We start from the raw sequence: 62,572 nt of genomic DNA, 5'->3' as shown, positions 1-62,572 counted from the left end.
AGGCGCCCAGGGCCTGGAATGCCAAGTTTGACGCAGCCATGCTGTCACTTGGTTTCCAGAGGAGCAGCTCAGAGCACGGCGTGTACACGCGTACCAGGGGCACGTCGCGGCTTATTGTCGGCGTCTACGTCGACGACTTGGTGATCACCGGCCACGGCAACGACGATATCGCCGTTTTCAAGTCTGAGATGAAGAAGGTCTTCTGCATGAGCGACCTCGGGCTGCTTTCGTACTACCTGGGAATCGAGGTTTACCAGGGAGTCGGCGGCATCACTCTGTGTCAAGCCGCGTACGCCGACAAGCTTCTGGAGCGCAGCGGCATGCAGAACTACAACCCCGCACTAGCGCCCATGGAGCCGCGACTGAAGCTGAGCAAAGAGAGCACCTCACCTGTGGTCAACGCCACGGAGTACCGGCGGACCATCGGTGGACTGTGGTACCTGGTGCACACCCGGCCGGACCTCGCTTTTGCAGTGGGGTTCCTCAGCCTGTTCATGGAGAAGCCACACGAAGATCACCTGGCCGCGGTGAAGCATGTACTGCGGTACATCGCTGGAACACGCGGCTACGGTCTACACTACGCTAGGAAGGAGAACGAGAAGCTGAAGCTGATCGGCTACAGCGACGCCGACATGGCCGGGGACATCGACACCCGGAGGAGCACAAGCGACGTCGTCTTCTTCCTCGATGACAGTCCCATCACTTGGCAATCGGCCAAGCAAAAGGTGGTGGCTCTGTCCTCCTGTGAGGCAGAGTACATCACGGCATGTACCGCCGCATGCCAAGGTGTCTGGCTAGCTCGGCTCTTGAGTGAACTCATCGGCTCAGAGTCTGGAGTGCCGGAACTCAAGGTGGACAACATGTCCGCCATCGCCCTCAGCAAAACCCCGTCTTCTACGACCGATCGAAGCACATCGACACGCGTTATCACTTCATCCGGGAGTGCATCGATGGGGGGAAGGATCGTCATCGAGCACACCTCGACAGAGAAGCAGCTCGCGGACATCCTCACCAAGGCGCTCGGGCGCGGTGAACTCCAACAGTCTGGACAATGAACACGCCCACGCGAAGCGCGCACTCGTCGGCAGCAATGACGGCAACAGGTCGATGGAGCATCTTCTTGCAGGTCTCGACGAGGAACACGCCCACGCAAAACGCGCGCTCGCCGGCAGCGATGACGGCGACAGCTCGATGGAGCATCTGCTTGCAGATCTCGACGAGGAACACGCCGACGTGAAGCACGCGCTCACTGGTAGCGACGACAACGACGACAGCTCGATGGAACGAGCCCTTCGTCCTGAGGAGTCTGCAACGATGACAGCAACATGTAGTAGCGTGGCACCTACAACGACGTCCTAGGCATGCGCGTGCTTGGCGTGCCCATGTCCGACGTGACTCACGCCAGCGACTCGACCAACCTACTCTCCTTGCGCATGATCGGCAACAGCACCACCATCCGAGGCACCACCTCCTTTGCCATCTCCGTGCCCGTGCATGCCGTGGGGGTGGACGGTGTGACCGTGCACAGAGTGCCAGCGCCTGGCGTGACCTCACCCGGCGAGACCGAGCTTGCTGTGGCCACGGATGGTGTCTCCAAGCACACGGTCGCACGCACCATCATTCGAGGCACCACCTCCTTTGCCACCTTCGTGCACACGGTCGCGCGCACCATCCCCGGCAGCACCACCTTCGTCGACTCCATGTGCATCATCATCCCACTCGAGATCATAGTTCAAATCAATCACCGGTCCTTCAAACTCCTCAACCTCTTCCTAATTGATCGGGATAGTAGGAGTATTAAGGTTTAACCTAGCCATTGAAGCTAATCAGTACTCATGTTAAGCTTTGGTGCTCATCAGTACTTATACGAAGGGAGGAGAGGAGAGAGAGAGAGTAGCAAGTTTCTGAAATTTCAATGATTCTGCCAAATTTTCCTTCCCTTCATATCTCAATCAAACTGCCAAATCAATCTGCCATGCATTGGCCATGCAGCAGCGGCAGAGATGAGGTGCAAATCGCCAAAGCAATACGCGCACAGGGAAGAAGCTTAACGTGGGAGGGGGCTGGAGCAAAGCCAGAGAGCGCGCAAATGCTGCAGCTAAAGGCGGGAGGGGGATGGAGCAAAGTGCGGGCGTGCGCACGACAGCAACTAAACACAGGAGCGGGTCTAGAGCAAAATGCGGGTGCGGCCACATGCAAGAGCGCGAGACTGGAGCGCGAAGCGAGAGCACGTGGGACTAGAGCGCGAGACTGGAGCGCGGGACAGCAAGAGCGTGGGACTGGAGTGCGAGACGAGACAACCTGGTGCAAAATGAGGCGACGCACCGGCTTAACTGATGTCCGATTAATTAGGGGTAAATTAGGGAACAAAACTCCCACTCACCACCTCCTTGGTAGCTGAAAAAAAATAGACACCCTATAATATGGAATGAAGGTAGTAGCCTCACTGTCACCTTTTTCCATCGCATCGCCCCTCCTTCATTGACCACTTAGCCCGCCTTTTTTTAAGGTCAAACCGTTCAGAATGAGCTTTCATTTCATTAAACACAATAAATATTATAAATAGAAGCCTATGAGAGAAAATTACAACCGATGATTTGTAAAGAACAAACACCCTCGTAGCTTGTGTTAGCATAATCAGAAGACACTTTTACTCAACATGTCATAGGCTTCTTTTGTTAGGATGTGAGCAACAATGTTTAATTCTCTAGGAATATGGTAAAAATAGAAGCCTGTAAACCTTGAATACTTAGTTTTACTTCAAGAATGAGTGGCCTAATATACCAGTCCATTTGCTTCTGCTTGAGGATTGTTGATATATTGCACTAAGGAGGAGTTGTTGATGAAGATTTTGCAACGGTGAACATGCAAAAACACAAGAATATGTGTGGCTAGTGGGAGAGCTCGCGTTTCAGCTTGGATAGATGAATTAGCAGCACATTTTGCTTGAATTTTCAGTAACCATGATGGAGAGGCCTCAAAGTTTGACAAAGCTATAACAATACCTGTTGCCCTTGAGTAAAAGCAGCATCACATCTACAGTAAATACTTGGATAAATTTTTTGTTGGTTAAATTAAGCCGTATAATTTAGATGACCATGAGTTGAGTTGACCTAGCCTGTCCCGACTAGAGTAAAATCTCAAATAGTGTTCCTATAATCTTTAATTTTATCTTTACTATTTTAAAAAAAGACGCACAGCGTCGTGCGTTCTGCTCATTCCCGTTTCGCTTCCGCGTTTTCCGCCCGATTCTCGTCTCCGCTCCCCCATTCCCGTTCCGCTCCTTAACCGTCCCGCTCCTCTCCCACGCGCCGACCTCCCTCGCCGCTCCACGCTCCGCTCCACGCTCCGCTCCCGTGCGTGCCTCTGGGATGCTTCCTCCCCGCGCCGCCGCTCCTGGGCCTCTCCCCACGAATGCCTCATTCCCTGAGGAGAAGCACAAGCAGGAGGCACGGGCCATCTCTGCAGCCACTAACCCGCAGCCCGGCAGCCCGATCTCCCTTTCGATCCGAGCCCATCGCCTCCGCCTCATCGCCGTCGACGTCGCTCCACCATGGCGGCGCTCCTAGCCCTGCAGGCAGCTCAGGCGCTCCGCGCGAGGCAGACGGTACGTAACCCTATCCCCCACCTCCCCTATCCCCGTCCCAGATCCCTATCTGTTGACGAATTCTCAGATCGAGCCTCGTCGTTCCATGGTGCTGGTGTTGTGATGTTTGTATGATTCCGTGGTGCTGGTGTTTTTGCAGGCGCAGTTCGGGCCGGCCGCGGCGGTGATGCAGGGGCACCTCCGGACCTGCATCCTGTATGTTGCAAGTAGTTACTGCACTCGATCTGTTGATAGATCGTGGTACCTTCAGTAATGCGTGAGAACAGTGAGTTAAAGGTAGATGTGAAACTGTTTGGGAATTGGGAGAAGTCCTGGATTATCGATTAACTTTGACCTTGAACCAACATGAAATGCTCAAAGATGAAGTTGTGCCTCCCCGCCTCGGTTAATTTTGTTTTCCCTTTAGGATAGTCTGATGTACTTCAAGTCAAAAGCAGTTATCGACTGAGATTTGTCCACTAGCGCATGAGATATTTTGGCTAAACTAGAATTTGATAACCTAATTCTGGTCTGTGGAACCTTTTGAGTTCATAAGAATTAGTACTATGATGTAAGAATTTTGAACAATCTTGTTTTGAGAAGAACTTTGAACTGTTAATCATTTGGCAGCAAAATCATTGCACCTTTCTGTCCTATTTGTTCATTAAAACATATTCACAGCTCAATTGATTAGGGGCTCCTTATTATAAAGTATGGTGTATGGAACTAGCTCATATAATGTGGCCAAAGAAAAGGGAGCATCATATCTTTAATTGTGAAATACCAATAGTTCAAGATATTGTGGTCAGACTTGTTAAGCTCCTTAGGTCCAATGGTTCCATACTAGGTTTACCAAACACTTCGGTAAAACTAATATATATTCATGAAGTAGCTTGGTATACCAGACTAATCAAGTGTAGGGATAGTTAAGGTGGCAGTTATTGATGCATAAGTGTGTGTTTTTCTGAGAAATATCATTTGCTCACTTGGCATCAAAATATCCAGATATGCCCAGCTCAAGCAATTACAATTGAGGTCGAAGAACGTGAAGACGGCAGTCGCCGAACCACAAGGTAATCAAATGGATGGTTTCCTGTTATTGTTTTGCTCTACGCCTTCGGGTGCATCGCGACATCCACGTCTCTTTCCGCTCCACTACCTGTTATTCACGTTTTTGGCTGTTTTAGTGGGCTATAGCACACGATTTTTCGGCTGTGTTCTGTAAAATGGGCGTAACTTTTGCATAGAAACTCCAATTTTGACGTACTTTTTTCACGGAAAGATAATTTCGAGACCGACGAGAAAAAACCAACTAGACTTCCATCCTGTTGACCAGTTTGACCCTAAAATCCAGAGCCAGAGTATATTTTTTTGGGTTTTTTTGGAGTCCCTGGGGCCCTGGAAGGTTTGGGCAATCAGGTGCGCCATGCTCCATCTTAACTTGTCCTCGTAGTTGCGTGTCCTTTGTATCTACCGTCTTGACTTCCGGGTGCATCGCGACATCCACACTCTCTGCCGCTCTATTGCCTGTTTTTCACATTTTTCGTTGTTTTAGTGGGCTATAGCACACGACTTTTTGGTTGTGTTCAGTAAAATGAGCGTAACTTTTGTATAGAAATCCAATTTTTTTTTACAGAATGATAATTTCGAGGCCGACGAGAAAAAATCAACTAGACTTAGTCCTGTTGCCCTGTTTAACCCAAAAATACAGAGCCAGAGCATACTTTTTGGGGTTTTTTGAGTCCCTATGGCCTTGGAATACTCGTGCAATCAAGTGCTGCATGCTTCGTTTTAACTTGTCCTCGTAGTTGCGTATCCTATGTATCTACCTTCTAGGTTTCTAGGTGCATAGGGGAGATTCACGCCTCCAGCCACTCCTACAACTATTTTTCACATTTTTGGCAGTTTTAGTGAGTTATAGCACACGACTTTTTAGCCGTGTTCAGTAAAATGAGCGTAACTTTTGCATAGAAACTCCGATTTTGGCGTACTTTTTTTTACGGAAAGATAATTTTGAGTCCGACGATAAAAATTCAACATGACTTCATCTTGTTGTCCAGTTTGATCCTAAAATCCATAGCCACAGCATACTGTTTTGGGGTTTTTTAGTCCCCGAAGCCCTGGATGGCTCGAGCAATCAAATGCGGCGTGCTCCGTCTTAACTTGTCTTTGTAGTTGTGTGTCCTATGTATCTACCTTCTAGGCTTTCCCGTGCATCGCGACATCAATGCCTCCTGTTGCTTCATTGCTTGTTTTTCACATTTTTGGCTGTTTTAGTGGGCTATAGCACACGATTTTTCAGCTATATTCAGTAAAATGGGCGTAACTTTTGCATAGAAACTCCGATTTTGGCGTACTTTTTTTTTTCACGGAAAGATAATTTCGAGGTCGACGAGAAAAAATCAACTCGTTGTCCTGTTGCACAATTTGACCGCAAAATGTAGAGCTAGAGCACACTTTTTTGGCGTTTTTTGGAGTCACCGGGCCCTGAAAAGCTCGGGCAATCAGGTGCTCCATGCTACGTCTTAACTTGTCCTCGTAGTTGCATGTCCTGTGTATCTACCCTCTAGGTTTTTGGGGCGCATCGGGGAGATCCACGCCTCCAGCCACTCCCATAGCTATTTTTCACATTTTTGGCAGTTTTAGTGGGTTATAGCACACGATTTTTCAGCCGTGTTCAGTAAAATGGACGTAACATTTGCATAAAAACTCCGATTTTGGCGTACTTTTTTTATTGGAAAGATAATTTGGAGTTCGACGAGAAAAAGTCAACACGACTTAGTCCTGTTGCCCAGTTTGACCCCAAAATCCAGAGCCAGAGCACACCTTTTTGAGGTTTTTTGGAGTCCCCGGGGCCCTGGATGGCTCGGGCAATCAGGTGCAGCATGCTCCGTCTTAACTTGTTCTCTTAGTTGCGTGTCCTGTGTATCTATCTTCTAGTCTTTTGGGTGCATCACGACATCAATGCCTCCTGCTGCTCCATTGCCTGTTTTTCTCATTTTTGGCTATTTTAGTGGACTTTTCGATGGTGTTCAATAAAATAGCCGTAACTTTTGCATAGAAACTCTGATTTTGGTGTATTTTTTTTCACTGAAAAATAATTTCGAGATCGACAGGAAAAAATCAACTCGATTTTGTCCAGTTGCCCAGTTTGACCCCAAAATCCAGAGCCAGAGCATACTTTTTTGGGGTTTTTTGGTGTTCGTGGGCCCTGGAAGGCTCGTGTAATCAGGTGTTGCGTGCTACGTCTTAACTTGTCCTACCTTCTAGGTTTTTGGGGTGCATCGGGGAGATCAATGCCTTCTGCCGCTCCATTGCCTGTTTTTCACATGTTTGGCTATTTTAGTGGGCTATAGAACACGACTTTTCGGCCGTGTTCAGTAAAATAGGTGTAACTTTTACCTAGAAACTCTGATATTTGCGAACTGTTTTTCACAGAAAGATAATTTTGAGTCTGACGAGAAAAAGTCAACACGACGTCGTCCTGTTGTCCAGTTTGACCCCAAAATCCAGAGCCAGAGCATACTTTTTTGGGGTTTTTTGAGTCCCCGGGGCCTTGGATTGCTCGGGTAATCAGGTGCGGCGTGCTCCGTCTTAAGTTGTTCTCGTAGTTGTGTATCCTGTGTATCTACTTTCTAGGCGTTCGGGTGCATCGCGACATCAATGCTTCATGCCGCTCCATTGCCTATTTTTCATATTTTTGTCTTTTTAGTGGGCTATAGCACACGACTTTTTGGTTGTGTTCAGTAAAATTGGCGTAACTTCTGCATAGAAACTCCGGTTTTGGTGTACTTTTTTTTCACGGAAAGATAATTTCGAGGCCGACGAGAAAAAATCAACTCGACATTGTCCTACTGCCCAGTTTGACCCCAAAATCCAGAGCCAGAGCTTACTTTTTTGGCGGTTTTTGTGTCCCCGGGGCCCTGGAAGGCTCGGGCAATCAGGCGCTGCGTGCTACATCTTAACTTGTCCTCGTAGTTGCGTGACCTGTGTATCTACCTTTTAGGTTTTTGGGGCGCATCGGGGAAATCCACACCTATGACTCCTATAGCTGTTTTTCACATTTTTGGCAGTTTTAGTAGGCTATAACACACGACTTTTCGGCCGTGTTCAGTAAAATGGGTGTAACTTTTGCATAGAAACTCCGATTTTGACGTACTTTTTTTCACAGAAAGATAATTTTGAGTCCGACGAGAAAAAGTCAATATGACTTCGTCTTGTTCCTTGGTTTGACCCCAAAATCCAGCACCAGAGCACACTTGTTTGGAGTTTTTTGGAGTCTCTGGGGCCCTGGATGGCTCGGGCAATCAGGTGCGCCGTGCTCCGTCTTAACTTATCCTTGTAGTTGCGTGTCCTGTGTATCTACCTTCTAGGTTTTCGGGTGCATCGCGACATCAATGCCTCCTGCCGCTCCATTGCATGTTTTTCACATTTTTGGCTGTTTTAATGGGCTATAGCACCCGACTTTTCGGCTGTGTTCAGTAAAATGGGCGTAACTTTTGCATAGAAAGTCCAATTTTGGCGTATTTTTTCTTTGCGGAAAGATAATTTCGAGGCCGACGAGAAAAAATCAACTAGACTTCGTCATGTTGCCCAGTTTGACCCCAAAATCCAGAGCCAGAGCATACTTTTTTTTGGGGTTTTTAAGGTCCCCGGGGCCCTGGAAGGCTCGGGCAATCAAGTGCTACGTGCTCCGTCTTAGCTTGTCCTCGTAGTTGCGTGTCATGTGTATTTGCCTTCTAGGTTTTGGGTGCATAGGGGAGACTGACTACATGTTACAGCCAGTTTATTTATGTATTCTCCAGTATTTGATCACATGACCTCTTAGTTGCTGAGCCTTAGATAATTGTAATAATGAAGTGAACCCCTTCTAAGAAACGGACAGGCCTACTTGCAATTGCATGAGCGTACATGCATGCCTTCGCTGAATCTGTACCTGATAGTATGCTGTTGCTCTTTTGTGTTTGTAGCGCTTCGTCCTCTACTCAGTCCTGGTCCTACTGAACATATTGATGATTCTTTTAGCCAATGGAATCATCCAAACGTTCAGAATGCTCTGTCCCAGGTACCTCAATGGTTTTCATTGATATAATTTGTTATACCATTCATCAAGATAATTGTGGCTGCACTGCTGCAGATTGTTACAATGTCAGTATCATCATCAGTTTTTCATCCTCTTCTCAGAGCAAGCACTGGCTATCTTTTCTCTTCAGAACATTATTCTCTTCAGAACATTATTCGCATGTCCGTATATCTCTCTGCTGTAAAATCTCTTTTCTCTTCAGAACATTATTCATGCTTTTGTCACATGTTTGCTATACACCCTTCTGTTAAAAAAAATATTTTCCTCAGAAAGTTATTCATGCTTCCCTTTTTTTCACTTATTAGGCAAAAGCAGCCTGTGTTTTGCTCGACTTGTGTAGGGGGCCATTGGTAACATGGATGCCCATGATAACAGCAAAGGTATCTCTTGCGACTTTGTCTGGACTTATTTTCTGTAATTCTTTCTTTTTTGTGACTAATCTTTAACTCTTCATATACTCTCAATACAGGTAGATCTTGCAGTTGAACTTCTGGAGGATCTCCTGGGTATCATCCAGGTGTGTACACACTGAAAACTTACTTAGCAATGCTGGGAAAATTGAAGTTAACCATCGATGCATGTAACCTGGCGCATTTGTATCCTACCATACTTCTATAGGTCTTGGGCTTTCGCAACTATACCTAAAGAAGCAATGCTTTAATTTATGTTGACATCATTCTGGTGTTAATGCTCTTGAAGGGATGTACTTGTATTTGAGATGAAACAATTAGTTATTCACAATTGAGCGAAGTTGATGCTATTGTGATAGTACTCGACCATGACTACAATGCCTTTCCTTTTTTGACATCCTAAATTGACATTAATGATTTGTTATATTAAACTACTTAAGGACTTTTTAATATCTATGTGGCGAACCAATGACTTTGTTCTTCATTATGTTGGTTAGGAAGCTGGCCGATCTCTTGCTCGTTCTCGTGCAGAGCTGAAGTATGTTGTATTGGCAATTTCTGGGCATATGGATGATGTGCTCACAGAATATAAAGTAAATTCATGTTTCCCCTCCTGAAATTTGTTCTTTGTGCTTTTGTGGTGACTGCTTTACTGCTTTCCTAACTTGCCTACTTTCAGGATGTCATGCATAAGATACTTTTCATTCTGGAGATGCTAGATCCTTTTATCGATCCTTCTACAAGTGTCATGAAGGACACAATAATATTTGATGGTATCTCTGCTATATATTTGGAGAAGCAGGCAAGTTCTTGCGATGTTGCCTTGAATATTATCCGTACAGCAGTAAAGAGGGCTGTCGTTCTCCCTTCTTTGGAACTTGAATGGTGACGAGGAGCTGTTGCCCCAAGGTTGGTAAAGCAATATGTATGTACAGGTTTAACATAAGTTTGACACTATGATAACCCGATTGCCATGATTGATGCAAGCCCACATACTCTATCATTATCAAATAGCTACTTCTCACAAGCTAATGTCACCATGGGTTTGTTAAGGGTATAATAGTCAAGAGTATTATTGTAATATCCTAGTCCTAGGGTTTCCCTCTTGTACTCTATATATTACCCCCATGGGCTACCATTGAATACAAGTTGCTACCATTGAATACAAGTTGCTATTCCTAACAGGGTTGATGCATAAATTTGCCCCCACTTCCACACAAAGCTTATGTGGTCCCTGTAACTTTTGGAAGAGCCATATTGCCCTCTGAACTTTCAGAAATGGTTTAATTTAGGTCATAGGCTGAGCTGGCAGGACACATAAGCACGGAATCGGCAATGAAAATGGTCAATTTAGTGCTTACATATCTCACCAACTCAGCTTGTGGTCTCAACTCAATCATTTCCAAAAGTTCAGAGACCAGTTTGCCCTTTCCAAATGTTGATGGACCAATATGAGCCACGAGTGGAAGTTAAGGGACCAATTTGTGCACCAACCTGTGCTGTTCAAATATTTAGATTGGTCATTCTAAAATGGTAATAGTAGATTCATCTCAAAAAATAATATACTCTTCTTTATTTATTATGGTAAAAAACATTACTGGTAAGTTTCATCTTGGTGACCTTGAAAGAAACATAAAAGTTCATGACTGGAAGGAGTCAAACGTTATTGTTACTCAGGACCGGGAACCTTTTTTTGCATCTGCCAGCAGCTGTCTTATAGAGTATATGAGTGAATTACATTTTAGGGCTTACGTCATGCAATTTGTTGTAAACTTTAGGGCTTACGACATGCAATTGATGTTTTCTCTCCTGAACCAAAAGAAATCAAGCTCCCTTTTCTAATGTCATTGATTGGCTGCCCTAGCTTCTAAAGGTCATTGTGATCTGCACCATTGGATTGGGTTGGTTTATGATGTAGATTAGCTTGGATTGGTATCCATGTGATCGTAAGAAATTGAGAAGAGAGCAAATATCTACAACTGTATGCTTTATACCATCAGCAATCAAGTTTATACACAAGATAGTTATGGTCCTCATGGGCCAACCCATTTAGATGGCCCACATGGACCAAGACATACTATATACATATACTGCACTTAATAGTGATGAATTTGGTTTATGTTTCAAGACCTTGATGCAAATTTCTGAACCGTGTGAATTTAATGTGCACATGCATGTGATGTCATGCCATAATAGATGAATCATCTCTCTAGCAGAGAACTATTGTGCATGCTGGTATAACATGCTAAACCTAACTTTGGTTCGCAGTGTAATTCTTTCCATCTTGGATCCACATATGCCACTTCCTCCTGACATAGACCTCTGCAAAAGTTCAGTGCATGAGATTGATCAGGCATCTTTGGCTGTTTTGGATTATCCTGCACCACAGTCATGCCACCCTGAAAATATTGATGGGCGAGATGCATTTGAAACAACCGTTAGGTCTGAAAGTTTTGAACAGTGCAATTCTTTGTTTGCTCCTGAAGAGTTAAAGCAATCTGAGTTGACAAGGCTTACTTTGAATGGAAATGGCCATGATGAAAATGAAATAACTCAAACAAGTTTGAACCAGGACATCCCTGAAAACAGAAGAAGTAACGAGAAATTATGATTGGACCCTATCCAGTTAGATAATATTGCTGCTGCTGATTACTTTGATGCACAGGCTGATTATCGACAGCTGGAGAACCACCGGGACTATGAGTTACGAGCTCAGGAATTTCAGCGCTTAGCACTGAACCTATGCATGCAACAAGAACCTACACTTGAAGGCCATAATGCTGGAATTGATTCTTTGTTGTTAGCTGCAGAATGTTACATTAATCCATTTTTTCTCTTGGATTGCCAGCCTAATTTAGAGCCTCTGGACAAAATTGAATGAACGTATCCATTCAGAGTTGATGCAAGGAAATGTTTCCTTTGATCCGAAAGATTTGCACTTAAAGGATTTAGATCTAGTAACAATATATAATTTGGATGGCAAGAGGGATAAATCTGTCATAGATTTACTCCTGCTAGCTGCAAGATTTGACTGTGAATACCAGGAAAACATACCCGAAGAGGAATCTTATCCAAATACCGCCAAAGATGGCAAGCAATCTGTAGAAATTTCACCAGAAGCTCTACAGTTTGCTGATGCTGTAACTTTGGTCAGAAAGAACCAGGCTATGCTCTGCCACTTTATTATGAAGCAATTCCAAAGGAAAGGGCACTGGTGTAGTGAAATTCTTCTCCAGAGCTTGTTGTTCTTGTTGCACTCAGCAACTGATCTATTTTGTCCACCAGAGAATGTAATTGATATAATTTTGAAGTCTGCCGAAAACCTTAATGAACAGCTTGCATGTCTTTACAGTTGTGTTAATGCAGGGGATAAGAAATTGGATAGGGTAAAACTACATGGTCTAAGAAGACGTTGGACCCTTCTCCAGAAGCTGGTTCTGGCTTCATCTGGAAATGATAATGCTAGAGAACTTGTCAGCGTTAAAAAAGATGGTTTCCGTTTTAGAAGCTTAGTCCCTCCATCAATATGGATACATAAGATATCGGATTTCTCCAGGTTCTCTACCCCACTCCCTCGATTTCTTGGATGGATGGCAGTGTCTCGTTATGCCAAGGAATATTTAAACGAGAGGTTATTTCTTGCTTCTGATTTCTCACAGCTTACGTCTTTGCTGCCAATTTACATGGATGAGCTTTCTTTGATGGATGTAGTTGCAATTCAGAAGGCCGGGTCTGCAAAAGGTGAACTATCTGATTGCAATAAACACTTGCTCCTTAAGAAGGAAACTGCTCTGTCAGTTCAACCAAACATGACCAAACAGTTTAAGATTTTACTTCCTGAATTACATTTCTTCTTTCCAAGTATGGGCAAATTGTTTAATGCATTTGGAGAGAGCATCTTGGAGTCTGTTGGGTTACAGTTAAAATGTCTCCCCAACAGTGCAGTATAAGATGTTCTTTGTTGGTTTTCTAAGATATGCTTGTGGCCTTATCTTGAACGCATTAAAGAGCATCTTGTAGTTGCAAACAGAGTTAGTTATTTGAGAGGAAATGTTGCTGCTAATGCGAAAGCTGTTGTTATCTACCTACTTGAGTCTATTGTTGTTGAGCACCTGGAGGCTGTTATTCCTGAAACACCAAGGATAGTGCACATTCTCGTGTCACTTTGTCGAGCTTCTTATACTGATGTGGCCTTCCTCAAGTCCATGCTGTGTCTAGTGAAGCAGCTCATCTCCTAATTCTTAAGGAAGAGAACTGATGATGAAAAAGTATTGGGTCATATAGCGGAGAGCAGTGATTCTGAGTTGCTTTGTTTTGAAGAATTGTTTGAAATTATCAGGTGTGGTAAATGTTCAGAGGGTACAACTGGAGATAAGATTCAGGTACCTTGCTTATCTTCATTCTGGGATCAATGTTTCCTGATTTCTCATTTGAGAGGAGGATAGAAATATTAGGTTCCTTGTTAGTTTGGGTGGATTTTATCAGTTCCGATCCACCATCATTTTTATGCAGCTATCTTCAAAGCTTCCAGACACTTATTGATGGTTGTGAAACTGTAGGAGTCCAGAATATTGAGTTACTCGGTATCAGCATCCTTTCTGCGAGAAGCCAGTAATCTGCTAATTCCTTGGGTGTTGATGGCATCATTCAGCATGAGAAGAACACGCAAGATAGGGAAGAGCAGGTACTATGATTTAGTCTTGCTTTGGAAATTCAGCTAATCAACATGAATAAAGTTTTGGCCAAAAGTGGCAGATAATTTACAAATTGTGATTCATATGATTTAGTCTTGCTTTGGAAATCCAGCTAATCAATATGAAGAAAGTTTGGCCAAAAGCGCATGCGTAGGATCGAGGACTATCAGGATCAGGTATCATCTCCAACGAAATGAAAGCTAACTTATTTCTTTTCTCAAATATGAGGCAATTGCAAATTCAAGTTATCAAGAATTTCTTCCCTCAACAAAAGTCACCACATTAGTCACACGCAAAATTACAAAAGATGTCGTACAGAATAAAATCATGATCCCTATTCTAAAATATATCAGTTGGTAAAATGGAAATATCGTAAGTATGCTGTTTTTTCTTGGTAGGCATCTTGCTTTTAAACTTTACCGATGTCAAGAAGAGCGGAATATACTTTTGATGCTTGATTACCTTAGCATAACAAAGGTGTTTGTGGCTAAAAACACAAGACCTGCAACCCAAATCTGTATGAAGACATTTCAACCACATGAGCCAGTGTAGTTGAGACCCTATCCACACTATATGCAGGTCAGACCCTTCCACTTAAGTTTCATGCTGGTCCAAGGGAGGGTGAGGGGCAATAGGCAAAAGAACCACACAAAGTACTGAGCTGTCATCACCTGTTCGTTAACAAACTGACAATCAATACCTCTTGCCAAGAACTATAACAAAAGGAATCGCATGTACGATTGGGTATATTCTGAAGTGCACAATGAGCCTATATCAGAATGCTGCCTGCAATACTCAACCTGCAATAGATGATCAAACTGAAAGGCAGCCAAGCCAAAGTACCAAAAAAATATTTCTTGTTGATAATCTTTGTTCCTACACCTAAGATTAACAACAGTATATTGCATAATATTATCCATGTAATTGCAGAATACTCACTACTATAAGTTCAACTAGCAAACCATTTGGCTCAAACAAAATCTGATTTTACAAACTAAATTGTGAAGCTGAATGTGTGTCTAAACACATGAACTCAGACAAAAAAAAACTATAAAAACACTATAATGAAAAATACACTAATTTATAGAGTAAAAGCACTTGACATCTAATTATTAATGACTTCAGCGATAAATATGTACAATGACTAATACTAGGTGATTCATTGGACAAGCAAGAACAAACCAGATGTTTATAAATGTGACATGAATTCTTATTACCCTTCAATACAATACTAATTTAGTAAGTATAATAATTTTTTCTTGAAAAATAGTGCATATTATATTGCACTGCATAGTATTACCAGGGAACCAGATCAAAGAATACTAACTCAGCTAGACATATAGTGAGATTGATCTAATAGACTACTACCGCTAAATATTGGATTTACAAAATATAACATAAGAGAAACAAGGGGTATGCTTAAGCTGCGTTTTACTGTCTTTAGAATTACCATATCTCTATGTGTGGCACGGCGAAATTAACAAGTAAACACAGTTGCTAAATGTGCATTAGTCCAGGAAAGTACAAGCTGAGCTAATTTGAATGATTATAGCGTATTTTATCTATAGTAGTATTACAAAGGTTGCCGATTGTGTTATCCCACCTGTATCTCTGCTATAGTAGCACCACATCACATTGCAAATAATATGAAATTTGACAATTAGGTTCCTAAAATCTCTCTATGTATTGTAAAAAACAAAAATCACAGAAGTATAAAATTTTGATTTGTATTAAGAAAGAAGTGCATTCTAAAATTATTAGACCGTGACATAAATATAGCTAAAAATGTAAAAATTTTCATTCTCATATGGAAAATGATAAAGCTCTAAATTTTAAAATTGAGGCTGTTACACTTTACATTTATTCCATGAAGGGTAGCTAGTTTTTATTTTGGTCCTTTCTGGTTCCACTTGCTGGATATTTCAAAACTGATCTCATTCCTGTCGGTTTTCGCTTTGAATTTGGTGGTGAAAGCAAACTGCTAGGTGATACAATTGTAGCATAGCAATGATATCTACAAGTTTTGCGTTTAGTAATTTTTTTTCACTGTTTCACATGGGTAAGCAGAAAAGATGAGGAAAGTACCCCTGATGCACTTATACACTTGTTCAGTGACAGCTTGTTGTATCTGATGTCTAGTAACTTCAATATTGCAAACGCTCACCCCTGATGCGAACCTCAATGAAGAAATAGTCTCCCCAATGGATGAAGCCTCAGGAGCAATATTGACAATCATAAGAGTTTTGGAACCTCCTCTAAGATATGGCTACAACGTAAAGTTAAATGATTTATTCAAAGAATTATTATATACAACTTTAAACGGGTATTGTGTTTAACAGATTTCACAACTCTAATAACATAGTAAGCTTTGTGTCCCTAATAAGGATATGGCGAGCTCTCCTAGCAACCGAATCAATCGCCCTTGATAAGGATGCCAAACTTTTATTAATAGCCTGAAACAAAAAGATAATGTGACGAATAATACACACCTACAATATTGAACTTTATGATAAGTAGACACTTACGGTAGCTTCGTTTAGCGTTTGGCCTGTAGAGCCACTTTTCTCATTCCGTTCACTCCTCGTTAAGTCAATCAAATTAAGAGACCATACTACTTGTTGATCTGTCTTCTGCAAAAAGATTAAAAGAAAAAATGTTTCAACTTTATATTTAATAATTAATATATATGTAGGCTTAACCTACCTCATTAGATATAGATATCTTCAGGCTGAAAACAAAGTGGCTCCTAGAGGACAGTTCATTCATTTTGGTCCTAAACACAGGCCTGTACACGATATTACATTGAATGAACATGTCTTCTCACAAAAGTATATGTTGAATCAGAATGAGATGTGAGTGTTTAGATCATTCACCTGCTGCGTAGTGTTTTGTTTAGAAGTTTAGCCGTATCTTCTTCACCTAACACTTTTATTTCTGTAAGGTCAGATACACTGCTACTCCTAGGTCCACCTGGTGCTAATAAATCATGTATCTTATTACAATATATCTCTGAAATTGATGCCTATACAAAAAGATGTAACAACACAAATAAACCATCAATACTATTTTTATACTTATTAGAACAATACAAAATTAAAATGTTTTAAAAATACTTATGTGTACAGAACAATTTAGTTCTTGATGAGATTGGATCTTCGTATAAATTTCTTCAATAGAGTGATGTATTATTCAACAAGAGGCTGTTCGGGAGAAAGAAAAACTTAAGAATGAAGTTGATGGTCTTAGGGTTGAGTTGCAGAATGTTAGAGATGACTATGAGGTTTGTAGCTTCAGATTCATGGTGATTTCTTGTGTTCACGACAATTGGGCTTACATTTATCCTTTGTTATCAGGAGAGATGCGCTTTGCAAGAACATGTTCAGATATTGCAACTTCATAGTCATCTCTAATATCCTATAACTTAACCCTAAGATCATCAACTTTATTCTTAAGTTCTTCTTTCTCTCGAACAGCCTCTTGTTGAATAATACCTCACTCCATTGAAGAAATTTATGCGAAGATTCAATCTCAACAAGAACTAAATTGTTCTGTACACGTAAGTATTTTTAAAGCATTTTAATTTTGTATTGTTCTAATAAGTATTAAGGTAGTATTGAATGTTTATTTGTGTTGTTACATCTTTTTATATAGGCATCAATTTCAGAGATATATTGTAATAAGATACGTGATTTATTAGCACTAGGTGGACCTAGGAGTAGCAGTGTATCTGATCTTATTGAAATAAAAGTGTTAGGTGAAAAAGATGCGACTAAACTTCTAAACAAAGCATTGCGCAGCAGGAGAATGATCTAAACACTCATATCTCATTCTGATTCAACATATACTTTTGTGGAAAGACATGTCCATTCAATGTGATATCGTGTGCAGGTCTGTTGCTAGGAACAACATGAATGAACTGTCCTCTAGGAGGCACTTTGTCTTCAGCTTGAAGATATTTAGATCTAATAAGGCAGGTTAAGCCTGCATATATATTAATTATTAAATATAAAATCAAAACATTTCTTTCTTTTAATCTTTTTATAAAAGACATGTCAGCAAACAGTAGGGGTTCTTAATTTGATTGACTTGGCGAGGAGTGAATGGAATGAGAAAAGTGGCTCCACAGGCCAAACACTAAACGAAGCTACCGTAAATGTCTGCTTATCAAAAAGTTCAATATTGTGGATGTGTATTATTCGTCACATTATCTTTTCTATTTTAGGCTATTAATAAAAGCCTGACATCCTTATCAAGAGCGATTGATTCGGTTGCTAGGAGAGCTTGCCATATCACTGTTAGGGACACAAAGCTTACTATGTTATTGGAGGTGTGAAATCTGTTAAATGCAATGTCTGTTTAAAGTTGTATATAACAGTTGTTTGAATAAATAATTTAACTTTGTGTTGTAGCCATATCTTGGAGGAGGTTTCAAAACTCTTATGGTTGTCAACATTGCTCCTGAGGTTTCATCATTGGGGAGACTATTTTCTCATTGAGGTTCGCATCAGGGGTGAGCGTTTGCAATATTGAAGTTCCTAGATATCAGATACAACAAGCTGCCACTGAACAAGTATATAAGTGTATCAGGAGTACTTTCCTCATTTTTTCTGCTTACCCATGTGAAATAGTGAATTTTTTTTACTAATTGCAAAACTTGTAGATATCATTCATGTGCTGCAATTGTATCACCTAACAGTTTGCTTCCACCACCAAATTCAAGACGAAAACCGACAGAAATGAGATTAGTTTTAAAATATCTAGCAAGTGGAATCAGAAAGGGCCAAAATAAAAACTTGCTACCCTTCACTTAATAAAGGTAAAGTGTAACAGCCTCAATTTTAAAATTCAGAGTTTTATCATTTTTCATATGAGAATGGGAATTTTTAAATTTTTAGCTATATTTATGTCACGGTCTAATAATTTTAGAATGCATTTCTTTCTTAACGTAAATCAAAATTTTATGCTTATGTGATTTTTGTTTTTTACAATACATAGAGAGGTTTTAGAAACCTAGTTGTCAAGTTTCATCTTATTTGCAATGCGGTGTGGTGCTACTATAGCAGAGATACAGGTAGGATAACACAATCGGCAACCTTTGTAATACTGTTATGGATAGAGTGCGCTATAATCATTCAAATTGTCTCAGCTTGTACTTCCATGGACTAATGCATATTTGACAACTGTGTTTGCTTATTAATTCCGCCGTGCCACACATAGGGATATGATAGTTCTAAAGACAGTAAAACGCAGCTTAAGCATACCCCTCTTGTTTCTCTTATGTTATATTTGTAAACCCAATATTTAGCGTTAGTAGTCTATTAGATCAATCTTACTATATGTCTAGCTGAGTTAGTATCTCTTGATCTGGTTTTCTAGTAATACTATGTAGTGCAATACAGTATGCACTATTTTTCAAGAAAAAATTATTATATTTACTAAATTAGTGTTGTATTGAAGGGTAATAAAAATTCATGTCATGTTTGCAAACATCTGGTTTGTTCCTGCTTATCCAATTAATTACCTAGTGCTAGTCCCTGTACATGTTTGTCGTTGAAGTCATTAATAATTAGAAGTCAAGTGCCTTTACTCCATAAATTAGTGTGTTTGCCATTGCAGTGTCTTCATACAACTTTAGGTTGGAAGTCTTGTGTTTTTAGCTGCGAACACCTTTGTTATGCTATGGTGATCAAGCATCACAAATACATTCCGCTCTTCTTGACATTGGTGAAGTCTGGAAGCAAGATGCCTAGCAAGAAGGAATAGCATACTTGCGATCTTTCCATTTTGCCAACTGATGTATTTTAGAATAGGGATCATGATTTTATTCTGTACGACATCTTTTGTAATTTTGCGTGTGACTGATGTGGTGACTTTCGTTGAGAGAAGAAATTCTTGGTAACTTGAATTTGTAATTGCCTTATATTTGAGAAAAGAAAAAGTTAGCTTTCATTTGGTTGGAGCTGATACCTGACCCTGATAGTCCTCGATCCTACGCATGCGCTTTTGGCCAAACTTTCTTCATGTTGATTAGCTGGATTTCCAAAGCAAGACTAAATCATATGAATCACAATTTGTAAATTACTAGTTGAGAGTCCGTGTGTTACAACGGAAACAAAAATTGGACAAGATAACCTCAAATTTATATAGGACTTTCTAGGTACGTAGCCTCATGACAAATAACAAAATCGTTTTTAGATAGAGCTTGCAACTTGATTTCAAATACAACTATGAATTAACTTTGAGTACAAATAAATAAGTCCATAGGAATAGATTTATTTCTACAACTATCTCTTTCAAATCGTCTTCCCACAATACGGCTAAGATATTCTCATATACTTGCATGTATTACATATCGACGTGAATTCCCATCGTACGTCAATAGGCTGATCAAAAAGTGCCTCCTCAGTGCTTAGCTATCCTGTACATGCATCATATATATGTCAATGTAAATATATCTCATATGTAAAGTATAGTATTTTAACCTGAAAAGTACATACGACGGTGCGACAAAGTAATATGCTCACCGTGTAGATTGGTGTGTAACTTTTTACCATTCCATGTGCACATGAATTGCAAAATGAAATAACCAGATAATAAATACCTACGGCAGAATGAATTGTAAACTCTGTGTTAGTTAAATATATTTATTGCTTATTGCTTTAGTGACGTTCAAAGCAAGTTAACCGTATATATCTGTTGGAGTATCACCTAGGAGTGTATGTTGCCATCTATAAACATTGTCGTTCCACACAGGGCGTGCTACTCTCATGGCAAGCGTATAGTACTTGGCAATATGAATAATTTTATGTGCATACTACTTGTATGGTATATCTTTACACCAATCTGGAATATGATTGGAGTCAAGTACGGTCATAGTTCTGTCCTTCTGGTCGAACACAAAAAGCAAGAACATGCTATGTTGTACAAATGACATAAGAATCTGCAAAAATGTAGGCATTAGGATAGCAAAAACAACAGCACCAATGGACAAAGGGAAGCAGCCTTACAAATTTGCAACGTGAGACATCATAGTTCATAAAAGGCTAGCTTTCTAACGATTTGGCCAACTCTCGAACATCGAGCTCTTTTCTATACTTTGGGTCTCGTCCAAAATCAGTTAACGTCTGGGAGAAAACAAAGATTTTTAAAATATGAGTAAAGAGTGCTTACGAGAATATAAAAACTCATGCAGAATTGTAGGTCCATATAGTGCTTTGAAACCATTTTCTTGGAACTTTTCAATATCTTGTATTCCGTGTATGCGAGAATCTGAACACCCATATTGAAACAAGCATTGGACATGCGTTGATCCATCTTTAATGATGCTTGGAGTTGCTTGACACTTAAGCAAATCAGGTAAGTCTTCAAACTTTGTACCCATTGTGTCCTATAAAATGATCAATTACGACTAAGAATATGAGCATCGAAATAAAGTACATTATATTGTTAATAAAAGGAACATAAGAAGCTTACTCCAATGTCTCAGCATCATCAATTGACATGATATAGTTGCATACGATGTCTGTCAATTCTTCTTTGCCTATCGGCATGTCCACCATAGAAAGGGCACACAATGAAGACAGATCTCTAGTTTCATCGGCAGACTCATTTGCATTCATGACTTTAGACTGAATGGATTGGTGTGGCCTTTTGCATAGATTAGGAGGACTTTCTAGCATCACAGCATCATTTGGACTTCCACTTTCTTCATCGTTCTCTTTGATTAACGGATGTCCTTTCCTCTTGTTTAGTTCTGATGATAACAAAATAGCAGCTAATTTTGTCCTGAATTGTATCATATCATCCTACACAGTAGTATAATATCATTAATTTTTATAGAATATATGATTGAACATGTAACAAACTATCATGACCCTGTATGATATACCAGAGTTACATTGCCAGACAACACATCCCCTGTCCAGTATTCCATGTAGTTTAACATGAGAAGACCGCATGAATAGCTACAGTATCGAAAAAGAATGTCATGCACATATTCATTTAATCAGTGAAAGGAAAATTTGGGTAAACAAAATTTTTGAGATGTACCCGTCCGTTTGCATTATCTCTTCAAATTGTATCTGTCTAATCGGCCATGAAGTAACCTGGAGGTTCTACCACTTGTGGTTTTTAAGCTTCTTGAGTTGCGATACAATATCTATTTGCCTCTGCAATCCCTTCAGCTATTTGTATGTAATAAATAAAAAAGTATTAGTAGAGATCTGTCTAGGAGCTCATGAGCTCTCATGTGACATACACCAATATTTGCTACAAAAATTGACAGATGGTGTAGGACATACTACTTTAGTAACAAATACTCACAGTAGGTCTTTGCGGTCATATACATGACCCATCGAATCGAGCACCTGTATCTCACACTTCCTGGCGTCAATCACAACAAGATACCAGTGGATTCGCTCGATGTTTATTGGAATAAATATCTAAATAATTTTTGCACATGTAGTATTAGGCACATATATATGTTAACAAGAAAAATCATAAATTAGAAGTTAATTTTTACCATGTCATGGTACAAGTATCTTTCGATCATTTGTTCGACGGTGCTGTTTTCAATGGTGTCATGTGTAGCATATAGATCCTCCATTTTAATGTCATTATCACCATCCCGCTTTAGAAGGGTGGAGACATAAGCAGTCTCCAGGTAGATCGTACCACCAGACCTACGTTGCAGATGCTCTTGAGCCCTTAATAAGCAAATGTATGCATTTATGACCTATAGTTGCAAGTTAACAACAACGATTAGATAATAGAAGTAAATATTTATACATATTTGCTTTTAATAGATGTACTTATTACCTCATCATTCAAGAATGCACTCGGTTGAAAAAGGCATTCCAATGCCTCCTGTTTACGAGAGCATCATCGATGAGCACAAGTACTTCTTTTCCAGGTAAAGAAGGAGTGTTTTTAATGGGTATAATAATGTCAAGATCATTTTGGGTGCAAATATAATATGCAAAAAATCAGATGCATAAGGGACTAAGGTGGCAAATGAAAAAGGACACAAAATATAGTGGAAATAAGTACCATGCGGGACAATTTCGATTGATAGAGCCTTCTTGGGTTTGTTATGCAGCGACATAACTCTAGTTCCAGCTCCTATTTCCTGTACAAGCCGCGGCGATGAAATGCATGAAAAGGCATAAGATGAAAGTTATATAGGAGAATGTCTGCATGTGACTCTCAAGTCTCAACACCTCTGCAAGAAGTAAGCTAACAGAAAATTCAGAGATAACTTCAATTTGAAAATTAGCGGGCGAAAATAGCTAACACCAAACAACAATACTATCTAAGAACAGTGTACCAAACAATAGCTAACATCTATGAAAAAGGCACTAAAAGATAGTACACACCGCCATGAACGCGAGAACGCAAAAATCGTCTAAATCGGAGCTAGAATGAGAAAGTTACGCTAAAAACAAGTTCAGGGTTTATGCTGGAAAAGAAAAAGGACTTATTTTAAATAAAACATCAAGGATAGGGTTTTTTTTTGTAAAAACAGAGGTAGCTATTTGTAAATAAATAAAGTCTAGGGATTAAACTGTAAGAAGACATTATTTTTTGGGTAAAAACATGAAAGTTCAGGAGCTAAAGTGCAAAAAAGCCAATTTTACCAAATTAAAATAAATCAAAATTGATTGGGTAAAAACTCAGCTGACCTGGCGTGACACGTCGGCATTGCAGCTGATGTGCTGATGATGTGGACGATGACGTGGCGCTGGGTGGCGACTGACTGGATTATGAAGCCATGTGTCATCGCGTGATTGGTTGGCAAAGGGGTAAGCTAGATCTAATCTCGGCCTCGGGTTTTAGATCCAACAGCTGGGAGAGAGAGGGCGGTGGGAGAAGGTGACTGGCGACGGAGTGCTCGGGCACAGCGGCGCAAGGCCGGAGTGTTGCCGGATTGGCGCTCTGGCTCGCCGGCGACGATGGCAAGCGGCAGAAAAGCATCACGGAGGGGCGGCGGACCACCTAGGGTGTCGGTGACTTCGGGAGGCGGAGGAACGTGCTGGCGACGGAAGAGGCAGCGGTGGCTTTCAGTTTTGTTGGGGGCAGTGCTCTGGTGGCCGAGATGCGAAGACGAGCGCACAAACGTGCTCGGCGCGTGATGGCGAAGTTCAAGGACGGCTCGGCAACAGCAAAAGGTGGCGGCTTCGGCGCGGTGTTGAAGCTCGGCCAAGCGGCAATGGCGACGGCTCGGTCTGGGGCGAAACGTATCGAGGGGAGTGGGCCCGGACTTATATAGGTGGGGATATCTCGCGGGGGGTTGGGATTAGGCCGGGTTTGATGGGAGTCAAGCTCGGGGAGGGCGGCGGTGTTCGTGGCCGGCTTGGACTCGACGCGACGCGGCGTGCTCGGGTCGGAGACGGATGAAGAGGACGGGTCCCACACGGTAGCGACGCGAAGGCGGAGGGCGCTCGGGTGCCTTCGTAGCAGGCTGGTGGAGGCGGCAGCAGGCGCTCACGCGGGAGCTGGGCTTGGCCTTCGGTCAGCCCAGGCGGGGAGGCGGGGTGAGAAGGGAGGAGGGAGCGGGCTTGGCCCGAGAGGAGAAAAGAAACGGGCCGCAAGAAAAAGGAAGAAAAAAAAGGAAAAGCAAAGGGGATTTGGCCAAGGAAGGAAAAAGAGAATTTTTTATGGAAGCATTTTCAAACTTTCCAAAAATTCGAACGGTGCGCCTCGATATTTTCAAAATTTTATTTTTCACACAATAAAACCCTAATTTATTTTTCCAAAAATTAGCAAGTATTTTAGTATCTCTATAATAAGTGAATGTTGTCTTTATATTATCATATTAATTGAAAAAGAAACTGTAACTACGAAGATGTTGCAGGAATGTTATCATTCATGCACTAAAAATTTGTAGATGAGTTCATAAGAGATTAAGCACGTTGGTTGTTGCACAGAAGGCATGGATATTGAGTTGACTTAGAAGTTACAACCCAGTTAATAAAATGTTTGATACTCATATACTTGTATACAAAAGTACAGTTATCCATGCCACAACAAATTTTAAAAGTTGGAAGACAAATGTATTACTCAAACCGACAAAATTGAGAGAAAAGCATTGAGTGACTCCCTAATGGCACCTGTTAAGCATGTATATATTGTACAAAACATCACAATGTAATGAAGAACAATAGATTCATTCCCTCGTTCTCGAGTTCAATCTCTATCTTCTATTCTACTTCTAATAGTTGAACGCCTGTGCATTGCAACGGAAGTCAAAAATTTGCATATGATAACATTGTTGACTCCTCATCAAGAGCGAGGGCATGATTAAATTCATTTGTCAATTCCAAGCTGTATTACCTACCAAAAAAGACTACGGATATTGTCTAGTTAGCCAAATAAGTATTAAGAACACCCCAACTTGTATTAAATCCTGGGATATATACAATGCAAGCCGACTTAGGCTTAGTTTAGCATTGCAATGAGAACATGCAGTCAAACTTCTTATGCGTTGACTACAGATAAGTAAATACTATATTGGTTGTGGAAATGATACAATCATATTTGTTCAGCAAAATATTTTTGTAATAATTCTTGTATGTATCTTTTTCCTAACATATTCATATAAAAAGAATTTTCAAAGTTACATGCAAGAGACCATGATCATATCCAACAGACCAAAACGTCATACATCCTTGAACATAGTAATTGTTAAAGGCCATAAGAGAAATATTTTACTAAAATTGGCAAAAATTCTCTCAAATACATGATGCACTGCAAGCAGAGCACAGAAACACAAAACAGAACCCTAACTTAGTACATCGAAGCTCCAAAAGAAATCAGCGAGATATATAAGTCCCCAGCTGAGTGGAAAATACATTAGCTTTGCTCCCTAACCATCAATTTTATTTTTATTTTTTATTTTTTATTTTTTGCTTATCCAGCAATGCATTCATGTAAAACAAAAATCAAAAGTCCTCGATATCATTTATACCTGGAACAATTGACCAAATGTTGATAAAAAAAAATAGATTAACAGTTTAACAGATGCTCCAAACATTTAAATGACCAATATCCTCTTTATCCTAGTCTTTATACACGTCTCACGTACAATGAAATTGTGTTTCTGGCCCAGCAACATGAGTTAAAATCTTTGTATCCCAAGCTACGGAATTTGTTGGTGTTAACCGTATGATGGTTATTTTTTGGAGACCCAAGCATAAGTAGTACAGAAGCATAACCGTATGATGTTAGCAGTCATGGTGAAATGCTGAATAATTAGAAATTGTTTATCTCAACAGGAACAGCTATCATTGCCAAAGATCACTTCAATTAAAACAAATGGAAAAATCATAACCAACAAAAAGGAAAAATACGCCGAGAAGCTAGAAGCTAACAGAGTGAAAATTTCTATTTAAGCTGAACCTTCTTCCATTGCCTACAAGGAACGAACCCAGGCAACTTGGTTCCTCAAGTTCATCCAAATTCAGAGTCTGGAAAGTCACCACAATTTTGTCCCTGCATGTCTTCAACTCTACCACAACTCTAGCAGACATCTCTATTGCTGTATCTAACAGAACCATCAATCAGAACAATGAGGAAGCTGCTCCAAGCTTAAATATTTATGATATATTTGAGAGGATTGACATTAGGGGCTCGCCAGTTGCTGCTGCAGGAGATGGTAAGGTCAATAATGCAATATGGTTTGTAAGTACATACATATCAAAGAAGCATAGATCCGTAACTCGACAATTTGCCACGATTAGAAATACCAGAAATAGGCTAGGTGCACACACAGTAATCAGATAACAATGGGAACAGCCACCGGCAGCTAAACATCACAACTGGGTAAATCTTGCAAAAGAAAAGGCTCTTGGTAAACAGCAGTTACCCACGACAAATCTAAGTTGCACACAAAGGCATTTTAACTGGGAAGCTGCCAACAAATCAAGCATCCATTCAACATTATCCAAACGACCAGCCATTTCAAACTTTCTCGCAAAAAGATTGATCATGAGATAGTTATGTAGCATTCATGGGAAAAAAGGACTAAAATAGTACCATAATCCAAAACTTGACAGGAAATAGAGGAATCCAGACAAAGCAAAATCCAAACTTTGACACCCAGTTCTTAACTATAATAGAGCAAAGTGCATTAGACAACTCCCAACGAGTAGAACCCTTTACTCCTCAAACATACTTAGCTTCTACTGTCTCAGTAGGGGCATCAAGCATAAGACCCTTAGTAGGATTTGCCAGTAGGTCAGTGTAGAGGCTCACAAGTTGCAGCTTCAGGAATAAATAAAACGTTTATTCTTGCTAGTGCACCCAACACTAACAATTCTAACTACTGGTTCATGATTTGAACGTGTTGGTTGCTGGTTCCATTCGCTCTGTTCACCAACATCACTTGAACCTGATGACGAATCTACCTCTTCACCTGCTGCCTGTTAATCAAAATCTCACGTAGATCTGCAATGACACATTTATAGGAAAAATTAGAGAATCACACATTATAGATCGAGTCACGTGAATGGCAGGATTCCTCACCCTCTAGCTCCATCGCTTGGGCAATAGTAGGCTGGAAAATGATATGGCTCGCATAGGTGGTCGCCATGCCACCTGAGGATGGATTAAATTGTATAAAATTGAAATGAATATTGATATAGATGAAACTTTTTCAATCTAATATGAACTGGAATTCTATTTTACCGATATTCCTGTTTATCTTTAGAAATGTGGCGGCCAAGCAATGGAGCTCAGCCTCAGCCCTTCTGAAACGTGTGATATGGCGTGCGATGTGCATGTCCCATACGCGCAGAAAAACAACCTCGAACCTGTTATCAATGTTTAACTCTAGCTAAGAAATGACCAACATTACATCTAATGCCTAGTCATATGAAAGATCATGATAAACAAAATAGGTAATCATATAAGAGAAACATGAACATAATAAGATCTTAGCATTCAAAACGCAAGAAATTTTGGAAGACAACTAACCTTGTGTTCATAAGCGCTATGTCTCTAACATGAATGTTTCTAGGGAAGGACCACCGATATTGAATATCAGTCACATGAAGCACTAAACCTACAACATCTATGCACCCAAAAATGTCAAGGAATGAGTTATTTATGGATCTTGTATTATATCAGAAAAAAAATCAATGCAATGTATTTATGACTTTATACCTGCTATCGTCCTGTGGGGGCATGAGTAGACATTGTTGAAGTCCATGAAAACACTTGGACATATTGGGAACTCTATACACCTTGCTGGGGTGTTCACAGTAGTCTGAGTGATCATAGACATGTAGTACTCGGAATCTAAGTACCAAAAAAATCTGTACGGCGTCACAGTTGGTTCAAACCCAACGTTGGTGAAGTCATATATGTGATTATCACGGAGTCCCTGATTGAACCTTACAGCATCAAACCCACACGCGATAGCCTCCATCCTAGTGCCCTACAAGGCATAAAAATTGATACACTATGTAAGATGATGCTCCTAATGAGGGATATATTTGATTAGAGGTTAGATGCTCTTTCATATGAAACCACTGCATATGAACTTTCAAATTACAGCATACATGATAAATAGCAAACAACACCTGCACAAGCTGATCGATGAACTAAGCACTCAACTGGTCATTTTTAATGTCAATAAATATATTAAAATCATCATGTGGCCTAGCATTTTCTATACTGATCAATACGTACAGTATTAAGAACAATAGTATCTAAAAATGCATAGTTTACTTATGAGCAGCATCAGTTAGATAAGTTTCATCATGTGAGTAAGATGGTAAATATGATCATTTGATATTGAGCTAATTTTAAAAAATTGGCACAATTTGCAATTTAACTCTATGATCTGTTCCATGAGGACATAATGGATCCTACATAGAATTTTGTGTGAAACCTTAGTACTGTATACATGAAATGCTCGAAGAGTTCAGTCGTTGCAGTAAGAAAGACTACATTTTTTTCTCTTAAGAAAAATGTAATTAGTTGCGCAAGTGCCTACCTTGGACTTTGATAGCATAGCAAGGATGGTTCTGACAATTCTACTTATTTCGTAGATGGCATTTGAAATGTATGGTATGCTAGCTGGAAATGTTAGTCCTTGGCGGGTGAATATGCGAATATGCGAAGCCAGCCTATGGCGGTGAGAAAGAAGCCTTTCTAAGAAAAGTTGTTACTCCCATTTACCATACCATAGCAAAGGTGCAAATTTCTCTCAACTGTTGTTCGATTAACTCACTTGTGCTTTATGCTTGTTCATGTGCTAAATTTTAGAATTTTATGACAACTGTTCAGGAAGCTGAAAGGAGCAAAAGAGAAAAAGGGAATGATTCCGAGTGGAAAACTACGATGATCTTAATGAATACTTCTTGTATTAGTTATTTTTAGCTTTATTCGCCTGCTCTCTAGATTTTATATCTGTTAACTTGCAGGTCTGTTGACTGCTTTCGGCTAGGTTGGCCTATGCGAGCTGATGCTGACTTCTTTTATCAACCCTTAAATTTATTGGATGAAAGAAATGAAGTGAGCCGGCTTATGTTCCCATTTTAGCATATAGTATAATGCCCGTGCGTTGCAACGGTCTCTAATTATTAACCCCACTATCGAGCTTTTGCACCCTTTATTAAATTGCTTGCAAATGCTGCTGCATAAATGATTCTAGTATTTCAAAAACATGATACATGAATCCAAATACAGAAAGATTGTAAGACACAAAATGATAATACAAAAATATGCTCATAGATCATTAAAAAAATGTTGAATACAAATTTTCCCTATAACTAACAACACCACTTAGTTCAAATATGATGCTGTGGAAAGCAAAATACATGCTACAGACCATAGTTAATAGCTCAATATCTTTGTGCTTAATGGATTGATCTAAAATAAAACGTTATCTTCCTTACAATCATGTCCTCTGTTTCTAAAGCCTACCAAATGTCACCGTGTCACAGCTACCATTAATCATATGCAGCAACAGGTACAGGTACCTAATTGAGCCACTGTTGCTGCATTTTAGGACAAACTGTTGTACTATGCATCTTAGCAATACAAATGTCCCATGACGCTAAAAACGTTGCAACATGTTGAGAATCAAGCTGCCATTCCTACATCACTCTTTCACTGAAGCCTGCTGCTTCACCAATTGCTCTACAGCTAAACACAAATTCTGAGTGAAATCAAGAGAATGTAGGCTTTTCTTGCAACTTGGCCATGATCTCCATCTTTTTAGCATATATCTTTATGTTATGCCCATTTTTTTTGTTAGGCATTGCAACAGCTAATGTAATAGGTTGTTTACAGAACACAAGAAACAACAGACAGAAAGGAAAGGTCAACTTTGTCGACCTATGTTCATTTTGGCACATATTCAGACGGTAAGAATATATTCTATATTGGCCAATTTATTATGTATATCAACACTTACCATTTGATCCTTTAGAATGGCCCTTAGCAGTGGACGACCATCAATACCCTCCCGTATCGGCGCTTTCCAGATTACCTTTGCACGCACGATCCAGCATCGCTGGTACATGTGATCCATCTGCACCTCATGGAACTGCAGAGATCTATATGTGAAAACAGAAAAGGTGTTAGCTCCGGAACAAAATCAAACTAATCACAAAATGCTATGCATGTGTATAGACATGGAGGATTCTACTTGCCTACTCATGGCATAGCTTCCAGGAAATGGAGGCATGGCCTGTACCCTCCTGCTCGCATGCAGACGACGGGGCACCACCATCTCGCTGCTTAGTAGGACGCTTGGCTGGACGCGTGGAGATGAAGAAATACCCAGCCGCATCAGCCATATATAAAGACACCCCTGGCGCCAAAAGACAATTTTTTGCGGGCTAACAGGCGCCAAAATGTGATTATTGCAATCATACCTTAGTCTGTTAGGGTAATTATGGCCGATGAATCAAAAAGGAAAAAAAAGAAGATAAATATGGATGCCTTACGTTTGGGAACGCATCGGTTCTGCTCCTTTTTATGCGGATTCTGTTACCACAATTTGCGTTTATTTTCCTATCCAACAGAGATAGCATCGATTATTCCTAAGAAGGAGGGGAGTTCCAAAAATTGCAAAACCCTAAGAAAATTTCCCAATTTCCGAAACCCTAATCCCCATTAACACCAAATCCCCAAACCTAGAAGTGGATCAGTGGGCACAAAAATGGATTTTCTTTTGCTTCTTACCGTTCCGGCAGTGCACGTCACCATGCACCTCAGCTCCCGCATCCACTCCGCTCCATGCTTTTGATCGTGCGTGTTTTGCGCCACGGAGGATCACCTTGACGGAGTCGCACACAGCATCTTCGCTGCACGCGCGCGTTGGCGAGGAGGTCCATAGCGCCTCCGCGCAACTTCAGTCGCGTGTTTTTCGGGAGCGAACGGTGATGAATGGAGTAGGGTTTCACGGCGGCTTGTTTTTGTTCCGTGTTGGGTGACTGTGACCATCCGATTAGATCCAACGACCAACAGCTCTCATGCGTCGACCTGAGCCTTTAGGCTTCGTGGGTCGCAAACGGAAGCAAATGGGGCCATGGATTGCTCATACTGGGCTTGGGAAACTTGTGTTAGAACTTTGAAATAATATAGTTGAAAGCCCGTGTGTTATAACGGGCGCAAAAAAAATTCTATAAGTAATACAATTGACTTGCACCACACAAATTCATGTCCTGTAAAGTACAAATGAAGCACATGCACTCATGCAAAGTATGCCATTTTCAACTGAGTGTTTTCGTTACATCCGTCAAGTGCTTTTGGTACTATGGCATGGTGCGATGATAATAGCATAATGCTCGTGCGTTGCAACGTAGCTAAATTTTTTCATGAGATATAAAGTTGTTTGGGCAAAGATAATACAAAATAACACGACACAACCAATCAGCAACAAGCTCAACTGTATCACGAAAAGCGTCTACTTCAGCAAAAAATGCATCCGTGGTGGCACCGGCATGAAAATTTGCTAAGAAAACCAAGGTTGCATAACTGAAAACATATCCAAATGCAATTAAAATTCAGATACTAACAAGAACATTGACTCATCGAGATAATCAACCAAAGAGATAAATTGAAAATTCACAAGCAAAATGACCTTCCTGAATTAACCTGAATATCATGATTATTAAATTCATTCTCATTTATGTTTGTTTTCTTACAAAAAATAAAATGAGATATATCTTGGGTAAACCCAAATAAAGGTAGCATAGGAGTTTCCTTTTTCAAGCTCAGGTATAAATAAAATGACTATGCTATTCTTCATTTCCAAGAAAATGATTATGCTTTTTTTTTCATTTCCACAACTCCCATCTCATCAAGAAGAGCTCGCCATTCTGGCTTCGGTGCAATGGGTGGATGCATGCCATGCTCCAGAGTAGCAGCCGTGAAACGCTGCAGTGTCCTGAAGCACAAGTGTTCTTCACCAAAGGACTGCTCAATGACTTCACCTTGGACAATGACCCGGAGTGATCCGTGGATCGTATCTGGTGGCTGGGACAAGATGGCAAGGTGAGTGGGACCACCACCCCTTCCAACAGTCCATTTACCGGATAACAAAATTGTTTCCACCTGGAAATCGTGCATACAAACTGACTCCTTGAAGAGACCAAGTTCGATACAAACAAAAGTCAATAGATCAAACTTCTGATACGTAAGCAACAGGTACTATTATGTTCAACATGCCGTGTCGTCCTATTATGCACGGTTCTAGCAGTTATGATCTTCAGCTATGACCAAGAGACGGACACGAGTGAACTCTGAAGCAGCTATGATCTTCAGCTTCAGCAGTGTTGGGGATCATCTCCTGCCATCCCCGCACCCGAAGACAACTGCGAAGTTAGTTGGAGTTGTTGCGGGACAACTGCCGCGCTGGTTGCATCTTCCTCTAACCGCATTGGCGTATGCGAAGACTGATCTACCTCGACTGTCGGGCGAAGCCCCGATTCGCTTCCCGCGTCCTTCGCACCTTGCGAAGACAAGACCAGGCCTTCGCCAGGAGGCGGCGAAGGCAGCTCGTCAAGAGGTCAGACGAAGAGGGCTTCGATATCCTTCGGTTGGGAGACCAGTTGGACAGTGGGCCCAATTGTCATGGGCACGGTTGTAATTATGGGATCATGCTCATTTGTACCATATTACCCCCGGATATTCCGAGAATGTAGCAGGTTAGGGGGTAATATATGTAAACCGGGCCCGTGATCGCCGGGCACAGGCTATAAATAGAGCCACAGTGTAAACGTGAAAGGTAATCGAAAACTGTTCTACTTCCAGTACACGTCACCATAAGGGACCTTCGCCACTTCCACCCCCGAAGGCCCATCTTGTCTGGGACTTCGATCCCAACAGTTGGCGCCGTCCGCGGGATCGAACCGACGAAGGCATGCCACCCAAGAAGAAAGCAAAGCCACCTGGAGGAGTGGAGGTGCTACTAGAACTCCCAGCAGCAGTTGGACCTTCGGCCCATAGAACCACTCCGGTGGTACCAGAATCAGGAAATGCCTCAGCCGGGGGGGCTTCGGCCGCACAAGAGCAGCATTGCAAAGTTGACACAGCGCCACAACAAACTGCCGATGGCCGACATGACGACACACTACGGGTGGACGCGGAGCAAATGCCGATCATGGAGCCAATAGATCGCATTCGCTTCGATCTTCCGGAAAAAGAAGGCGAAAGAGGGCGAAGTGAAGAATGGGAGGAACTAGGCGACTTCGCCGAGTTGGAACATGATGAAGAAACAAACGAAGAACGAAATGCTAGGCTAGAAGCTGAGGAGTTGGAAAGACAGATTACGCACAAAAAGCGCATGTTGGATGGCCTAGCAGCGACCCGGAAAGCTGCGGAGTACCGCCGGCGGGCGGATGAAGCAAGAAAAACGTTGGAAAGGATCCAGGAGGAAATCGATATACTCCAAGCAGAAGGCATGTCTCGCCGGCCGACACCACCGGGAGATTTGATACGAGCCTCGCAAGAAGTTCGGCGAAGATCTTCCACGGGAGATCCTGAGTCACCCCTAGCAATGGACCTACAAAATCAGCCATGGCCGATAGGATTCAAAATGCCCAGAGTGGTTATGTTCGATGGAGAATCGGATCCGAGAGAATTTGTCATGAGCTTCGAGGCAGCCGTGGAGTCAGCTGGTGGAGACGGTGTAACCTTGGCGAAGGCTTTCGTATTGGTGATCAAGGGAATAGCAAGGTCGTGGTACTCCGCTCTGCCCCTGGGATCCATATATTCATGGGAACAGCTGCGCACTGCCCTATACAGCAACTTCCAAGGGAACCGGGCGGATAACATCACCGCAACCGACCTATTCGTGCTGAAGCAACAACCGACAGAAACTTTACAAAGCTATATGCGCCAATTCGTACACATACAATGTCAGGCAAAGGGATTGAGCGAAGATACCATCATCGATGCTGCAATACAGGGCATCAGAGGGGGCCTTTTGGCAGGGAAGCTCACTAGAAAAAGACCCACAAGCGTCCAAGAGCTACTAAACAAGATGGAAGAATACTCAAGATCTGAACTAGATCATCTACGAAGGAAAAACGAGTTTACGGCCTCAAGAGCAAAGCATGCACCACATAAGGAGGCAGTTGGTGGCAATCCGAGAGACAGACCTCAGCGTCCAAGAAAACCCGAAGGTCCTGATTATCCAAGACAAAAAGAAATCAACCAGATTAACCCCGGCCCGCCCGAAGTAGTCCAAAGCTTGTGCGAAGCCTACAACTCGTCCAATAGAGGAGGCCGGGCAGGCAGGGGAAGAGGCCGCGGAGGTAGAGGAGGACGACCTTCGCATGACCCAGCAACCTTTTACTGTGAGCTGCACGGCGAAGTAGCAGGCCACTGGACTAAACATTGTTCACAAGTCGTGGCTATGAAAGAAAGTATAGCGAAGCAGTCAATAGATAACGGACGGGCAGTTCACCACGCAACAAGCTTCGCAAGAGGCGAAGGGTGGCGGAACCACAATCAAAACATGATGTTTTTGAACCAATGGCATCAAATTCCAGCACCACAATTTGCACCCGCACCTTCAGCCCAATTTGATCAAACTAGGCAACTGAACATTCGAGGTGATCTACCCCCGCCTCCGCCAAGACCTGCAATCGAGGCACCACCAGAAAGTAGCAAATCAGTTAATACCATAAACAATGGGTACAATGTGGTGCTGGCTATTTCAGGGGGGTCCAACCAGCAAACAGAATCCAAGAGACAACGAAAAGAATACGTACGAAGGGTTAACCACGTCGGAGTGGGACCAACGTACATCAATTCAAGATGGTCTAACATTCCCATTACATTCTCGCAAGAGGATATGAGGGTATTAGATTATCCGCACACAGATGCCCTAGTCATTACTGCGAATATCTCGGGAAATGAAGTACACAGGATATTGATCGATGGAGGAAGTTCTGTAGACATTATCTTCGCTGATGCCTTCGATAAGATGGGGCTGCGAAGAAATGACTTGAAACAAGCTGGGTCGCCGTTGCTGGGCTTCGGCGGAAACGCAATCAACGCTCTGGGAAAATTAACAATCCCAGTGTCATTCGGCGAACAGATGAATTTCCGCATAGAGGAAATTACCTTGACGTGGTGGACATTAGTTACCCATACAATGCGATATTTGGGAGGGGGTTCCTCAATAAATTCGGAGCAATACCGCACCATGCTTATTTTTGCATGAAGATGCCTGGCCCAGAAGGAGTCATAAAGGTGTTGGGAGATCAGCGAGTTGCTAGGCGAATCGAAGTAGGCATAGCCCGAGGAAGAAGAAATGTCCACAACATCGCAGACCCTTCGACGGGTGCCAAAGCAGGGCAAAGCAGGAAAACCATAGAGAAATGTGCGAAGGCTGCACCAGAAGGACCTACCAGAATAGTGCTGCTAAATCATGAAGAAGATAAGAAGATTACAATAGGGGCAGAGGCCCCGGCAGAAGATCAGCAACAACTTGTCATGTTCCTTTGCGGACACAACGACGTCTTCGCATGGTCCCCTAGGGACCTGCAAGGAGTGAGTCGAAGCATCATTCAGCACAAGCTAAATGTGGACCCCAAAGCGAAGCCAAGGAAACAGAAGCTTAGAAAGGCTTCGGGGGAAAGAGAAGAAGCAGCAAAGGTCGAAGTAGAAAAGCTGCTCGATGCCGGAGTAATACGCGAGGTTATACACTCGGAATGGCTGGCCAACCCAATATTAGTAAGAAAAAGCAATGGAAAGTGGAGAATGTGCATTGATTTCACAGATTTAAACAAAGCTTGCCCCAAAGATGACTTTCCATTGCCTAGAATTGACCAGCTTATAGACTCCGCAGCCGACTGCGAGATGTTAAGCTTCCTCGATGCCTATGCTGGGTACCATCAAATATGGATGGCAAAGGAAGACGAAGAAAAAATGAGTTTCAGAACCTCCTTCGGAACATACTGTTTCGTAAGAATGCCTTTTGGACTCCAGAATGCTGGAGCAACCTTTACAAGATTGGTACAGACCATGTTAAAGCCGCAGCTGGGACAAAATGTATTGGCCTATGTTGATGACATAGTAGTAAAAAGTACCAGGAGAAGCCAACACATCGAAGACCTCCGGGAAACCTTCGATAATCTGCGAAGAGTAGGTTTAAAATTAAACCCGGAGAAATGCGTCTTCGGAGTGCAATCTGGAAGACTCCTGGGGTTTCTAGTGTCGAAGAGAGGAATCGAAGCGGATCCTCAGAAGATACAAGCAATTTTGGATATGAAACCACCACATAACAGAAAACAAGCCCAACGCTTGACAGGAAGACTAGCAGCATTGAACAGGTTCATTGCGAAGTCCGCCGAGCGAAGTCTACCACTCTTCAAGGTGTTAAGAAGTTCTGACCCTTTCAAATGGGGTGCCGAGCAGCAGGCTTCCTTTGATGAGTTAAAAGCATACTTGACGAAGCTTACAGCATTGACCAGCCCGGATCCAGGCGCAGATTTGCTGTTATACATAGCGGCTTCCCCATCAGCAGTCAGCGCTGCTCTCGTGCAGGAAAAACCCAAAGATACCAGGCTGCGCCAAGCACCAGTGTATTATGTATCCGAAGTACTAGCAGGCCCAAAGAAGTCATACACAGAGTTGGAAAAAGTGGCGTATGCACTGGTAATGGCATCCCGCAAGCTTCGCCACTATTTTACTTCTCACAAGATTACAATGCCAACTTCCCTACCCCTTCACGACATGTTGAAAACAAAGAAGCCATTGGAAGAATGGACATCACTAAAATCGCAAGCGCTGGCAGATTTCGTGGCGGAATGGACACCTTCATCTGAGGCTTTAGATAACGAAGCAGTAGAACCTATCTGGACCCCGTACTGCGATGGAGCCTGGGGAGCTGCAGGAGCAGGAGTCTCGGCAGTAATATTTTCACCTTCGGGGGCGAAGCTGCGATACGCCGCCAGGTTGGAGTTCCGATCCACAAACAATACGGCAGAATACGAAGCTGTACTCCTGGCACTTTGCAAGGCGAAGGCTTTGGGAGCTCGAAGAATACTTGTCAAAATAGACTCGAAGGTTGTAGCAAGCCAGATTGAAAAAAAATTCCAGGCAAAGGAACCAGAGCTGATCAAGTACAGAGCAACAGTGCGAAGGATGGAAAAATACTTCGCCAGATTCATGGTGAAATGTGTATCAAGGAATGATAACAGCGAAGCAGATGAGCTAGCAAAAGCAGCTTCGCAGAACATGCTCATGCCTCCAGATGTCTTCTATCAAAAACTAAGTGAAACGGCCCTCGATGACAGTTCCAGCCAAACACGCCTGGTCGCAACAGTTGAGAGCGAAGACTGGCGTTTTCCGATAATGGCATATCTGCGGGGCCAAAAGGATATCGAAGATCAGGTTGAAGATAAGCGCATGGCTCAGAGGGTAAGAAATTATAAAGTTATAGACGAAGATCTGTACAAAGCAGGAGTCTGCGCACCATTTTTGCGATGCATATCTCAGAAAGAAGGCCAACAACTGTTAAGTGAAATTCACAGCGGGTTGTGCGGCTCACATATCAGAACAAGAGCTTTGGTAGGAAAAGCATACAGATAGGGCTTTTATTGGCCAACGGCTGTAAGTGACGCAGACCAACTGGTAAGAAGTTGCCAACAATGCCAATTCTGGGCAAAGGGATCAAACATACCGACAACGAAGACACAACTTATTCCGCCGATCTGGCCATTGCGGTGATGGAGAATCGATATTGTCAGGCAGCTGCCGCCAGCCCCAGGAAATTTGCGCTATGCGGTGGTGGCGGTAGAGTACTTTTCAAAATGGGTAGAAGCAATGCCACTCATGAGCATAACGTCAAAAAACATACAAAAATTCCTATGGCAGAATATTGTGTGCCGCTTCGGGGTTCCAAGCGAAGTAACCGTGGACAACGGTACTCAGTTCGATAGCGCGGGATTTAGAGATTTCTGTAATGGCCTGGGCATAAAATTAATGTTTGCATCAGTTTACCACCCACAATCTAATGGCGCAGTTGAGAGAGCAACTGGCACCATCTTCGCAGGGGTTGCGAAGCGTCTTCAAGGATTGTCAATAAGAAAGTGGGTCAAAGAATTGCCCAAGGTATTATGGTCATTAAGAACAACGGTTGCAAGACCAACAGGATACACACTGTTTCGCCTACTGTTTGGCGAAGAGGCCATGACTCCAGAGGAACGCAAAACGAAATCATTCAGGGTCGGGAATGAACCAGAACAATGCGAGGAATTTTCATCGAAAGACGCCCTCGAAGAAGTAAGATTGCAAGCCGCAAAAAACCTGGCCACTTACCAAAAAGAGACAAGAAAATGGAGAGATAGGAATGTATCCGAAAATACCTTCGCACCCGGGGACTTGGTGTTACGAAGATTTGGTACCGCAGCATCGTTTGGCAAACTTCAGAGTAAATGGGATGGCCCCTTCATAGTTAAAAGATCTCTGAGACCCGGTTCTTATCATCTAACCAATATGGAAGGTGAAGAGCTTCCACACACCTAGAATGCAGAGAACCTACGCAAGTTCTACGCCTGAAGATCGGCAGCAAGAGTCCGAGACTCCAATGTAATTTTTATTTTCATAGTAGTTCTTGTCATCGCCTTGTAAGGTTACTGCACTCTTTTCCTCACAGGGGGACCCCTTCGCTAGGGGGTGAGGTTTTTAATGAGGCAGGAACCCATATGAACAATGATAGTGGCCCCCAAAAAATATTGCTTGTCTTGAGTAGTACTACTTTTCATCGAAGTGCGCCACACTAGGAGATTGGCGCACCAATCGACGACTAGAACAAGGTGCGAAGTGTAGGCAAGCAAGCGTACACTTGCGACCTTCACGGAATTATAAAAACCGCCAGCGAACTTCGCCGAAAGACGGGGGCTAAGAGTGCCTGCCCCCGCACCGAAGGGAAAAACAAACATTCGCAAAAACGAAGTATCGCCGAGCCAAAGAAAAGGCAGTGAACTTCGCCGAAAGACGGGGTCTAAGAGTGCCTGCTCCCGCACCGAAGGGAAAAACAAACCTTTGCAAAAACAAAGTATCGCCGAGCCAAAGAAAAGGTAGTGAACTTCGCCGAAAGACGGGGGCTAAGAGTGCCTGCTCCCGCATCGAAGGGAAAAACAAACCTTCGCAAAAACGAAGTATCGCCGAGCCAAAGAAAAGGCAGCGAACTTCGCCAAAAGTCAGGGGCTAAGAGTGCCTACCCCCGCATCGAAGGGAAAAACAAACCTTCGCAAAAACGAAGTATCGCCTAGCCAAAGAAGAGGCATCGAACTTCGCCGAAAGTCAGGGGCTAAGAGTGCCTGCCCCCGCACCGAAGGGATAAACAAACCTTTGAGAAAAAAAGTGTCCCTAAGCCAACTAAAAGGCAGCACACTTCGTCAAGGGCAGGGGGCTAGCACTGCCTGCCCAAATATCAACCGCCAAGCAAGTTGAAGCCAAAAAACTTCAAAGCTAAACGTCAGAGGCCAAGACTGCTTGCCCCCCCAATAGGCCAAAGTTACCTGCGAATAAAAGTCGGGGAGGGGGGGGGGGACGGCGCTTCGCAAAGATAACACTGACCAAAAGAAAAATATCAGCCCAATAGAATCGCAGGAAACTACGGCAAAAATCGGGGGATGGTCTTCGTCAAGAAAGTCTAACCCGGAGAATCCAACATAGGTCCAGAGCGCATCGCACCAAAAAAATAAAAATAAATAATAAAATAAAATAAAAAACGCTTCGCACGCCATGCCGGTAAGGGTGTACCAAAAGAGCAAATCACAACACAAACCCAGTTTATTCCGCATCCAAATCAACTTCTAGATCAACAAAATCCTTATACAAACGACTAAAATAAAATTGATAATCGATGCCTTCGCTGGCATGGAAACGTGACGATGGGGCTGAAGGGGCCCCAACTTGATTACAATATGACGTCGGCATAGGAGTTTCGCCATCACTACCACTTCGCCTAGCTACTTGCGAAGAGGGACCACGCCGATAGCACAATTGGGGTCTGTGTGAAAACGGCTCCTCGTCTTGAGGTTCAATCTTCGGCTCAACAAGCACCGATGTGCCGTCAACATCCCTTCTCACCGCACGGCGTAGATTTCATTCAGCTCATCGACTAACTACCGTCGAAGGACAAACAGATTTCCAAAATGCCTTCATTCTAGCATTCATATCATCATACGATCTACACTTCGCATGCCAATACCGCTCCAAGTCGATATTAGCATGACATCGGTGAAATGATTCCCAGCAGGACCAGGAAACATAAAAATTATCCCTCATCATAGTCAAAGGCACAGCTTCTTCAGCTACCTACTCAGTGTCCGAAGCAAGGATCTGCGCAGGGAGCGCAAAAAGGTCAATAACACTTCGATATGAATATATAATGTATTACACAACCAGTGTGTCACATCGCTAATTACAAAAACAAAAGCATAAACACGACCCTTCGCGCCAATTCATCCCACCTTCCTAGTATCTTCGGCTGCCATAGTAGTTGGTTTCGACGAGGTGTCATCCCTCGCCTTGGCCTGAAAAAATTTCAACAACAATAAATACATTATCGCCACATATAACCAGTTTCATAACCTTCGACAAGAGAAAACATAAGTTTGGTATCTGTACCCTCTGTCGGTTCAACTCGGCCTCTCGAAGAGCGAGCTCGCGGCCATGCTTGCACCAGTAATTGGTGGTGAATGATTGAGCAGTGCTCTTCGATGCTTTTGTAACAGCCGAAGTTGACAGATCCGAAGGATACTGGAAGGAAGGTCATTGAAGAGCAGTGTGATGGTCGCAACCCGTCATCTCCACAGACTGCACGAGACTCCGGGCGGCAACCATGGCGCAGAAGTCGCCGTAAAGCTATGCAGCTGGAAGGAGGCTATTGCTGGTCTCATTGATCTAACCGATAAGCCCACCCAATCTGACGAGTTCAAGTGATGGAGGAGTCACTGAGGCGCCTATACCTTCGAAGGTACGGCTGATTGCTTCGCAGGTGGCAACCGCCTTCGGCTCAAGCTCCCTAATGACATTAAGGGCATCGTCATTGTAAGCCTTCGCTTCGCTTAGTTCATTCTGCAGCCGCTCAGCTCTCTCTCTCTCTCTCTTCGACGCACAAAGTGATTGCAATTCGCAAACTTGCGCTTCGGAAGACTGCAGATTCCGGCGAAGACAACTCAATTCGCTGTCAGCGATCCCCTTCACCGAGCGAAGGGCGTCGAGCTCCGTTTCGAGCCGCTCCAATTGTAACTCTACATCCTTCGCACGCCGCGACATCTCGCGCTTTTGGCTCTCAGCTTTTTCCGCCCGTTTTTGTAGCAAGTCAATCTGGGCCTGAGCGCTTTGGGCACGGGCTACGGACTTTTTAGCTTGCTTACGTTGAGCTCGAGAGAGAAGTAAAACCTGAAATGTCAATTACAAGTTAGTAAAATACAAAGTTTTCTTTCTGTCAATATAAGAAAATATTCGACATACCTTCGCTATAGCCACATCGGATGCATCAATCAATTCGCTTGAAGACTTCTGAGCAAGCGGGATCTCGACCTCAGGAAGAACGAAGGTACCAAAAATCTTCTTCGCGTCGCTCACCTCCTCGACACTCGGCTCAAAGGCGGCGGGCCGCAAAGCCTCGGGCGCAAGGGCCTTCGCGTCGAGCAGCCCATCGAGACCCATCAAGCCCTTCCCCCTGCGGCGGGGCGCACTTGGCGTGGAATCTTCGCTCTCGGAAGATGAGCTCGAAGATCAGGAGGGCGACGAGTGCGCAACCACTTCTTCGTCGTCGCCAGCTTCTTCAACAGGCTCCTCTGGAACACCGGGCTCGGATGCTGCGCCCGTCTCCGTCAATTCTTTGTCGTCGCTCAGAATCAACGTTGGAAGATCGACGCGCGAGCAAAAAAGGGATTTTGGCGCCTGGGCCTCCTGCGCTCCTTCGGAACTCTCCCGACAGGTCAAACCGCGCGAAGCAGCGGAGCCCTCCGGTGACGTTTCTGCGTGAGACTCGGGCGCATCTTCGTGTGGTTTTTTACGGAGTGCAACAGCTTTTTTGGTACGACCCGTTTTTGGCGATCGATCCAAAAGCTTCCTTTTCGTCGGAGGGCAAGCGGTGGGTTCTTCGCTCGCTTCCGCTGCTGGGGAGCCTCCCGCATTGCTTTGCAGAACAGCGGAAATCTTCGGACGCTCATCATACGACAGACCACGATAGTCGAAGATTCTGTTCATCCTACGGTTAAGTCCCTGGTCCGCGCACAACTGCGCTTCGCCGGGAGTAACCTTGCCAACTAGCATCACAGCCTTCGCCTCCACTTCGGCTACTGACAAATCTAAAAAAAAAATGCAAACAAAAAAATTAATTAACAACTGTTAGGCAAGAAGATTTAAATTAAGTAAGAGTGCATGATCAAGGGGGTACTGGCGAAGCCTTCCACAGTAAGATGAGGACGGCAGAGCCCCTCAGGCCCTTTCTCCCCGAAGGCCGGAATAGACCAGCCATGGCTAAGGGGCCAGACCCCAACCACCAAAAACTCCTCGACAAAATCACGAGTTGATAGATGCTTCGCGCACCGGGCAAAGGCTTCAAGTGCCGTTTGCTGCGATGGCTTCAACTGGACATCTGGTGCACAGTTTCCCTTGACCCCTTCGCATTTCGATACAAGGTAATCTTCGGCTTCAACCTTGTGGTAAAACCACCATTGAGTCCAGTCGCTAGGCCACTTGTTTTTGTATACAACCACGGGAGTAGATAGGCCGGCGCGATAGGCGAAGTTTAGACAACCGTAGTGTGCTTCGCTCTGTACTCCGCGGACAAAGACCGACTTTGGTTGATGGTGCAGACGGTGCGCGGTGGAGAAGGCCCTTGCAGAAGCCTTAACCCCCTCCGATCGAGCGGCCCAGGCAAAAAGACTCATTCTGACTATGGCGTTAGGCGTTAACTGATGCAAATATACTTCGAAGAGCTTTAACACCTTGATTACCATCTCGTCACAGGGAAGCCGAAGGCCAGCCCTAAAATAATGCACAAACACGATGGCTTCATCGTCAGCGGGCTCCGGTGTCTCCTGCTTCCCGGGAAGCCGGACCTTCGATACATCACTAATCAGCCCTTCCCTGACAAGGCCAGCTAAAACTTCGCCATCTACCTTGGACTGTCCAATCCAGTAAGTCTTCGAACGGGACGACCTGTGTTTCGGAGCCATCTAGTTCAAGGAAATCCTCTCGCAGCACGAAGACAATCGGGGGCTAAGTCTGAAGGACTGAAACTTACTTCGTACGAGAGCAACAACTTTAAATGAAGGCACGGTAAATTTTTTTTGACAGCTTCTGGTATTTATAGGGGGAATCGGGCGCGGTTAATACTACCAGCATCGAAAATTGAACCGGCGCTGGAAACCGCGCTCGGATAACTACCATGAACATTAAATGCAGGTAGTTACACATATCGTTCCGACGCCGTCAAAAAATAAAATAAAAATAATATATATATATTAATTAATTAACAGTGTGCAACTGCGAAGTTAGTTGGAGGTGCTGCGGGACAACTGCCGTGCTGGTTGCATCTTCCTCTAACCGCATTGGCGTATGCGAAGACTGATCTACCTCGACTGTCGGGCGAAGCCCCGATTCGCTTCCCGCGTCCTTCGCACCGTGCGAAGACAAGACCAGGCCTTCGCCAGGAGGCGGCGAAGGCAGCTCGTCAAGAGGTCGGACGAAGAGGGCTTCGATATTCTTTTGTTGGGAGGCCAGTTGGACAGTGGGCCCAATTGTCATGGGCACGGTTGTAATTATGGGATCATGCTCATTTGTACCATATTACCCCCGGATATTCCAGGAATATAGCAGGTTAGAGGGTAATATATGTAAACCGGACCCGTGATCGCTGGGCACGGGCTATAAATAGAGCCACAGTGTAAACGTGAAAGGTAATCGAAAACTGTTCTACTTCCAGTACACATCACCATAAGGGACCTTCGCCACTTCCACCCCCGAAGGCCCATCTTGTCTGGGACTTCGATCCCAACAAGCAGCTAGTCTCCTCATATTATGCACAGTTCGATTCAAACAGGCGTAGAGGATGATTATATTTCAAAAGAATGATTGTTGCATTTGGTCAGAAATGAGTAATAGGCAAATTCGAACTTTGAATGATATACTGCTTGCAATTTTTCCTATTCTTATATAAGGATTAAGGAACTCCCGTAGAGAAATTTAAGAAACGATAGAAGTATGAGTTTGCTAAAAGAAGAGTCAAATATATAACACTTACATCAGACACGTTCTCTATTCAAATCAGCTTACTTAGTCTCTTCGTTGGCTGCACCTAGTACCAATCTGAACATGAGTGTCTATAAACTTTTAATGTAAAAATTTTAGGTTCTTACCTGTTAGAAAAGGATGCCTGCCTCTCTTTTCTGTCGGTTTAAACCTAGAAAAAAAAACTTTTCTGTCATTAAGGAAAAACAAATTGTCTCATGAGCTAATTCGGCGAATATTGATAGTGTTTTCTTACCTCCAATTTTACATCAACATAATTAATGGGATCTGGCTAGCTTCCTATCAAGCCGAGGAAATTAATCAGCGTAGAGGTGAAAATGTATTCAGCGTAGAGGTCAAAACTGAAGATTTGCAAGACCTCATACAGCCCTTCACATGGCACAAAAATGAAGCCAGCATGAAGGATTTATGCAGAGACCAGCATGAAGGATTTATGCAGAGAAAAATAATCAGGCCAAGTGAAAATGGAGTTTGCAAAAATTGTAGCAGCAGAGTGAATTCAAATGTAGTGGGCTATATAATTCCTATTTACTTTCTGAGCTGTACCTCCTTATGAACCTATTTGGTGATCTTCATTGTGCTTTCACTCATATGTGATGCAACAACAGTTCCACTGAAATGTTATCCTTTCCGCTTGCTCATGTACTATCATCACCATCAAATGCTCCTCGAGCATAAACTGAAGTATCAATCTCACATCCAGCCAATTGGAATAAACAAATAGTTATGCAGGTAGCAGGTTACAAATAGAGAAGCAAACTCAGGGGTAGTAGTTATGGGGATCGTCTTCTGCACGATCAAAGCTATGATACACCACCCCCTCCCCTCGAAAGCGATTGATCATCTTCATATTAACCTGGTCCACACAATCGTTCCGTGTGGACAAGATGGCTCGCAAGGTGATGTAGTTTGGATCCGACATATTATCATCAAGCATTGGAAAAATGTTGCTGTCGGAGGGTGAACTCCACAAGCAGGGATCCGGAGGGACCCCCTTTGAGATTCGGCCGGGGGATGATTCTGAATCTGTTTTGCGGGTGGAGTAAATGGGCGTAAATGCGATGCAGGTGGAATGGAAGGATCGGATGCAGAAAGCAGTAAATGCTCAGGAGGTTTTTTAGATAGGTTCAGGCCGCACTGAGTGTAACACCCTACTCCTGTGTGTATGCTATAAATGCTCTGAGAATGTCTATCAAAGATGTTGCTGGTTACAAGAATATTTGTCTAGCCTAGAGCTTCGGGCTCCTTGTTCTTTGGTGATCTCTGCTTCTGCGCTTGTACTGAGCTGCTGTCTTCGACTTGTCCGGGCTACTGTCCTCTAACTCGACCTTTTTTCTCTGGGGAGCCCGCCCCGCCTTAAATACCCGCCGGGGCGGTAGCATGCCAGGAAAGGGAGGGCGCGAGTTCCGAGGCACCATAAATGGAAAGCAACCATCATGGGCCGCTGCGCGAAGTGACGGGGAGGGTTGAAAACGCGCCCCTGTCCGGTCTTGTTTGTCATCATGGCGTTCTTCAACGGGCGCCATGGGGAGGGCCCACCGGGCAGCCACCGAGTAGCCCGGCGTGCCCGCCTGGTCAGAGCGAGTTTGACACAACAGAGCGGCAGGCGGGGCGCTTTGGGCTTTGCGATGTTATCCCGAGGCCCGCCGGATGTCCCACGATGGAACCCGTGCATTAAATGTCCCCACACCTCCTTGCCAGGCCGTGGCAGGGACTGACAACAAGCGTGGAGGAGTAGTCGGAAGTGACAGGCCACGCGCCCTCTTAAATGCAGCATCGGGCCTCTCACTAGTTGACACATCATCGTTAGACCTCTGTGGGGGCCACCAGCGAAGGACTTCTGAGGTCGTTGGGGAACCGAGTGCTCGGGGGGTCACTGTTCACAGCCCCGAGCACTCTCTCCTGGATATGCCCTTTCTTGGTCCTCGAGGAACCGAGTGCTCGGGGGCCACCGTTCACGGCCCCGAGCACTCTCTCCCGGAACTGACTGTTCGGGTCCTTGGGGAACCGAGTGCTTGGGGGCCACTGTTCACGGCCCCGAGCACTCTCTCCCGGAACTGACTGTTTGGGTCCTCGGGGAACCGAGTGCTCGGGGGCCACTGTTCACGGCCCCGAGCACTCTCTCCTGGAACTAACTTCCCTTGGGTCCTCGGGGACTCGGGTGCTCTGGGGCCACTGCTCGCAGCCCCGAGCACCCCTTTCCTGGTATTTGGCTTTTCTGGTCGTCGGGGGACTTGAGTGCTCAGGGGCCACTGTTCACGGCCCCGAGCACTCTCTTCCCGGCACTTGGTCTACTTGGGTCATCGGGGAACTCGGGTACTCGGGGACCACTGTTCATGGCCCCGAGCACCCTCTCCCGTGACTTAGTCTTCTCGTACCTCGCGGAGGTGATCCCGCGGGAGGGAGCCACGTGGCACACTGCTGATCGGGCCTCGGGACTCGGGGACCCCTGGTTCCTGTGTCACCGATAGTTCCCTATCAGTTTATTAAGGTCTGTGTCCTCCTCTATATACGGAACGCATATATCGTCAGGAAGACATACGTCGCCATCACCATTGGCCTCCTCGGTGCCACCACCGATGCGCAGTAGGTATTCTGCAAACCACGGGTTGCTTTGTGTCATCATATTGCGTACAAGCTTTAGGTGACGCATGCAATCCCATAGGTATGACCTACGCAGCAACGCATCAATTATCTGAGCCCTTGACCCCTTTCGGACAATAGGGAGGACGTGCCTGAAATCTCCACCAAACACAACCCATCGAACGGCAATTCTGGTCGGCTCATTATCTCACGCATGCTGTTGTACGATGCCTCCACTGCCTGTCTCTTAGTCATGGAGGCTTCGTCCCAAATAATGAGTGAAGCCGTCCGCAGAAGCTTGGCAGTCCCACTCTGTTTAGTAAAGCTACAGAATGCACCATCGTCAACACTCAGTGGTATCTTGAAGCGCGAGTGTGCAGTTCTTCCACCAGGCATTATGGAAGCTGCAACACCAGATGTAGCTGTTGCCACGGCAATCTTCTCCTGCCCTCGTATAGTTGCAAGCAACACCTTGTACAGAAAAGTCTTCCCTGTCCCTCCTGGTCCATCCACGAAAAACACACCGCCCTCTTCACTGTCAACAATAGATAGAATATCATCGTAGGTGGCCCTCTGCTCGGCGTTGAGGGAGTCCAACAGAGTTGCGTCCTCATGGTCAAGCTTGATCGTGTACTCCTCAAAGATCTCCCTGGGCACACCGTTTGTTGTGTCATGTGCCTCGTCGATCTCAGGAAGAGGGAACAACCGTATATCTTTACCCATTGACTATAGCATGTTTCTGATATCTATTAAAACCATTTGTTGGGCCGTGAGTGTGCATGGATTGATGCGGTGATAGTCTTCCGACATTGCCTCCAAGTGCTTGTTCCAGAGTCCACGCACATCGCTGGGCTCACAGAATCCCAGTATTGTTGCAAAGAGCCTTCGGAGCGATGGTGGCATCTGGAACAACTCAACTTTTGTAAGGCACTCGTCCAATGTGTTGTCTGCCTCGATCAGGCCCCTTCTCTCTGTGGCTTTACGAAAGGTAGGTAGGATCTTCCCGTAAACCTTCCTTAGGTCATCAAAGGAGGTGGCGCCAGTCATGTGGTTTAGGAGAACCCACAGATAGTTGCGTTCCCCCTCGGCTGGATGAGCTAACATGATTCTACCAATTTGTCCACCTTCTCGTCTCCTTCATTGCCAGAATTTTTTATTTTTGCCTTTCTGCCAAGTATAACACTCAGGAAAATCCCGGTACAAGATACCCCGATTATGCTCATGTACTCTGTTCACCTCAAAATACTCTGTCAGCATTGACTTCTCAGCATCTTCCTGATTAAGCACTTCTTGGATATCTTGGCCGTCTTGAAACAAAACCATGCACATATTTGGGAGATGAAGTTGTGTCAGCCTCATTCACAGTCACAGACGCCCGATCGTGGCCCTTGTATATGTACTTGAATAGGTATTTAACGGCCTTTATGCTCGAGCATACCTCAACATTGATGTGGCAGTTGAACAGCCGTAGGAGGTAAGGGTTTTATGGGACAACCCACCTATTGTCTAGCTCATGTTTTCGAACCATTGCATGCTGGCCATCATCATGTCTCCTATACATCGGGTAGGAGTCCTTTCCTTGTAAGGTAGTCACGTTGAAAGACCGCGGGTAATGATTCTTGCATGACAGACGGTCCTTTGTGCACAGGCAATCGCGATTCAGCACACCGCAAGGGCCATGCATCATATGCTTGACGACCATCTTGTATAGCTCTGGGTACTTACGCTGGTCCGGGAGCTCGGCAGAGATGATACAATCATACTGCTCTGGACATGTGAGCTTGTACCGCCCCTACATGATGAACAGGAAGTGGGCATGCGGTAGACCCCTCTTCTGGAACTCCACCACATAGACATAGGCCTTCACCTTGCCAAGCATGTGCTTATCAAGTAATTGCTTCTTTAATTCCTCTAGCTTCACCCTGAAAACACGCATGACAAGATCCGGACGATCTTGGGGTATCTGTACAGGGTAGAGCTCGCGCGTGATCTCTTCCCAATTTGGGTTGCATGTCATTGCAAGACATCCGGCTTCCCATACTTTCGCACTAAAGCCATAGCATCCATATATCATCGCCTCTTATCCCGAGGTCCTCCGATAAATGATGTAGCCAGTACGGTCCGTTTGCCGACCGCATCCGCTCTACCTCCCCGGCATAGATGCTGTCCACCAAGCCTTGGTACAAGTCCGCCCTTAACTCCTTATGATGAGCCCAAATATAGTCCAGCTGCGAGCTCTCGATCTTGATGTATGTATCGACAACGAACTACTGGAAAAGACGCTTGCCAAACAATATTGGGTTGAATATCCCTGGCCGTATCTGGAACTTGTAGCAGTAGTAATCCCTCACAGACACGCATAGACTTCCATTTGAATCTGAACTCGGCATATGACATTAAAAGTTAGTGCCAAAACTAAGCAAATACAATGACAACAATTGATGTTGCAAACATCATTTAAACAGAACACTAACCTGAGTCCCCCTGATTATCACCACGAGCCGCACGAGCCTGACGATACTGATGAGCTGCCCTCACCGATCCATGGACACACCAACCTTTGGGATATCGGGATGCAAGTCGAGTTCGCCTCTAGGGAAGAAGAGAGGGTATGACAGAGCATCATAACATCCATGATACGACCGGATGCCATATATTTGGTTATTCTTCCCCTCCAGTATAACACTATTCTCGAAGTTCCTTCGCCGTTCGCTCCTCTCAACCCACACAGCAACCACCTCTGAAGTGGTCGGCATGTTATATGTTCTCTCGTCCAACCTATGGTCAAGGTTCAGTGTCACACGATAGTCCTTGAGGTTCTCAACCTGTCCCATACTCCTGAGGTGTTCAGAGTACGGGTTGCCATGAAGTTTTCCAACCAACATTGCAATGACTTCCTTGTCTTGCTGGTACTGTTCTCGACGGTAGTGGTGATACCGATGCTCTAGACTGGGATTGTCATCATAGAAGTAAAGTTCCAGATGCTTGGGTTCTGAACCATCTCTACCAAACACGATCGTATGTTGTGGTACATTTGGCCGTGGGCACGAAACGTATAAATACCACTTTTTTTCATGTCAGTGGTCTTACTGTCAAGGTGACAGTAAAGTGAGGTGAATGAGAAATGACCATCGAAAAACCTTATATTGTCACGGAAGTGCCTTGCATCAGCATCTGCACTCGACCAGAGCCTCATAAGCTCTTGTGGCGTATTTGGGGTGGACAGCCTAATCTTCCCATTCCGGCAGCAGAACCCATTCGTCTCATGTTCGAACTTCTTCGCACTGCAATATTTGCAATTTTCAACAGGCTTCAGCATGTGAGTAGTTGGGGGTATGTTTCTATACACGTGGTCGTACAGATCGGGTACGCTAGAGATAGTGGCAGAGGTGTCGTCAGCTTCATCGAATTCGACATCCTCGTCGGTGTCCCCGTCTGAAGTGATTTTTAGCATGAAGGAGTTAGATAAGACTCCACAATATATTGATAGGAGAGGAAGCAATGGCAAAAGTACCTTGACCAGTGAACATATAGCCTTCCTCTCTTCGAATACGATGTCGTCGTCATCACCTATTGACTCATATAGATTCATATAACTATATATGATGGTCCTGAATGTATTTTGCAATATAAAATAAATACTGTAACATCCTAAGTTTAAGCCTGCCAATTAGTACAAATTTCACGCTAAATTAAAACTTTTTAGGGTAAATTAAATTGATTAAGATTAAGAAAATAGGAGTGTGGATGTATATGTACAAGTATATGTATACATTCGTATTTATGAGTTGTGCTAAGTTGCAGAAGTATTCAAAGTGCACTAGGATCAAATTCAAAATAACCTCTGCCTTGAATTGGTTCTTGTGCCTTAGTTGAGATTTTTATGGTTTTTTGGGTGGAGATTTGAAATTGAATATCTCTCAATTTCAAATATACTTTTAGATTCTATTCAGCGCAAATCCAAAATTGAGTTGGATCCCTTGGTTCAAATCATCTTAAAAATCTCGAGGTCCAAGTTCAAATTTTCAAAATAGAGTTGTTTGAATCCAAAGTCAAACCAAATTCAAATTCTCCAAATTTGAATTATTCCAAAACCTTTTCTTTCCCTCTTTCTTTTTATCCTTCCATTTTTCTTTTCCTCCTGGGCCGGCTTTCCCTTCCCTTTCACTTTCTTGGCCCAGCCAGCCAGCCCGGCCTCCTCTCTCCCAGGCGGCCCACTCTCACACGCCCCGGCCCGCCCAGCCATTTCCTCTCTCCAGCGCGCCGCGCTCGGCCCAGCTCGCCACGTCGTGCTGGCCCACTCGTGCCGCGCGCTCGTACGTCCTCGGCGGTCCGCTGAGCCACGCGTCACTGATCCACCCACGCGCCTCTCCTTCCTTCTTCCCTTTCCAGCGTGACGACGCCTCCACCGGCCGCAGTCTCTCCGGGAAATATCCCACGTGCGCCCGACTAGCCTCTGCGATCCCCGCTCTCTCTCTCTCTCTCTCTCCCCCTGCTGCCCATGCCTCTGCGCTGTGACTTTCACGGCCCACGCGCATGGCCGGCGCAGAGCGCCCATGCTCTGGGGAAATTGGGGGGCGCCGGCCGCTACCTCACCACCGACGTCCCTGTGATGCCAGCGTGTGCACCGCCTCCTCGTGCTCCCCCCTCCCGTCTATAAATAGAGCAACCCGCATTTCTCTCTCTCCCTTTCTCCACTTTGCCGCGCCACCGCACCACCGCCATCGCCATTTCCGCCGCTGCGACCTCGCCGTCACCCATTAGCCAGCTCGGGCCGTGTCTTGGCCTGGCTAGCAGGCCTGGCTCGGCCCAGTGGCTGGCCGGCCTGGCCGGCCTAGCCGCCAACAGACCATGCCTGTCGGTGACATGGGAACCAGGGGTCCTCGAGTCTCAAAGCCAAGACAGCAGAATGCCACGTAGCGCCTTCCCTCGGGGACCATCTCCCCGAGGCCCGAGAAGACACAGTTCCGGGAGGGGTGCTCGGGGCCATGAACAGTGGCCCCCAAGTACCCATAGTTCCCCGAGGATCCGAGAAGACATAGTACCGGGAGAGGGCGCTCGGGGCCATGAATAGTGGCCCTCGAGTATCCGTAGTTCCCCGAGGACCCGAGAAGACACAGTACCGGGAGACGGCGCTCGGGGCCATGAACAGTGGCCCTAGAGTACCCGAGTTCCCCGAGGACCCGAGAAGAGCCAGTTCCGGGAGGGGTGCACGGCGCCCCCCTCCCTTGGGGACAACGGCGTTGGGCCCAGCAGGGCCGCCACCACCGCAGGCGGGCCGCCCAACCCTCAGCCAGAGACAGACATCCCTGCCGTAAGATCTACGTCCGGACAGCGCCGGGCACCGTTACGGCGTAGGCTCACCTTCGATGACGCCAGCCCTGGGAGTGCTTTGCTTGCAGCGCAAGCACTCCTCAGGCACCCGCTTGTCCAGGCAGCGGGGGAAACCCCGGAAGGCCGTTGGCTGCAGGAGGTGGCCGCCTTGGTGGGTACGGCTCATCGGCAGGTGCTGATCGAAAGTTCCCACGCCACCTCCCACTGCGGTGCAACAAAAGCCGGTCCATCTTCGGGTGGTAGCAGAACTGGCCGGGGGGGGGGGGGGCTCCAGGCGGAGTGCCGCCCCCTGGCCACAACAGGAGCTCAGGACCTCCGCTTACACCTCAATGAGCGGAGGGCTGTCGAGGTGCGTCACTCTTGAGCGCCACCGGGAGTCCCAGCACGAGGCCGAGGCAGAGGACTAGGCTTCCTCTATGCTGGCCCGCGACCGCTGGGGCTCCTTGGTGCGCCGGTGTTCGCCCCCCAAGGGTGCTGCTGGCGCCGTGGGATACAGCACGGGCTGCCACGCATTCACCAGTGAGCTCCGCCGGGTCAACTGGCCCACGAAGTTCCGGCCAGAACTACCAGAGAAGTACGACGGGTCCATCGACCCTGTCGAGTTCCTCCAAATCTACACCACCGCGGTCCTAGCGGTGGGTGGGAATGAAAAGGTTATGGCCAACTACTTCCATGTAGCCTTGAGGGGCTCTGCCCGCTCTTGGCTTATGAACTTATCCCCAGGGTCTATTAGCTCTTGGGATAATCTGTGCCACCAATTCGTGGCTAATTTTCAGGGCACCTTCACGTGCCCCGGCCTGGAGTACGACCAACATGCCGTTAAACAACAAGAAGGGGAGACGCTGAGGTGCTTCATACCAAGGTTTAACTTACCGACCGGAGGTCGGTTACCGACCTCCGGCGGTAACCGAAAAAGCGCGGTAACCGCGGTAACCGTCCAAAAATTCAAAAAAATTCGGAGAAAATTCATTCGGCAAATTTTGAATTTTTGCGAAAAAATCGGATTTTTTGGGTCTCGGTAACCGGTCGGTTTGGACCGGTTACCGAGCGGTTTGCTCGATAATTCGAGCGGTTTTCTCAGTTACCGACAGGTCAAAAACCGAGCGCATTTGTGCGATTACCGAGCGATTTTTAGCGGTTACCGACATGTGTGGATGCATTTTCAATAATTAAGGTGTAAATCATAATAAACAAATAATTGGCCACTAAATCATGAGGAAAAATAGTATATAACCATCATATGTTTTCTAATATCATATAAAAATTTGGCATGACCTTTGCTAATTTTTTTATGTTTCGAAGGCAACAAACAGATAGTAATAGCAATTGAAGCACGAACATATAATTATTGTTTCGAATATATGCGTATATTACATATGCAGCGCCTGAAATTAATAAATATTTATGGAATTATCATGACCTTCGAAAGGAAATCTGCATCACCTTTAGAACCACCAGCTTGGGGGCCGATTACATTCGGCCATATTGTACTCATCGGTGGACATTAGCATTAGCCGTCGTGTCGATAGTAACTCTGCTTTGAACTCAGCCCAAGTTTGTCCTGTCCATGCAGAAGTGGTTGACCATTGTCCTTGCAAAGTGGCATAAAACTCAGGGTCTTGCCACTCATAGACCCACTGAATAGGAGGCTCTGAATGAGCATTGGGGGCAGGATAGTGGTACAGATACGATCCATAACTACTCTCCATGCCATAGCTGCTGGAATAGCTCGCACTATCTTGTGGTCCATCGTGGCCACCATGTGTTATATGCCTTGGTGAGGATGGAGCACCGTGATCCTGATCTTGCGTGGCATGTGAAAACTGACTCTCACCAGTGAATTGCACAGGAGGAACGACAGATGTTTGGCCTGGATGAGCATCACCGCCCTGACCATCATCATCACCGCTGTCAGTCTTTGAGCTGCTGTCATTCGATTCTTGGTAAGTTGGGCTCTTTGGGTCACTATTCGTGCTCTCATCGCTTTGCACTTGTCTTTTGCCCTTGCCCTTAGTCCTCTTGCTCTTCTTTCTTTGCGTCATTTGCTTCTTCCTCTTTCCCGTGTGTGTGTCACCAACCGTTGTAGCAGCCCATTGTTGCAAGTCAGGTGTGTTCACTGTGTCTGTCACCAGGTGAGTAGGCAAGGGTACGTCGCTATCTGTGTCCTCCTCGTCAAGCTCAGGGGCTGCATTTGATCTCCCGGTCTCCATCCAGTCCCGGAGCGGATTGTTATCCTCATTCAATGTGAGCTCCATAAGCCGCTGAAATGGATCATCATCAAGAGTTGATCTGATACCTGCATCCAAGTTGTTCTGTATTGTCAGGTTGTAGTTGACATACACCAACTTATGGAGCTTCTTGTAGCTTAATCGGTTGCGAACTTTGGTGTGGATGAAAGCAAATGTACTCCAGTTCCTCTCACAACCACTAGATGAGGCGCACTGTGACACTAGGCGTCTAGCAAGCATTGATAGTGTAGGTGTAGATGAACCAAACATGGACCACCATTGCGCTGCAAGTAGGTATAGTGATATGAGGCTCAGAAAAGTAAGTATAGTGATATGAGGCTCAGATAGATATGTAAAAATCTTCGTACCCGGATGAGTCCTGCCATCACAAGCCATCCGTGCAGCTAGAGGACCTGAGAATGAGAGAGACTTTGTCCGATACGTTTCAGCCTCAATAAGTGCTTCCGCGGCAGTAGTAACATCAGTCAGCCGCTCAAATGCCTCACGGAGATCTTCGAACAAGGTTGGACCTGTGCCATACGCGTAGTGCGTGCGGGGGTTCAAAGCGGCCGCTGCAAGTTGACGATCAATGGTGTATCTCAGGAGCACCTCACTCAATGTTGGCACTTTGTCCTGATCCGCAAAACGGAGGAATGCATACAATGGCTGGACGGAATCAACAACCATTTTTAGATTGTCCCACCATGGTAAGCTGGATAGGCAACTATGTGCATATCTTCCAATATCAGAACTAATGTATCGAGACTGCTGGAGCTCACTAGATGCCATCCATTTCATGAACCTGTCCTTTCGTCGTAGAAAGCTATCAAGAAATAGGTAGTTAGTTCCAAATCTTGTGGCATTCCACCTCACCAACTCTCCACCAATTGCTGCCTTCATCATTTCATGTAGTTTCGAATGATTGTACAGCCATCGTGATATAGCCCTTGCACTTTGGATGACAATGTCGTGTTCTCTAAAATCGCCAACCGACTTCAACATTAAATTTATCGTGTGTGCCACACAAGGCTGCCACGCGATAGCAGGATATTCCCTTCTCAAAACCTGGCATGCCTTCTTATAGTTGGACCCGTTATCAGTCACAATCTGTACAATATTTTCTGGACCTAAATCAGTTACCACTGCTCTTATCTCCTGCAATAAAAGAATGAACCATATAAATATGCAACAATTTAAATACTATGTTACCAACTGAGAAAAATAATATACCTTATTCAAATATTTAGCATCTTGACTGTAGCCGGTCGCATCAACAGACTTGTGAAAAAACATACGACCATTGCAATATATGAGGAAATTAATAATGCTCATGTGCGTCGGTCCCGTCCACGAATCGCACATTACAGTAACACCATATTCTGGCCATTCTAGCTTCCACTTGTCAAATATTTTCTTTAAAGCATTTTCATTCTCGTCCAGATACTTACCATCTATATCCCGCCCTGTTGGAGATGGTACACCCTCGCCTGTTACAGAACAAATGATCATACCTCAAAAAGAAATAAGTATGACAATAATAAATTCATTACACACTAAATCACTCACCCCATTTTTGTGTTTCTGTAACTGCAGCGATAAAGAATGCATCGTCCGCCCTTCTGCCAGGAATGCCTGAAGTGTGAAAAAATTTGGACCATGCCACACCAATAGCTTCCTTCGCTTTCTTTCCCTTGGCACTCCATGACCCGGTGTCAATCCTCGATTGCACAGGGGCTTTTGCTAAAGCAACATTGTAATCCCGGACACTTGGTGGTGGCTCCCTTGTTGACGATGCTCTTCTAAGCATCCTCTTTAATACAGATCCCCCTCTGTCAGTACCACTACCACCTCCATGCTCGTAGGACTCGCCTGACCTCCTCCTAAACTCTTCCTCATCCCTCGATTGACCTACGGCACGCTGCACCTGTTCCTCTTCCGTGTCCTCATTGTCGCTTGTCAAATCTACTTGAACTCTAGCTGATTCTTGCCTCCGAAGCCTCTCGTCTGCCTTTCCCTTCCTCTTATCTTTTGCCCTATCTAGCTCACGTCTGAAATAATCGCGTACATCTGGAGGCACCCTATCACAGTGTACAACATTTGATCCGCGCCCTGCCAAATGTTCTTTCAATCTTGTGGCACCACCGCCTTTCTTCGACTTATTGCAATAATTACACCTAAAACCCGGAGCCAAATTGTCCCCATGCTGCCATACCACATCTTTATCTGTCATTGACTAGTTTGCAATTTCTCTGTACGAAGAAATAATCTCGAAGGTTAGCCTACTAATACATATGCCAACATGTGTTCAAATCGTTACCCAACTCAATTGAACAAAAATTGTCAATGCTTACCTAACTAATAAACTAATTTGACCGCATATTAGCATCATATACACCTACATAACCGATTATGTACCACATATGTTACCATCATTCACATGTACATGAACAATTCAATGTAATAAGGTCTATAGCTCAACGATTCACCCGAGCTCAACACCGAACAATGCATTTCACATGAAAGAACTACTACACAGTTCACAACCGAAGTAATAATGCATTGCATCGTCAAAATAACATGCTACCGACAGCTACATTGCTAAAATCGAGCTAACTACATCGGTTACCGACCAATAATGAACAAAAATCGAGCCCTATTTAACGGTTACCGAATGGGGGAAAACGGTTACCGACGGTGCTCCACTCTCCGCGCCCGAGCAGGTGACGATGTCGGTTACCGAATGAAGTCGGTCGGTAACCGAGGTGAAGCGGTTGGTTACCGATCCTTCACTGCCGGAGTCGCTCCTTCTTCCACGGATTGGGTCGCCCGGTCGCCGGAGCCGCTCTAGCAGCTCGTGAACTCGCGATGGGGAAAGTGGAACCTTGCCTGGACGCGCTGACCGACGCCACCTTATCCTTTCGCCGTGGGCCACAAATGGGCCAGAGTATACTGTTCATTCGGCCCAGAACAGAAACGAGCCCATTAGAAATATGCCCGCACTTTGCTCATCAATTTGGATGTCGAAACGATATTTTTTTTTCAAGTTTCATTTTCGCAGATACTCTTAAAATTACCTCTAGTTTTTTATCAGATTTTTTTGGATTTTTTTTTTCAATTTCGGGGTTTGAATTATTTGAATTCAAATTCGGTAACCGAACGATTTCTGAAATCGAGCTGCAGCGGGAAGGTCGGTAACCGCGCATTTTGGGCGGTTACCGTCGCATTTTTGAACCCTGCTTCATACAGCGTTTCAGCCAGGTCCGCAACACCATCCCGTAGATCACCCCCACGCCATCATAGTCACTTTCTGGCAGGGCGTCCGCGACGAGCAGATGCTTGAAAAGCTAGGTACGCATGAGGTCGAAACCACCGCGGTGCTCTTGGCGTTGGCCGACAAGTGCGCCAAGGCGGCGGAGGCTTGGGCGTGGCATGTCCCGCGCCCTGAGCAACCCACTGCCGATAAGACAGGTCCTTACCGCTCTGACAAGTGGGAAAAGAAAAAGAGAAAGAAGCGCGATGCTACCCCTGTCGTGCCGGCGGAGGGCCCTGCCCGCAGACCGGCACGTCGGGCGGCTGTCGACAAGAAGCCCGCTCCCACGAGGCCTGAGCCAGGAAAATGGTGTGAAATCCACCAAACCGACTAGCACGACCTCACTGAGTGCCGGTCGGTCAAGGGTCTCGTTGAGTGGCACCAGAAGAAGCACGAGGAGCGCCGCAGGGGTGGCGACGACAAGGTTGCCCCCGAAAATCAAGAGCTCGGGTTCCAAGAGCACGAGCACACCGTCGCTTTCATCGACGGAGGCGCGTACACACCCTCCTCTCGTCGCTGTGTCAAAACAATGCAGCGTGAGGTGTGCTCGGTAGCCCCGGGCGCCACGGCCGCAAGGCCCCTGAAGTGGTCGGAGACCCCGATCACCTTCAGTCAAATTAAAGCCATGAAACAAGTAGCTGGCAAATCAAAATTGGAACTAGGTCAATTCGCAGAGTTACAAGCCTTTGCACAATTCGCCTCTGCTCTCGATAAAACAAGTCAGAATCAATTGGCAAGGGGTGAACGATTACAGGTATTGCTTAAACAATCCCAATCAAACCCTCTCCCAGTGGAAGAGTAGGTAGCTACTATTTATACCAGAAGGAGAGGATATCTTGATTTGTTAGAAATTGAACAGGTAAAGAAATTTCTAGATGAGTTGGAGTAGAAAATTCTTCCTTATTACAATAGAAAAAAAAATCCCTCCCCAAATCGTGCTTGCATTTTTCATTCCACATGACTTTCCCTATGTAGAAATAGCCTATTTCTATTCCGAGGAGGAAGTCCACTAATTTTTTTTATTAGTAAATCGATTCACCTACTATTTATTTAGGGGAACATTTCCGAATGGAAAAAGAAATGCTTCGGGGAGTTGAAAATAAGCACAGATCCAGAGATTCCCAAATAGGTCAATCTTTTGAACTGCCTGCTGAATCCATGAGCAAGCAAGAGACAACCTGGCGAACTAAAACATCTTAGTAGCCAGAGGAAAAGAAAGAGACCACCCCGTGAGTACTACAGGGGTGGGGCGACTACCTCTGATAGTGTCCCCCACCATCTGCAATGTGAAGGTCAGCCGGGTGCTGATCGATGGGGGTGCAGGCCTGAACCTCCTATCCCAGGAGGCATTCAAGAAGCTGCAGGTGCCTTCGAGGCGCCTAAAGCCGTCCCTCCCCTTCTACAGGGTGACGCCGGGACATACTCTACCCCTCGGGCAGGTCGAGTTGCCCATCAACTTCGGGAGTTGGGATAATTTCTGGACAGAGAACGTCGTCTTCGATGTCCCTCTCCCCTACAACATGATCCTTGGGCGCCTGGCGGTCGCCCGGTTCATGGTGGTGACGCACTACGCCTACCTCACAGTCAAGATGCCTGGCCCTGCTAACCCCATCTCAGTGCCCGCCGAGACCGCCAGAGCCGTCTCCTACGCCAAGCAGCTATACTCGGCCTTGGTCTCTACTCGGGCCGATGTCAAAGGACACCCAGGGGGCCTGGGACCCTCTTCATCCAAACCCCGACTCACCGCCGACACCACCATCCCCACGAAGGAGGTCGTGGTGGGCGAAGACTTGTCCTAGGTCATTCGGATCGGTGGTGACCTGGGTGACAAATAGGAAAGCGTGCTCATCGCCTTCCTCCGGGCTAACGCTGACGTGTTTGCATGGCAACCGTCAGATATGCCCAGGATCCCTAGGGAGGTGATCGAGCACCACCTTGCTGTGCGACCAGACGCACGACCGGTGAGGCAGAAGGTCCAGCGGTAGGCGCCCGAGCGCCAGGAGTTCATCCGGGAGCAAGTCAACAAGCTCCTCGACGCCGGCTTCATTCGAGAGGTCCTCCACCCGGAGTGGCTGGCCAACCCAGTCGTCATCCCCAAGGCCAATGGCAAGCTACGGATGTGTGTCGACTACACCGACCTAAACAAGGCTTGTCCAAAAGATCCTTTTCCTTTACCCCGCATAGACCAGATAGTCGATTCCACCGCGGGATGCGATCTTTTGTGTTTTTTAGATGCAAATTCGGGTTATCACCAACTCTGTATGGCCAAACAGGAAGAAGAAAAAACATCTTTTATTTCCCCGGTGGGGACCTATTGCTATGTGTCAATGCCTTTTGGTTTGCGCAACGCTGAATCTTCATTCCAGCGGGCCGTGCACATTACCCTTAATACGCATGTTGGTTGCAACATCGAAGCTTATGTCGACGACCTCGTGGTCAAGTCCCGAGATCAGGCCACCCTGCTGGAGTTGTCAAGTCCCGAGATCAGGACACCCTGCTAGAATACTTAGCCGAGACTTTCAATAGTCTCCGCACTACCCACCTGAAGCTCAACCCTGAGAAGTGCGTCTTTGGGGTACCCACGGGCAAGCTCCTCGGTTTCTTGGTTTCCAGCCGAGGAGATCCGGGCCATTGAATAGATGCGTCCCCTAGCTCGACTCAAGGAGGTCCTGCATCTCGCTGGCTGCATGGTGGCCCTGGGACGCTTGATCTCCAAGCTCAGGGAGCGAGGGCTCCCGCTCTTCAAATTGCTAAAGAAGACCGGTCATTTTGACTGGACACCGGAGGCCATGCAGGCCTTCCAAGACTTGAAGAAGTATCTCACCTCACCACCCGTACTGGTGGCCCCCTCCTAGGGCGAACCTTTATTGCTCTATGTCTCGGCCACTCCTCAAGTTGTGAGCATGGTACTGGTGGTGGAGCGTGACGAGTGCTCGGGGCAAGGTGCTGGGTCCGAGTTCCCGGCCGCCCCCGAGCAGCATACAGGACTCAGGGCTTCTCTCGACCAGGGAGTCGATCCTGAGACCGTGGCTCCTCCTGACCAGGGAGTCGAGCCCGAGACCGCGGCTCCTCCCGACCAGGGAGTCGATCCAGAGACTGTGGCTCCTCCCGACCAGGGAGTCGAGCCCGAGACCTCAGCTCCTCCCGACCAGGGAGTCAAACTCGAGAGCTCGGCCAGCCCAGACCACTTGCGCCGAGCTCGGGGGCTATGACAAGTCCTCGGGCGAGGCTGCTGTCCGGGCCCGCTGGATACAGCGACTGGTGTACTTCGTTAGTGAAGTCCTCCGAGACGCCAAGACAAGATACCCCCAAGCCCAGAAGATGCTATATGCAGTGCTTGTCGCTTCCAGGAAGCTGCGCCACTACTTCCAGGCGCACAAGGTCTCGGTGGTAACCACGTACCCACTGGGGCCGATTCTCCAGAACCGAGAAGGCACTGGGTGTATCGTCAAGTGGGCGGTCAAGCTTGCAGAATTCGATCTGCACTTTGTCAACCGCCAGGCAGTGAAAAGCCAGGCTCTGTCCGACTTCGTGGTAGAGTGGACGCCGGTCCCTGAGATCAACAATGAAGAGTTATCCGCGTACCCCGGGCAAGATGGGCCCGGGTACTGGGCCATGCACTTTGATGGCTCCCTCAGGCTGAAAGGTGCGGGGGCTGGAGTGGTGCTCACCTCCCCAACGGGTGAAGTACACCAGTATGTCGTGCAGCTGCATTTCCAAGCGACAAACAATATGGCGGAATACGAGGGCCTCATCGCTGGCCTCCGAGCAGCGGTGGGCCTTGGGATCCGGCAGTTGCTTGTCAAGGGAGACTCCCAGCTGGTGGTCAATCAAGTGTCCAAGGAATTCAAGTGCATAGACCCGCAGATGGTGGCGTACGTGACGGAAGTTAGGAGGCTGGAGCGGCACTTCGACGGCCTGGAGCTACGACACATACCTCACCGCGACAACGCTCTGGCCGATGACCTCTCCCGCCTGGCCTCTGCCAGGGCGCTCGTCCCAGCCAGAGCCTTTGAAGAAAGGCTCACACGACCATCCGTCCTGCCTGCCGATCAGGACGAAGGGGAACCCTCGAGCCTAGTTGGGGGAACCCAGGCAGCACCCTCAGTGGGCGGTCCCGTCAGGGTGCCACCGCCCGGTGAGTGCGCTGCGCTTGCCGGTAGTTCTCAAGATGCCTCATGGATCGATGAGATCTGAGGGTACTTGAAAGAAAACATCCTTCCCGGGGATGATGCCTCTGTGGAGAGGATTGCACGACAGTCCAAGCGCTATGGCATAGTAGATGGGGATCTCTACCGGCGCGGCACGGATGGTGTCCTCCTGAAATGCATCACCCGGGCAGAAGGCAGTGAGCTCCTCATTGAGATCCACGAGGGCTAGTGCGGTGGCCATGCATTGTTCCACACGTTGGTTGGGAAGGCCTTTCGGCAAGGCTTCTACTGGCCTACAGCCCTCCAGGACGCTTCTGAGTTGGTTCGGCGCTACAGGGCGTGCCAGTACCACACAAAGCAGATTTACCAGCCAGCTCAGGCTCTTCATACCATTCCCCTGTCCTGACCCTTCGCGGTCTGGGGGCTGGACATCTTGGGTCCATTCC

At 45.3% G+C, this 62,572-nt stretch overlaps 1 pseudogene; it reads left to right on the top strand.

Moving 5' to 3' along the window:
- Positions 1 to 3,208: 3,208 nt before the first annotated feature.
- Positions 3,209 to 29,310, top strand: LOC133914932 (uncharacterized; annotated as a pseudogene).
- Positions 29,311 to 62,572: the final 33,262 nt, after the last annotated feature.

Source organism: Phragmites australis, chromosome 4 (genome assembly GCF_958298935.1).
Source record: "Phragmites australis chromosome 4, lpPhrAust1.1, whole genome shotgun sequence".
In the NCBI taxonomy this organism is placed as follows: Eukaryota; Viridiplantae; Streptophyta; class Magnoliopsida; order Poales; family Poaceae; genus Phragmites; species Phragmites australis.
The sequence above is the reverse complement of the archived record's forward strand: the minus strand, read 5'-3'. Positions and strand labels throughout refer to the sequence as shown.